This window comes from Gopherus evgoodei, chromosome 4, assembly GCF_007399415.2.
Source record: "Gopherus evgoodei ecotype Sinaloan lineage chromosome 4, rGopEvg1_v1.p, whole genome shotgun sequence".
Taxonomy (NCBI): Eukaryota; Metazoa; Chordata; order Testudines; family Testudinidae; genus Gopherus; species Gopherus evgoodei.
Genome location: NC_044325.1, coordinates 124,818,606 through 124,890,355, shown reverse-complemented (window position 1 = coordinate 124,890,355; position 71,750 = coordinate 124,818,606). Strand labels below are relative to the sequence as shown.

At 44.2% G+C, this 71,750-nt stretch overlaps 4 protein-coding genes and 1 pseudogene across 5 annotated transcripts; 3 read left to right on the top strand and 2 right to left on the bottom strand.

Annotated features, from left to right (window-relative positions):
* The first annotated feature begins 3,348 nt into the window (after window positions 1-3,348).
* Window positions 3,349-4,128, top strand: LOC115651225 (olfactory receptor-like protein COR9). The gene is given in 3 exon segments (XM_030562175.1): window positions 3,349-3,444; window positions 3,540-3,637; window positions 3,639-4,128. Coding segments are annotated over 3 exon segments (684 nt in total).
* An 18,097-nt stretch (window positions 4,129-22,225) lies between these two features.
* On the top strand, window positions 22,226-23,185 carry LOC115651224 (olfactory receptor 146-like). The gene has a single exon (XM_030562173.1). It carries the CDS (start codon window positions 22,226-22,228, stop codon window positions 23,183-23,185), a length of 960 nt encoding a protein of 319 aa, XP_030418033.1.
* A 14,430-nt stretch (window positions 23,186-37,615) lies between these two features.
* Window positions 37,616-39,445, top strand: LOC115651223 (olfactory receptor 5F1-like). The gene is made up of 2 exons (XM_030562172.1): window positions 37,616-38,523; window positions 39,352-39,445. Exons 1-2 carry the CDS (start codon window positions 37,616-37,618, stop codon window positions 39,443-39,445), a joined length of 1,002 nt encoding a protein of 333 aa, XP_030418032.1.
* A 9,148-nt stretch (window positions 39,446-48,593) lies between these two features.
* Window positions 48,594-51,523, bottom strand: LOC115651222 (annotated as a pseudogene).
* A 14,113-nt stretch (window positions 51,524-65,636) lies between these two features.
* LOC115650659 (olfactory receptor-like protein OLF2) lies at window positions 65,637-69,361 on the bottom strand. 2 transcript variants are annotated; one of them, XM_030560913.1, is made up of 2 exons: window positions 69,338-69,361; window positions 65,637-66,551 (listed from the first exon to the last, which is right to left on the bottom strand). In XM_030560913.1, the coding sequence occupies exon 2, from the start codon at window positions 66,456-66,458 to the stop codon at window positions 65,637-65,639; it is 822 nt and encodes a 273-aa protein (XP_030416773.1). In that variant the 5' UTR covers window positions 66,459-66,551; window positions 69,338-69,361. The 2 variants fall into 2 exon arrangements, with proteins under 2 accessions (XP_030416773.1, XP_030416772.1); XM_030560912.1 differs by lacking the exon at window positions 69,338-69,361 and having other exon boundaries at window positions 65,637-66,584.
* Window positions 69,362-71,750: the final 2,389 nt, after the last annotated feature.

The following is a 71,750-nucleotide window of genomic DNA, read 5'->3' as shown; positions in this document are numbered from 1 at the left end:
GCACCACAGCGGCCTCACAGGGCATTATACAAATTACTTCTCCACAAAGATACTTGGCCCCAGCAACATGAAGATAGCTGAAGCTCCTTCGTCTATCCGACAGTCCAAGTTTGGAGAAACTTACAGTCCCAATGGCCTGTAAGAGAATATAAATCAGCCCCCTGCCCTTCCTCCAGATGGGACTTCCTTGGAGCTATCACATAAATTATTCATCCTCACGCAGGTAGGTTTGCTTTGTCTGGGTGTAGCACTAGCGGGGAAAGAAAAGTAAAAACCTATTGCGAACAGCAAGTAAAAGCTAATGATCCACTGGAAAATTGGGTTGAAGGTATAATTTTGACCTAAAATTTCCTAACTGATCAGAGAGCTACTTATGGAGGACATGACCCCTTCAGCTGAAGCTGCTACATCCAGAATCTAAGGAGCAGCACACAGCAGCTAAATTGTTGTGTTGCTAGGCTGTATCCTGGGCTTGGGCTGTGTCTAGGGAGAGGGATGGCACTGCAGAGAACAGCAAAACACTTTTTATTCATTTCATGTGCTGTTGTTATTAACCGTCCTCCCAAACTCTGACTCCTTTCTCCTCTTGCCCCCTTGTAAGAGGCCACCTTGTGGGATCCCAATGAGTAGTGTATAAATCCCAGTTCACCTTCTCAGCTTTACTGGTTCTGCAACTGCCCGGCATTGGGTAGAGATTAATAATTCCTATGAGATTTCCAGAAGGATGCACCAGAATTTACCACAGGGATCATTCACAGCAAAGCAACAGTGTTAGCCCTGGCAACACCATACTGGGATTGTAAGGGTCACAGAAATAATCTTCCAAAAGAGTTATTCTGAAGTTACTAGACTTGGCCAAGAGGGAAATGTGACCCAAGGATCTCTTGATACCAACTAGCAGAGGGCACATAGATATACACGGAAACCCCTGAGTCTGATATCAACACACTAGTCCACCAAATATTGCCATGTAAGGTTTCTAATGAAAGCCTGGGCCCCACTGGTCGTCATAATCATTCAGTTTAATGTATGTATGTAAAATATGTGAAGACTTACGTATATATACAAAAAAATAGGGTCTCTAGGTTTGTGAGTTAACACAGGTCACCAAAAAGTAATCCACATATTCCTGGCAGTCAGAGGGGAAGAGATACTTATCTCACTGTAACTGGTCATGTGCAAATTAATTACTGTATGGACACCATTTGCAGCCTGAGCAAAATGCTAATCAATAAATGATGGAAGCTGCAGGGAAAAAAACATGGGTAACTTGTGTAAGGGTAAGAATCTATCTTTGAAACTACTGCTGGGATGCAGATTAACCCCCAGTTATTCCTTCAACCTGTGAAGACAAGCTGCTAGCGGGATTGATTTTGAGAAGGGATCTCCGCCAAACTGCTTGAAAATCCTGAGGAAGACCTGGGCTAAGCTATCTTGTGGGTAATAGGGGAACACTTTGAGAGACGAGGCAGATGAGATAACGTCTTTTATTGGACCAACTTCTGTTGTACACAGAATACCTTGTTTAGCATAAGGAGTTAATGCATATTGTAAGAGACCATTCAAGGTGCAGTGGCTTATTAACACCTCTGCAAAAAGTACAAAACCAGGATTAGCGGGTTACAGATCATTGTAATAAGCCATAAATCCAGAGAGTCTTTATTAAAACCATCATTTTTAGTGACTAAAAAAGGTATGGATTGAAGCTCTGATGCCTGTCTTTTGACGTTGTTGTGCCTTGTTAGTTAAGTTTAGGCTCTAGGAAGCATGTTATGATTTTGTTTTATAAGTAACTGTTTCCAATTATCTTACTTTCTATCACTTGAATCTCTGTTTTTTGATAATCAACTTATTCTTGTTTTCTATATATCTAAGTGCTGTGTGTTAAGTAGTGTGGTGATCCTAAGGTGTGTCTTGCAAGCTGCTATGTACAATTTCTTTGGGAATAGTGAGGCTGAGAGCTCTGGGCGTGTTCAGTGGAACAGGGGCTGAGTACACCAGAGAGATACTCAGAAGATTTGACGGGGTTGGTGTCTGTCTAGAGGTAACCCGCACAGAGAAAGCGAGGCCTGCAGAGGCCTGGAAGGCTGCACTTGTCTTGCTGCAGACTGGTGAATTCAGGTCTAGAGCCAACATGGACAAGACTTCCTCATGCTAAGGGTAAGTGGTGCTGAGGTGCCTCAGCCCTTGATACTCCTGGAAAGTATCACAGGAGAATTTAGCATTTAAAATAAGTTGGTCTTTAATCCCTTTTGTGATTAAAATACTAGAGTAGATTCTAATCCCCTGATGCTCTGACCCTAGCAAGACAAGAGCACATCTGGTCATCCTTACCTGGTGATCAGGAAAATTTTGTACCTTTCCCATTGTTCTGAATAATTTATTCACCCAAAAATGCAGGTTTGCATCACCCAAAGCTTCTGGCAGACTTGTGTCAAATTCAGCGAACGGTTTCAGGGAGGAAAAAAATAAGAAAAGGTGAAATATTTCATTTTGACATTTTTGAAACAATGTGTTTCAAGTTTTTGTTTGGAAATGACAATTTATTTAAAAAAATGTGTTAGATTTAACTTTAAAAAAAAACCATAAGAACATGAGAATGGCTGTACTGGGTCAGACCAAATATCCACCCATCCCAGTATTCTGTTTGCTGACAGTGGCCAATGCCAGGTGACCCAGAGGAAGTAAACCTAACAGGTAATGATCAAGTGATCTCTCTCCTGCCATCCATCTACACCCTCTGACAAACAGAGGCTAGGGATACCATTCCTTACCCATCCTGGCTAATAGCCGTTTATGGACTTAACCTCCATGAATTTATCTAGTTCTCTTTTAAACCCTGTTATAGTCCTAGCCTTCACAACCTCCTCAGGCAAGGAGTTCCACAGGTTCCAAGGGAGCAGAGGGTAAAATCCTGACATGTAAATGATTTTTTGGGTGGGGAGGAGGGAACAAGTTGCTGTTGTTTTAGGATTTTTCAGGTCAGCCACCAAATCAAAACAAAACAAAAATCACCCAGCTCTAATGTAAACTCCCTTGATTTCTGCTGAGGCGGGGGGAGGGAAAGGTTTTTCAATTGAGGCAACAGTGAACTTCACCCTCTGGCAATCAAGTCGGCACTATGCTATAGTTTTGTGCTAATAGTTGTTCTTTGCAGATTGTCCACTTCGAAAGAGAAAGAATGAGTTACTCACACATGGGTAAAAGTACTCTTACTTTCAGCAAACAAGGGTCTCAAATGGACTAAAATGCTGTCATTGGTCATACGGAATTCCAGGTCCTCACACTGGTATTTATTTATACAGAAATTCCCCCATGTATGTCTGCCTTCAAAGCCTGTGTGAAGCAATGGCCCGGGGAAATGACACCACCGTGACTGAATTCATCCTTGCAGGATTCACCAACCATCCAGAACTGCAGGTTGCCCTCTTCCTCATATTTCTGGTGATCTATGTTCTCATCTTGCTGGGGAATTTGGGGATGATTGGCCTAATCTGGAGGGACTCCCGATTTCACACCCCCATGTATATCTTGCTCAGCAACTGGTACTTGTTGACTTTGGCTATTCCTCATCCATCACCCCCAGGGTGCTGGTGAGCTTCTCAAGGGAGAGTAAGGCTATTTCCTATGCTGGATGTGCTGCATAGCTGTATTTTTTTTGTCTTTGCCACAGCTGAGTCTTTATTCCTTGCGGTGATGGCCTATGACCGTTATGTGGCCATCTGTAACCCACTGTTCTATAGGCTCCTCATATCCAAGAGGTCTTGCATCTGGCTCTTGGCTAGCTCATACATGGATAGGGTTGCAAATGCAACCATGTTTACCAGCTGCACCTTTCAGCTATCCTTCTGTGGGCCCAATGTAATCGATCATTACTTCTGTGACATCCTTCCACTCATGCGGCTGTCCTGCACCAACACTCACAACAATGAAATGTTGCTTTCTATCTTTGCTGGTTCCATACAGCTGACTACCATACTGATCATCCTCTTCTCTTATCTGTATATTACTGCTGCCATACTCAGGATCCGCTCCTCAGGGGGCAGGCGCAAAGCCTTCACCACCTGCGCCTCTCACCTGACAGCCGTGGCTATATACTATGGCACGACGGTCTTTATCTACTTATGACCCAGCTCCACCTCCTCATGGGAGCAGACCAGGTGATCTCTGTGTTCTACACGGTGGTGATCCCCATGCTGAACCCGTCATGTACAGCCTGAAGAACAAGGAGGTGAAGGCCACCTGGGGAGAATGTTAGAGAAAAGAAAGTTCTCTCAGCAGCTTTGATGAATAATTTGACCATGTTTTGCATTCCCTTCCACTCTATGTAACTTTATCATGAAAATCAAAACTCTAATGTGTTCAAGTTTTAAGAATAATGTTTTAGAGAGGTGGCATGGTCTAATAGATAAGACACTCAGGAGATCTAGTGTGATAGATATTGCAACCCCATGCAGTATCTTTGGGACCATTATATTAAATTTCATTATATGAATGGTTTATGTATTACTGTTTTCTACTCCAGGGGGGATGGTTCCCACAGCTCCTATGGGAACTAAAACCTGAGGGTGGGGGGCGTTGATTAAGGCAAGTCCCTGAGAGTAAACTCCAGAGAAATTCCAAGGGGAGTGGAGTCTGTCTCATTTAGGGCCTTTGAACCTGCAACCCCTCTGTATGGTCCAGCAAGAACATCTGCTTTTAGGTTTCCAGCTCTGCAGCTGTCACCTCTCTTGGGTGGAGATGTATATCTCTCTCCCTCTTGACTGGGGTTTTCTGCAGCTCCACATTTCCCTACCTACACTGTGAATTCCCCAGCAAGCCAGACTGCCTAAGCCAACCTGCTTTACTTTTCTCCTTAGTGACAGAAAACAGTGTGATTGCCACAGTTATAAGTTACCATACCACTCTTGCTAAGCAAGAAAATTCATTCTCAAGGGAAAAACATTATAGAGAAAATATTAAAAGCAATAAAAGAACCTATATGCATTCAACTAAGCTCACCAAAGATCACCCCAGCTCCAACAAGGGCTCTGGATGCTGAGCTGTCCTTCAAACCTTGCCATCAAGGACTTTTTTTCCCTATGGTTACAAGCTCACATCTGACTTTTTGCTCAGAACAAACAAACAGACTGGGCCATGTCCTTCCAAAACTTCCCAGGAAGGACTGAGGCAGCCTTTGGAGACAAAGTCCTGTCTGTTTGGAGCACTAGAAATAAGGCTCTGAATCAGTTTTAACTAAGGCTATTTAACTCAATGTCCCTCCTTTGTTCACTGGGCCTTGAAGAATCCAGTTTGAACGAGTATATGTAAGCCTCTCTCCAGGTCGTGGTAGCTCTCTGGAGATGTTACAACTTGAGTTAATTTATCCCTTCAACCTGTTCTTAATTTTTGGAGGGCGACAGTCCTCATGTCCCATGGAATTAAATACAATCCCTAGCATGCAATGATGCATACATTTAATTCAATAAGTTTTCACATAATTCAGTAAGGTTTGTGCAGGATAATGTGTGAAATTGCCATCATAGGGTCTATGGATAGACAAGATAAGTGAGATTTTTTTATTAGACCAACTTCTGTTGGTGAGACAAGCTTTCCAGCTCTACAGAGCCCTTCTGGAGACCTGAAAAAGGGCCTATGGGACAGAGAAGGAGGATACTGGAAGCCAGGGTTCCTGGGTTCTTTGCCCAGGTCTGAGAGTCTAGTGGGTTAGAAAAAACAGGCTTCACACACATTCTGTGCCTGAATCTCCCTGCTAGGAGTGACAACATTCTTTCAGAGTTCTCTTCATAGAATACAGAAACCAGGAATTCTAGTTCCCAGCCAGACCCTACTTCCCAGCCAAAACTGGGAACAGAACACAGAAGCCCCAACTCTCAGCCCTTCCCTACAAAAGCCCATAGATAGAGAATTATCTTAAGTTGCCTAACACTCTTCCTTAAGACTGCCTATAAATACAGTCCTATCTTACAAACTCCACCCCTCAATCTAAAGGAAACCACTACTGCCTGAGCATGGTTTTTTATAAAGAGAGGCAGAATCAGGCTCTATTTGTGGGTGGGGCTAGAGGGCCTTAGCTCCACCTCGGGGGCTCTCCTATATTAAGGGCACTCCAGCAAACACCCACCCTTTAGAGGGAAGGCATTTGCAAGGTAGGGTGTGTGTGAGTGAGATATTGAGAATTCATCTGCTGCGGTTGTGACCCCAGGATCTCACCTAGACATTCCCTTGAGGGAAGGGAGAAGAATACTATATTGGGAGCTGAATGCAGTTGATATAAAAGAGCAGGTTTCTCTTTTCCTGAGTACATAATTAATCTGTGGAACTTCCTGCTTCAGGATATTATCCTTCCCCTCCCTCCCCCCCACACTTCTGTGGTTCACGCATCTTGTTCTCTCAGTGTCTGTGTTGATTCACTCTCCCCAGCTGATTTCTCACAGTCATCAAGCACTCTTTCTGTATTGGAGCCAAAATTCAACTTTGTCCTGCCCCAGCCCCACCCTGGGACATGTTTCCTTGGACAGCCTGGCTTTTGGACCGCCACTCTGTTGCTTTTGATAGCCCTAACAAGAGCTGGCAGGAGGGTGGTGTCAGGATAGGGTGGCCAACATTGTACTTCAAATATAAGGGACTGTTTTCATAGCACCTCTGCCCACCTCTTCTCCCAGTATTATCAGTTTTAGTTTAATAATAAGCAGGACTCACCTACTTTCACCAGGGGGTATTTCTTGTTGCTTATTCCAATGCTCAGCAACACTTGATCTTGTAAGGAGATGAAAAAATAAGGGATATCCCTTGAATAAGGGATATCCCTTGAATAAAGGATTGCAGGCAACCTTATGTGAGGAGGGCATGTTAGAGTGGGGTTTCTACAGGCGGGAGGTTCTGGCTTCTGACAAAGGGATACTGGGAATAGGGTAGAGGGAACCTTCCCCTTCTGGGGAATGCTGGTTCCAATCTGACCCTTGGCCAGGGGCAGGAATGGGAGGAGGTCTGGGAATGGCATAAAGGATCTTTCTCCCCTTTAGGCCCCTGAATCTGTTACATTGTATTTAATGAGTTGGTGGGTTCTCAGCCCAGTGTGTAGGACAAATGTGTCCACCTCCCAAATTCACCACAGTTGGTACCAACTGACCCCTTTGCTCACAAACCTCAGATGGGAGACTGGGGGCTGACCAGGCCACAGAGACTGAGCCCAGCTCTAGGGGTTACAGAGAGGCCTTCCAACTACTCCTTTTTTTGGCCACCAGAATCAGTAGGGCGGGGAAACCTGTGTGGTTTTAATGGCCTGGACAGCATCTGACAGCAGCCCTGCTGAGGCTGTCAGAGCAGCTGTGCTCATTTGCTGGTGTTAATAGACATGTGATGGGCTCTGGAGGAAGGAGAGTCCACCAGGCCTGCTGAGATGCTGCAGGTGTTGCTATTAATACAACTCCTCATAGATTAACTAGTTGTCTTGAGGCAAATGTTTAGGGCCTGAGATTTGAAATCTCTGCTAGGAAATGGAGGGAGGTTAAGCTTCAGATAGGATGCCTGGATTCTAGTCCCAGCTGTGGGAGGAGAGTGGGGTCATCTGAGTTAGGAGCTGGGGTGGGGCAGGGCTGGGAACCAGGACTTCTGGGTTCTATTTCTGGCTCTGGGAGTGGGGTGGGGAGAGAAGAGAGTCAAGACTCCTAGTTTCTATCTGCAGCTTGGGAAGGGAAGTTTTTTGGGTTAGATCAGGAGAGCTGGAAGCCAGGACTCCTGGGACCTACTCTTGGTTCTGGGAGGAGAGTGGGGTCTAGTGATGAGAGAAGGGCAGAGGAGGTAACCTGGGTTCCATTCCCAGCTTGGTGGGAAGAGTCTAGAGGTGTTTGCATTTCCACCCTGCTGAGCTAGTCTTACAGGGTGGGAAAGGGGTGCAGTTACAGCATGAGGCTGATTGTTGTGCAGATCCCATGCAGAACTTTTTCGTGGTGCTTCCCTTACTGCAGAGAGAAGGAGAATGAGCTCAGAGTGCCTCGGAGCCTGGCGATGGGGCCTGACTTTGGAAGCAGGGACTGGATCATGCAAGGACATTATTTCCTCTGGTGATCAGGCTCTGAGCCCTGCTCGGTCCTGGGATCCCTGAGGGAGGGTCCAGCGAGCAAAGCTTTGTGACAGGATGAGCAGGAACTGGAGTGATTCACCCATCCCAGCCTGGGCTCCACAGGCTGGGGGCCCTGAGCCATTTTGCTGTGTGCAAAATGTAGGTTTGGGGTGGGAGAGGTGGGGATTCTAGGGCAGGGCACAAAGTGTTAATCCCCCCATCCCAATTGGGAGCATGTTTAATCCTTGAGCAGCTGGGGGGGTGCTCTTGAGCTGTAAGAGGTGATGCTTTGGGTGCTGAAGAGTAAGGTGTGATGCAGGGGTTTGGGGAAAGCCACATGACATACAGAAGTGGGTTCAGGTTCTGGGATATAGGGCCTTTGCTGTGTTATGGAGTATGAGGGTCTCTGATCCAGGGGGGCACTGGCTGGCTCAGAGGGGTGGGGAATGGGACACAGGGCCTTTCCCCTCCAAGGGGTCCTGGCTCTGATCCAGTGTGAGGGCAGGGGGACTGGCTGGCTGGGGGGAGTGAGAAATGGGGGTGGATCCACAAGCATCTGGAGAACCATTAACAGGTCCTACTGTCCTCTGGGGTCCTATGTCTTGAGGAGAGCCAACAGCTGGAGGTAGCCCCTTTACTCAACACTGTCCCCACATTTTCCACAGGCTGGGTTTGTCCTAGAAGTTATCTCACTGCTGAGGGTGACCTGGGATGCAAGGGAGGGTCTTCTGCAACAATGCAGATTCCACCCTACTAATTTCAATGAATGTTTGCAATGTCTTTGAAACACATTCAGATTTTAATAATGCACAGTGGACCCACTTTAACCACACTTCCAAACTTTCTTGCCAAGTTAAGCAATCTCAGTTTGGCAGGCACAGACTTTCTAATCATGCCCACCGGGAGCTTATTAACATGGTCAGAAGCTAATGCCGTTTCTGGAGACATGGGTCAATTACACTAAACTGATCACCTCAGGTCCTGTGATGGAGGTACTTGGAGATATAACTTCCCTGGATTTTGCATTTTTGTTTTGTGGCCAGAGCCAGGGTGAAACAGCGTGCATAATCACCAAAGTGCATTGCCTTGTTCCTCATAGGGGAATTAAACAAATTACCAGCAGAGAATTCCCTAAGAGGGAACATACAGAGACAGAAACTAATTATTTGATTTGTAACTGCAAAACTGCACAGAAGATACATTTGAAATTCAAAACTGTTGTTGCAGTGACTATATTAGTATCAGTCAAATATTACTATTAATTCTACTAATGTCAGACCTACACATCCACCTCTCTCTCTATAGCCCACATACCCTCTTTCCAGACCTTGTAGATCAGGATGGACACATCTTGACTGGATGCACCTTAATACTATGGGAAAACAGTGAAAGAATATGGACAGAATAAACATGTTTTAAACTGAAACTGCTATCACAGCCACAGGTTACAAAACAGGCCCTCCCATAGGATAGAATAATTCCCTTCGCTGCAGGAATGATTGGAATACTCCGACTTGTGGCATGCAGGACAAGAGACTATCTGATAATCATGACCTTTTCTGGCCTTAAAATCTATGGACCTGTGTACCAATTTAATTTCCTGTTTAAAAATAAAGCAAAGAGAAACCTCTGTGTTCGGAACTATTTCGGTGAATTCAAAGAGGAATAAAAAGAAAGGTAAAACCAGTTGCTAAAGGCAGAAAAGAACATTTTGAAAATCCACCCACTCCCCAAATAGACAGCGCACTTCATTTTTGATTTGTAGCAAGCCTCCCGGCATTTCTATTTCTATTCCTGGATCCCCTAGCATTCCAGTCCTGTCTAGCTCATCTCTAATCTGCAGGAGTCCCACACATGCCCCCAGCTCTGCATCAAATCCTAATTTGCATCACCTTAGTTTCCATTACACTAAATATGTAGGATATGTGTGCGCGCGCACACACACAAAATCTCCACCAACACACTTTAGTGAAGAGGGTGGACAGCCTAGCATTTGGGGTGCCTGTGGCAGGGCAGGAAGGTGCGCTGTAGTGGGGGCAAAGACAAAATTGGAGGCTGGAGACTGGCTAGAGCAACATTTAGGGTGCTAGCCTGTTAGATGAGGTGGGTTCATGCCCCTGCCCCCTGTCATACCCTTAGAGTGTCAAACATATTGCAGGTTATGTCTACACTACCCGCCGCATCAGCAGGTAGTGCTCAATCGATCGGGAGTCAATGTATCGTGTCTAGTCTAGATGCAATAATTCAATTCCCAGCCACTCTCCCATTGACTCCAGAACTCCAGCGCCATGAGAGGCGCAAGTGGAGTTGCTGGGGGAGCAGCGGCAGTCAACTCTGCGCCGTGAAGACGCCGAGGTAAGTCGACCTAAGATACATCAACATATTCCCGTAGCTGAAATTGCGTATCTTAGATCGATTTCCCCCCACCACTTCCCACTGTAGACCAGGACTAAGAAGTTGTTGACTGATACGTGCAGGCAGCAGCAGAGAGCGCCGGAGAGCTACCTCTGCCTGCAGCACCAACTGCAGATTGCAAGGTTCTGCGACACGGTGATTGGACCCACATGAGGAACTTAGATAGCTAGACCTGACCTGTAACAACCCCGCTAATTCTTTGCCTGGATCCCCTGGAACTGCAGTCACAGCCTGTCCACACAGGTCTCCTGATGCCCCTCAGTCCTGTTGTACTACAACCCCCTGCCCCGATGTTTCACTCTTTGCCCCCCACCCCACACCTCATACAGCTCTGCTAAAGTCTTTTCCATAAAATATTCCATGCATAAGCACACTGAATTCCTTTTGGCTGATAAAGCCTGAAGTGCAATGTAATGGAACAACATGGGCAGAATTGCTTATACACTGGGAGCTTTGTGTACTGAAGGGGGCAGGGGTTTTTCTTGCAATCTCCATCCTAAAGGAAGTCCAAGGTCCCCAGGCCATTTTTCTCCCAGAGGCACCTTAGTCTGCACAATGGTTCCAAGCTCACTGTGGACCAATACAGAATGAGGAAGCACTGCTGTGGACTGAGTGTATTGAAGTTCTCTACTGCCATATTGTCCTTGTGCATCACACAGATTGCACTAGCTATGAGGGAATGTGGAGCAGAGAGTGTCCAGGAACAGGAGTGGGAGCGTGTGTTATCGCGTTGGGCCCTAGAGATAGTGTAATGAACCTGCTGGCTCATGGTCAGGCCCCACCACCTACCCCACTCCAGAATTAGCTGGAGGAAAAGGATTGGGCCACAGCTCATTCTGGGAGGGGATCTGGTTAATGTATGACCGCCAGAGAGTGCTGCCTTATCCACGTTCCACATTGTGACAGTAGAGGGGTCCGTGTGAACAGGCAAGGCAGTGACACCCAGAGGACAGAAGAGGATCAGGGTCAGCTAGCGAGCTGCTGAGAGTGGGCAGTGGCCGGCCAGAGGCAGCAGTCTGGGAGCTGGCTGTGGAAGAGGAAGAGCAGGCTGGCTGAGAGCAGGGCCAGAGGCCGGGGATGAGAAGTTGTAAGCTGAGCACTAAAGCATCTGAGCCTCTCAGAAGGCAAAATGTTTAATGGGGACCCCCCCAAGGGATGGAGAACCCACCAAAGCCTAGGGCTTGGAGGGCCCACCGTGCTATCTCTGTGTTCATGGTACACGGAGCTCACTAGAAGGGACTGGTAAATTCACAGCAACACCCTCCACTGGGCACAGTAGATTCGATAGAAGCAAAGGAAGAGCTGGATTATTCCTTGCATCGGGCGGGCCCCGATTGTGCCTGTTTGGCACAGCCAGCCTAGATCCTTACAGGTATTTAGGTGTCTAATTCACATTGAAATCAATGGGGCCTGGATATGAAATCAATAGACTTCTTAACGTCAGTGGGGCTTACAGCAGGCCCATAGGGAACAGAACCTCCTTCAGTCCGGGTCCAGTCATCTCTGCTGCCTTCTAAGAGGGAGGGGGAACATGACCCTATCTCCCCTCTGCTTCCTCCCCATCTCCCCTCCCCCTTGGGGGATTAGCAGGGAGCGATGCTTGGACTCAGAAAGTGAAGAGAATGTAGTTGTGCCAGCTTTCTGTGCAGGGGCTCTATCGTTGAAATTTTCCTTGCACTGTCTCCTTAATCCTGCACGTTCAAGCAAGGAAAATGTGACCCTCTGCAGGCAACTGCTCCCCTAGAAACTTAGCTGTGCACAAATCCCCAGGCGTAGAAAACATGTCCTGCATCAAAACTATGTGTCATAATTGCTTATAGGACCCAAGACCCTCAGCATCAAAGCATAGGCCAATACCCTCTGAGTGCACAGTAACTCCATTTGCTGGTCTCCATTGTAGATTTTTATCTTCTCTATTGACTGGCCACTAGAAAGGGGCAGGGCGCATTTAACTAGTATGTTACATGCACTCAGAAAGTTTTCCCTGGGCAAAATGCTCCCATAGAACTTTAAATTTGCTTGTTTGTTTATGGCCAAAGTACATTAGCAGGAGATCTGGGCAATTAACTTGAATAGAGCATTTATTGTTTACACGTGGTCCACTGGCATCAATAGAGTTATGCTGACGCAGAGCACCTTAGGCTCTAGGTTTCACATGGCTGAGTGGGGAAAAACAGTGATGTTTAAAGAATGATAATGTGAGTTTGATTCCCGTTAGCACTCGCTCCCTTTATGGGTTTGGGTCTGTGGTTGGGGACAGAGGCTAGAAGAGTGAAGCTGCTCACTGGAGTCAAGCTTTTTCAAAAGCAAATAGTGGTTTTGGGTACCAAGCTTGAAGCACCTCACAAGGACTGGACTTTCAGAGAGCGCTGAGCACCCACCTGTGATGAGTCAGATCACAGAAATCACCTTGGGAGCTGCCACCTAATGTGCTCAGACTACTTCTGCCCCTGCTTTCTTGCCCTGGCTGCTTGGGAAGTCAGTGCCCTACCTGGTTTGAGCCAGACCCGCTAGCCTGCTGCAAACCCAGACCCAGGTCTGAACCACATCCCCTAACAGCTGTAGGCTTATCTGGAAGCAGCTTAAGAAATGTTCTTGTCTTTAACACTCAGATGCCCAACTCCCAATGGGGTACAAACTCTGAATAAATCCATTTTGCTCTGTATAAAGCTTATGCAGGATAAACTCATAGATTGTTCACCCTCTATAACACTGATAGAGAGATACGCACACCTGTTTGCTCCCCCCCCCGATACTAATACATACTCTGGTTTAATTAATAAGTAAAAAGTGATTTTATTAAGTACATACATTGGATTTAAGTGGTTCCAAGGAGTAACAGACAGAAAAAAGTGAATTACCAAGTAAAATAAAATAAAACACGCAAATCTATCTCTAATACAGTAATGAAACTGAACAGAAATAAAAACCTCACCCTCATTGGTGTTCCATTAAGCTTCCTTTTACAAACGAGTCTCCCTCTAGTCTGGGTCCAGCAATCACTCACACCCCCTGTAGTTACTGTCCTCTATTCCAGTTTCTTTCAGGAATCTCCTTGGGAGTGGAGAGGCTCTCTCTTGAGCCAGCTGAAGACAAAATGGAGGGGTCTCCCAGGGATTTTTATAGATTTTCTCCTCTGGGTGGACACCCTTTCCACTCCCTGTGTTACAAAATGGAGTTTTGGAGTCACATGGGCAAGTCACATGTCCATGCACGATTGAGTTCCTTACCAGCCAAGCCTCATTCCTGGGGAAGCTCAGATATGGATTGGCATCCCCAAGCTCTATTGTCTATAAAGTGCTTCTTGACTTCTTTCTCCAGAAGCTGACCAAATGCTCTACTAGGCTACTTAAAATCAAGCAAGTACACAGCCAATATTCATAACTCCAACTACCCAAATGACACATGCATACAAGTAGGAGGAATAGATTCAGTAGCTCATAACAATTGCAGAGATATGTTACATGGCCTATGTCTCATAAAACATATTCCAGTTATGTCATATATACATTCATAAGCATAATTCCATAAAGCCTTATGGGGGTGCACCCTCACACTCTCCTTCGGAACTTACTGACAGAAACTTGGAGACTCTGCACGGCGGAGGCAGTACATGTAAAATCAGTTTGTCTCTCATCACACCCCCTTTCAGTACCTTTAAACCATATGATGTCATTCATAAGTGTTCTAGCAAGGTTTGGGGTTCCTAATCCCCGGGTGCCTGAAAACAGATTGGGATGTAGTATTGCTAACAAAATGCAGACAGCAATATCTGTTAAAGTGTAGGTGTCTTGGCACTTAGCCACCAATGCCATGAGGCAGTGTGCCTCAGTTTCCCCGTCTGCACAGCAGCATTGGTGTTATGGTTTTGCTGCTGTGCCAAGTTCAGTCTGTTTAGAGGTGTAGGGCTGGAAGGTAACATGCTTGTGGGACTGTTTTGTCACCATCCTCAGCCATTAATCGTATTGTCATACCCGCCTTTCCTGTTGTCTCAAACCCAGCGACGATTCTGGCTTCTATCCCACCAAATACAACTCATTTTACTGTTGTTGATTTATGTTCTGCTTTCTTTTCTGTTCCAGTTCACCTTGACTCCCAGTACCTCTTTGCCTTTTCTTACGAGGGACAGCAATATACAGGGACCACGCTCCCTCAGGGGTATACAGAAAGTCCATCTTACTTTGCCCAGGCATTAGCCCAAGACCTAGCTGACCTTGTTTTCCCATCCAGGTCCACTCTAGTCCGATATGTAGATGATCTACTCCTCTGTTCCCCCTCATTATCTGTGTCAAAAACTGATTCTTTAGTGCTCTTTACTGCCCTAGCAAACAAAGTTCACAAGGTTTCTCTCTCTAAACTACAGCTCTGTCAAGCCTCTGTCACATACCTTGGTTTTCTCCTCTTCCAGGGTTCCTGTACACTTTCTCCCACTTGCATCCAGGCTTCCTTAGCTTTCTCTGACCCTGCTCCCCACGCCAGGTCTGAAAGTTTTGGGGCATGGCTAGATTTTTCAGGCAATGGATTCCCCAATATGCCTCCCTTGCAAAACTTCTCCAGGAACTCACTTGACTCTGTGCCTAACCCCATGCCATGGCCCACTGAGGCTGACTCTGCCTTTGTTTCCCTCAAACAAGGTTTGGCTTTTGCCCCCGCTTTAGGGCTGCCTGAGCATTCTAAGCCTTTTACCCTTTTCTGCCATGAACAATCTGGATGTGCACTTGAAGTTCTCACTCAGGTGCATGGAGGCAAGAACCGCCCAGTGGCTTATTTCTCTGCCACTTTGGACCCTGTGGCCCAAGGCCTACCCCCTGCCTGTGTGCTGTGGCTGCCGCAGCACGCCTAGTTGAAATATCTGAATCCCTTGTCCTTCACTCTCCCCTTACTCTCATGGTCTCTCACTCTGTGGAAACTCTGCTGTTACAATGTAATACAAGCCACCTCTCCTCCACTCACCTTACCAGGTATGAACTTCTACTGCTGTCGGTTTCATATATCACCATAAAGCATTGTTCTCAGTTAAACCCTGCCACTCTCCTTCTCTTGTCTAATAGCGGTGATCCCCACGACTGCCTTGCACCTGTGTCTGCTGTCACCATCCCCCTCTCTGACCTTTCTGAAGTCCCTCTCCCTAACTCTGACCTTGTTTTGTTTACTGATGGTTCCTGTTTTCGAGACTTCCAAGGTTGTCTCCTTGCAGGATATGCTGTAGTGTCACTCTCTGAAACCCTAGAAGCTGCGCCTCTACCTTCTGTAATCTCAGTGCAAGTTGCCGACTTAGTTACCCTCACCCGTGCCTGCTTTTTGGTGGAGGTACACTCCATCACCATTTACACCGACTCCTGCTATGCTTTTGGGATTGTACATGGCTTTGGCACCCTCTGGCAAGCTCGGGGTTTCCATACCTCTGCCAGTACTCCTATTAAAAATGGCCCCTACATCGCTGCTCTCCTGTATGCAGTTTTACTTCCCTCTGCCCTAGCTATTGTTAAGTGCCCTGGCTACTTGACGGCAGATACTGATGTTGCTAAGGGTAACCCATTTGCTGATGCCTCTGCTAAACATGCTGCTGCCATAGAACCTCCCCCAGATGCATTTCTAGGTTCCCTTTCTGTTTCTCTCTGACCTCACCCTGCTCCAGGACTCTGCCCCAGAAGCCAAGAGACCCCTGGGTTGCCCAGAGTTGCTCTCTACTTCCTGATTCTCTTTGGCGCTCGCCTATTGGTGCGTTTGTGGCCCCCTTTTCACTCTATCCATCACTGGCCGCCCTGCTATACGATGTTTCGCATGTCACAAAGGAGGGGATGGTATCTCCTATAACTAAGGTGGGATGGTGGGCCCCCATTTCAGCTCTTTTACAGCCTGCCACTGTGCTGTCTGTACCACTTGCCAAAGCCACAATATTGGTAAACCTGTAAAAGTGGCTCAGTGATTCCAGGGCCTGCCCCAAGCACCATTCTTGCATTGGCAACTTGATTTTGTACAAATGTCTAAGTGTCAAAGATATGAATTTATCTTGGTTATGGTATGTTTATTTTCTGGTTGAATTGAAGCCTTTCCCTGTCACAAGACTGACGTACTGTCTGTTGCCAAATGTTTGTTAAATCATATTATGCCTGCCAAAGGAATTCCTACCACTCTGTCCAGTGACCGGAGTACACATTTTACCGGACAAATTGTTCAACACCTGGATCGTATATTACGTATCACACACCTGCTGCACTGTCCCTACCACCCACAAAGTGCAGGTGCTGTGGAAAGGCAAAATGGTGTACTTAAGAATAAGCTTGCTAAGGTTTGTGACTCCACAGGGTTAAGCTGGCCAGCAGCCTTACCGTTGGCCCTTATGGATTTCGATAACTCGGTCCTGGGATAGGGGTTGTTATAAAATTGGATGGGTGGGGTTCTGTGGCCTGCCTTGTGCAGGAGGTCAGACTAGATGATCAGATTGGTCCCTTCTGACCTATGAGTCTATGAGTCTATGAGTCAATCCACTCCATCCCAAAGGCATAAATTGAGTCCTTTTGAAATTGTTATGAGACTCCCTGAGTAAGCTGTGGCTGCCATTACTCCAGTCCTAGACTTGAACTTGACTCACAATACACTCCTTCAATATTGCAAGGGATTAATGCAAACCATAAGTCACTTCCATTCACAGGTTCAAGCCGCCTGGCTGACGGAACCCACCTCCGACGCTTGCCACAACCTCTAGCCAGGTGACTGGGTCTACGTATGGCACCATAATCGAAAACACGCCTTAGAACCCCAATGGAAGGGTTCTTGTCAGGTACTGCTTACTACCCAGAGGGTTGTTAAACTATCTGGCATCGCAGCGTGGATACATGCTTTGCAGTGTAAGAAGACACCCTCCTCTGTGAACCAATCATCACCTCAGAACCGCGCAGAGTCAATTTTGACTCCATAAGAAGATGAAGAGGAACAGCCTGCAATACCTTACAATCTACGCTCTCGTAAGGGTTGCCAGAAGCAGACGACAACCTAAAGCAAGGCCCAGCAAAAGAAGCAGTAGCGAGCCTAGCGCCTGCTGCTTGGTGGACATAAAACCGTGACTGCGGTTCCCTCAGTTGAGGTTGTCAGAACCAGAAGGGCCTTGCCTCCAACATGCACCTGTGGTGGCACCTCTTTCTCTGCTGCTGGTCTCTTAAGGTCTGGGGAGCCCACAATGACAATTCTTTTATCCAGCAGCAAGTGTGGGTAGCTCAGACCCTTGAAATCTCTAATTGCTGGGTCTGCAGCCACATCCCAGCCCACTCTCAAGCTGGTGTTCCTGTCCTGGCTATCCCACTCAATTCTCCAGACCTCACTGGAGGACCTTGTCCATTTAACAAAACATGGATCAGCAATGACACTTGGGATGCAGAGGGAATAAATATATCTAAATGGATAAGTGTGATGGAGGGAAAAGGTCATTGGTGTTCCATGTGTAATGGGACAGGGCTGGATCTGGGAAAAAGCTATTGCCTTCAGAATATTGGGGCCAATAGTGTATGGGATTATTCGAACAAAACCTAAAGAGTGGCAGGCCGGGTATGGGAATATGAATTTTTTTTCGATCTGGGATCAAACAGAAAAATCTATCTCATGTTCCCCCTACTGTAATCTTAGTAAAAATAATACAATCTTTTAATGCCATACAAACAACACCAGTCCTCATAAGGAGAATTACCCTGTTCCGTTTGGAGGATATTACTCCTCCTTTGCAGACACCTATGTAACAAATGGGTGCAATCGACCCTTCCCGGCCTTAATAGGCCATCACTAGGTTTGTGGAACCAAAGCTTATACTGCATTACCAGCTAACTGGGCAGGTATCTGTTATCCCACCCGACTCTTCCCACAATTCCGAGTGCTAGGGTCCTTCCCAGGAGAACGCCTCCTTAATTTCAAGTGAAAAAGAAGGGACTTACCAGATGCCCAATGGTATATACATAACATAAGCCCCTTAACCTGGGAAGAGGCCATTGGCGGTTCCCTTATCCCACTTGGGGGAGTAATACACCATGCAAAAAGGCTCCTGAGGTTACAAGCAGTAGTTGAAATAATGGCAAATGAAACCGGAGAGAGTTTAAAAACCCCGGCCAAAGAGACAGGGGCGATCCAACAGATGGCCCTCCAAAACCGTCAGGTATTGGACATAGTGCTGGCGGCCAAAGGTGGGACCTGTGCTCTCATTGGAAAAGAATGTTGTGTGTTTATACCTGACAATACCAATGAGGTAATAGATTGAGCTAGCCACTTAGAACAAATCACATATCTTCCCCATGAAGAGCTGAGTTCTTGATGAAAGTGGCTAAGTAACTTGTTCAATTTCTCTGGCACAGGAAACTGGATGTTTCAGGGAGCCCTGACTATCCTGTTTGGAATCCTAGTAATTTTTGTTTGTTTTCAGTTAATCTCCTGTTGTATCCAGAATTGTGTAAAATATGCCACCCAGGTGAGTGCCCCAAACCAAAGTGCTGATATGATGATTTTGAATATCACTGATGAACAAAGAGATGAAAAACGGTTAATATGTGGAACCCAGTAAAATGTTGGTCATGGCGAACTGTGACCAAAAGGAGGGATTGTGAAAGTAGAATGAATTATATTGTAAAAATAGAAAGGATTAAAGAAATGCTGTCTGTATCTTTAAGCAAAATTGCTGGAATGCTGCAATCCAGGTGTCAGAAATGCAGACATTAATGTAGAACAATTGCTCCATTTAAGGGCAATTGGTGAAGTATTAGCCTTAGATCGATAAGAGTTAGTAAGGAAGTAGGATATGCATGCTGTGCCCCAGGTGAATTTTACTGTTTTGCTTTCTTTGTCCCTTTGTTTAATTCCTGCTCTTTTATCTGTAAATAAGACTGTTTCGGTCTTGCATGGCAGCTCACATTATCTGAGTGTTATTAGCGGAGCGCTGTGCTAATAAAATAGAGTGGTCTGACAAACTGTGAGTCCTGATTCTAACTTTGACACTTACTTATGCACACTTTTTATTTTATTTCATCTATTCTATCTATCTACTATGACTCCTAGTAGTAGTAGGCTGTACTTGTTTTTCTTAAACTTTAAGTTTCAAGGGAACTAGGCTAAGCTTGGTTTCCCTAAGCTTTTATTCTTAGTTTTGTTTATTAGGTTTTGATTTTAAGTTTAAGTTAGTCAAGTAAATTCTAAGTTATCTCTTAGCATTAGTTTCTTTTACGCACTGCATCCGTCACTCAAGAATTGAGAAACCTGAACTGCAAGGCTGATCCTGTGTCTCTTACCCTCAGGTTATCAAGGAAGAGTGTGAGTATGTTAACCAAAGCTTTGTTCCATATAATACAAACATTAACATATTTTTCTTTTGAATAACAGTAATGCAATTGTAACTTTTTTATAACTCTGGGTATTTTACCATTTACTTACTATTCTTGATTGTAATAAAAGGTCTTTAAGGCTATAACTGTCTGAGTGCGAGCTTCCTGTCATACCCCCAAAGGTCTTTTGTAAATTCTGTGGAGCTTGATTTGGGACAAGATCATTTTATGTTCTGACCAGAAAGATTGGTGAGCCTAAAACCCATACTATTACTATTAATAATGTATTATTATTATTAATGAAATTAAATTAAAATTGAAAAATTAAATTAATATTGTGAGTTTACACCCTAAATCAGGCTACAGTCTGCAACTTGTGCAGCTCTAGCTTCTTCTGATTTTCACTCTTATTTAATTTGCTTATTTTTCTGTCACTATTTCCCTTACCCAAAATAAGCTATCAGAAAATAACAAACATAAACACTTTGTCTGTTTTCCAGCCACCACACCCAAAACTCACTTAAAATCACTACCAGTGTCTCAAAGCAATCAGCTGTGTATAGATCCTGCCGACTACGCCACTGTGATGGGTTGGGTCACAGAAACCCCCTTGGGACTGCCACTGGATGTCCTGAGACTACCTCTGAGCCTGTTTCCCCTGCCAGCTTGTGACTTCAGTATTTTGCCTTGTTTGAGCCAGACACGTTTGCCTGCTGCAAACACAGATCCAAGTCTGAACCACGTCCTCCACAAGCTGCAGGCTTCACTGAAAACAGCTCAAGAAGTACTCCTGTCTCCAGCACTCAGATACCCAGCTCCCAATGGGGTCCAACCCCCAAATAAATCCGTTTTACCCTGTATAAAGCTTATACAGGGTAAACTCATAAATTGTTTCCCCTCTATAACACTGATAGAGAAATATGCACAGCCGTATGCCCCCCACCAGCTATTAATACATACACTGGGTTAATTTATATGTAAAAATGGGATTAATTAAATAAAAAAGTCCGATTAAAGTGGTTCCAAGTAATAACAGCCAGAACAAAGTAAATTAGCAAACAGAATAAAATAGAACATGCAAGTCTAAGCCTAATACAGTAAAAACTAAATGCAGGTAAATCTCACCCTCAGAGATGTTCCAATACGCAAAGGAAGGACATAGGATATCATGGTGATTGGCATCCTATTAATAGCTACATAATCTAGAGTACTCTTACATGTCTTATAGATTTTATGTTCCATTTCTTGGTCCCAGGACAATGAGGTGATTCTGAAACCAGGAATTACTCAGAAGATAACAGCTACAGCTGCAAACAATTAGTACATTTCACCTATATCTAACTTTCTGTTCCTTTGAAACCAAATTTGTTGCTAAGGCTGATTGAATGTTTTTCTTCGGAAGTCTTTTTTATGGGAAATTGGATTTTCAATCAACTATTTTTTCCATAAAATTATTTTTCCCCTGCAAATTATCTGCTTTCCATCAAAAAAACCAAACTCCCCTCCTCCCCAAACCATGGCTGTGGGACTCTGGTGAAGTTCCAGGTCAGTTCAGCAAGAGGAGAGACCATCATGCATCATGGGGGATGTAGTCTAGCCTGGGAGCCTGGTCCATGGAAGAGATTGGTGATGTGTGGTATCTGAGGCCCCAACCATGGTATTTCCGAGTCAAAATATTAAGTTCTTAGAAAAAGAATTCAGTCTCCATAACAAAAAAATCCAAAACCCTTTGTGCATCCGTTCTACCCAACATGCACTGAAAACAGCAGGATGAAATATACCCCTAACCTAATACTCTGTAACTCTGGTAGAAATTGCATCATTTCAGAACACAGTAAGGAAGAGTAGGTCAAATTAATCCCTAGGGCACCAATTACACTGAGGGTGGCTTTGGCTCAGTGAATGCCTTAATTAGGTGTTATGGCTCTTTAATCTCAGGTATTGCTTCAGGAATCATGTGCCACAGATTACACATCTCAGTATAAAACTTCCCAAATGCTCCAAACTGGCAGTTTCTGTCACTGGAGAAACGCCACCACATCTCTGTCTCTCTCTCTCTTTGCAGCAGGTACGTGCGATTGTCCTGAATGACAGTCACACCAACATGTGGACCCTTTCTTTAGCTAAGGAATAATCTCTTCAGACTGATTCCCTCACAGCACAGTCACAAGACACTGTTTTCTGTTTGGATTAGTGAACAGGAGTGTTTGTATGCGGGGCATGATTAACCTGCGTGTTATTGTATATGCACAGTGTGTGCAACTTATTGAACACCTGGAATGACCAGCTGTGAACATTTGGCTCTGTGAACTAAGCCCTTCTCTGATATGCATTAAGAAATTGATCTCTGTTTATTTTCACTCACTTCATTACAGAGAAGGAACAGGCTTTCCGCACCATCCACCTGCCCACATCTCTGTAGCTGCCTGATCTGTGTTCAGAGGTGATGGAAAAGGGAAATCACTCGGAGGCGACTGAGTTCATTCTCTCAGGACTGACAGATCGTCCGGAGCTGCAGGTTCCCCTCTTTGTGATGTTCCTACTGATTTATGGTATCACCCTGGTGAGGAATGGGGGGATGATCTTGTTAATCATGAGTGATCCACAGCTCCAGACCCCCATGTACTTTTTCCTCAGTATTTTGTCTTTCTATGACCTTTGCTTATCCTCGATAATTTCGCCTAAGTTGCTGCTGAATTTCTTAGCCGAGAGGAAAAGCATTTCTTACACTGCCTGTGCTGTGCAAATGTCTCTCTCTATCGCTTTTGCAGATGCTGAGAGCCTCTTGCTGGTGGTGATGGCGTATGATCGTTATGTGGCCATCTGTAACCCACTGCTCTATACAGTCACCATGTCCAGGCATCTTTGTAAACAGCTGGTGGCTGGGGTGTTTGCTGTGGGGATGGTGGATTCAGTGATATACACGAGTTTTATATTTCATCTGTCATTCTGCAGCTCCAACATCAACAATCATTTCTTCTGTGACATCCCTGCACTGTTGTCTCTCTCCTGCTCTGACACCCGCATCAAGGAGATTGTGATGTTTGTTTTCACCTGCCTCTTTACAGTGGACAGTTTTGTGACTGTGCTCCTCTCTTATGTCTATATCATCTCCACCATCCTGAAGATCCGCCCCACCGAGGGCCAGCGCAAAGCCTTCTCCACCTGCTCTGTCCACTTGACTGTGGTGGTCCTGTTTTATGGCACCCAATTCTTCACCTATTTACATCCCATCTCCAGCTATTCCATGGACACAGACAAAGTAGACTCACTGTTTTATACGCTAGTGATCCCCATGTTGAACCCCCTCATCTACAGCCTGAGGAACACTGAGGTGAAGGATGCCCTGAGGAGAGCAATGAATAAACTCCAATTTTTGAATCCATTTAACTCAGTACTGATTTAGTGATGGGGAGTGGAAACAGGTGAATTCAATTCCCAGCCCATTGCAATGTAATTTTACAGAGCCCTTTGGGCTATTGTTCATTTCTGTATTGTTATTATTATTAATCTGTTTGTATCCCAACATGGCCTGGAGCCCCCACCTAAAATCAGGGCTTTATTAGGTGATTACCCCAGCAAAATTCCAGGAGGCATCTGTTTCACATGTGTGAATACAGGTAATGTGCTTCAAAAGCACAGACCTATTTGTAGTGGGAAAGAAGAGCGGGGCATCTAATCTATCTCCCTCTTGGTAGTGGGTTTGGTTTTGTTATGCAGTTGCAAGTATGAAGTGTGTGATTTCAGTGGCTGAACCAAGGGCGTTTTGCACACTCTCCTGATCCTCTGCAGCCCTTTATGTCCCCTGTGGGGTTGTTGTAGAGATTGTTGCCTGGTTTGTATCCATGCGTGTGGAGGAGAAAGGTGATTTCCATCACAATGGCCTTTATTTTAAGTTAAGGGACCAACAAATAAAGTAAGAACAAGGGTAACATTTCCAAAACAGAGCATGGTGTGTGCGCATTCTCTGTGAGAATCTGCACTGAACTGAATACAAAACAATATGGAAAGCTTGAGTTTTCTCTACCATATAAATGAGCCAGAAAGAAAAAGTCATATCAGACACTAGATGTTTATACCACAGGAACAGGTTACCAGGTTATGCTTCACTTATGACTAAATCAAGAATTTTCTCTCCTCTTGTGGGTTCCAGGACCAGCTGCACCAAGAGGCAGTCATTTAAAGTGTCAAGAAACTTTATCTCTGCATCTCATCCTGATGAGACATGTACCCAGGCAATATGGGGATAATTAAAATCCCCTATTATTATTATTGAGGGTTTTTAATTATTTTATTTATTTAATAGCCTCTCTAATCTCCCTGAGTATTTCACAGTCACTGTCACCATTCTGCAGGAAAGTACAATGGAGTCTGAAGAATAGGGATTCTGGGAATTGTACAGCTCTGGTTACTGTGAGTGAGAAATGGATAGAGCTGGGCCAATAGCTGATTGTTGAGTTCATGAGTGGTTACAAAAAATTGAAAAACAAATTCAGTTCAACCTAAACTAAATCTGAAAATTCCCTAAATGTTTGACAAATATAAAACATTGACAAAAATGTCCTGTAGGATCGAAGGAAATATTTAGCATGACCACAAATGGAACATTTCCTTTCCTTCCTGGATACGTTTTGATGTAAAAGCAAAGACAATGTAGGGCCTCATGGACAAAATGGAAGGAATGGAAGAGGCGGTAATGGTGCTGCTTCTCTTGTAGATTTTAACTGAGTCATTAGGTCACTCCCGTGGGATGTGGGAGATCCAGGTCAATTCCCCCTCTGTCTGATGGGGAGAAGTTACGAATGGGCTCTGTTCTGTCCTGCATTGTTCTCAGGTCTGGTCTACTCTACAGCTGTAAATTGATCTCAGTTGCGCTACTTCAAGTTGACTAAGTTAGTCTGATTTACAGCGGTGCCACACCATACTATGTCACCAGAAGAGTTACATAACTGAAGGAGTGTATCATACGTCATCCGACTGCGTTAGTGTAGCCCAGCCCTGAGAAAGATCCATGATGGAACATAGTGTCTGAGGGAGCTGGAGTACAGACTTCAACAGGTGTGAACGCTCCCATTGATTTAGCATGTCTTCTCCAGACAAGCTCAATGAACATCGTTTCATCTATCGTAGTAATCCTGATTTAGTCATTAGCGTAGATATGGCCTCAGTCTCGCCAGTTGAAGCTGTTGCATTGTGGATAAAAGACAGGAAGAATCACAAGGCCAGAAAGAGAGAAAACTCTATAGACAAGTAGTTCAGGGCACCAACATGCTCAACTTTATGTTTCTGTTCCAGTGGTTATTTAATTAGTCATCTACCGTAGAACAACTTGGAAAGGAGAGATTGAGAGCAACCCTGACTGGAATAGCACATCACTCAGTGGCTGGGATGCTTTCTGTAAATACAGGAAACCCAAGTGCACATCTTTGCCCAGCACTGGGCAGAAGGGGGAATTGAACCTGAATCTCACACCTCACCAGTGAAAACCCTAACTATTGAGCTAAAAATTACAAAAAGAGGGAGCATCACCACCTCCTACTGGTGGCTGCTTTGCCATTGGTGCCTAAATCTAACTCTCACACAAACATTGTTTTGGGACAAGGCTACTAGGAGACTTTGTAACACATTTGTGAATAGTTTCAGGTCAGCATTGTTTTTTACAGTAAATTATTACTCCAGAAGAATTTCACCCATTTCTAGATACTTTTGTGTCCCAACCCTGGAAAATTACTTTAAAATATTTTAGGAGAGCTGACAAACATATGAAGTGGAATAGTCACTTCTGTTTCGTATCATATTCAAAAGACCTCATGGGAGAGACAGTGATCCAAACAAGCTGATTCTCTGGCCCCCTGTGTTCCATTTCCACAAGGAAAGACACGGCAACAAAATTAATTGCATGTGCTGTGCACATTTGTTCTGCTGGGAGCAAAGATGTTCCCGGGATCAAGTCTCAAAGTCATCCCAGGACGCAGCTCCAGAGGTATTGAGGGAAACGTAGGTGTGGTGAGCAAACAGGGAAAGATTCGACTCTGACTTTACGCTTCTGATTTTATGTTTCTGAGCAAGTACTGCTTCCGTCTTCAACTCATTGTAAGTGAAGGGAGGAAAAACAAAGAGGTACCACCAAGTCATGGGCAAACAAGTCAGTTTTAGAGCACTTCAGCCTTTAATTGAAATGACAGTGAGCTGTTCATGGGAGGGGAAGGAAGGAATTATCCCGAGAGGAGAAATTTCAACTTTTCTGAACATATTTACCTATCAAAAGAAGGAAAGAGCTTTACAAGGGAGAGTGAAGAGTGATTGGAAAAGGAGAGAGAAATAGCTTTATCAGGAAAGGGAAAACTCCCTCATCGATTCAGGGAATATCTATTCCAGGGATCGGCAACCTTTCAGAAGTGGTGTGCCAAGTCTTCATTTATTCACTCTAATTTAAAGTTTCGCATGTCAGTAATACATTTTAACGTTTTTAGAAGATCTCTTTCTATGTCTATAATATACAACTAAACTATTGTATGTAAAGTAAATAAAGTTTTTAAAATATTTAAGAAATTTCATTTAAAATTAAATTAAAATGTAGAGCCCCCCAGACCAGTGGCCAGGACCCGGGCCATGTGAGTTTCACTGAAAATCAGCTCGCATGCCGCCTTTGGCATATGTGTCATAGGTTGCCTACCCGTGGTCTATACTAAAGCCATTACATTGACTCAGCTATGGTGTGTAGCAGTGCCATAGTATAGATGCTTTCCACATTGATGGAAGAGTTTTTCCTTCGATGCAGTAAATCCACATCTCCAGGAGGTGGTAGCACAGGGTGTGAAAAATTCCCCTCGCCCCCTATATGACGGAGATCTGTTGATCTATTTTTTAAACATAAACCAGGCCTCAGAGAAGCTGCCGATGGAAAAGACCAGTTGGGAAATCTAGTCCTATCTCCCTGCCAGAGCAGCAGAATCCCCTTCAGTCCTTTTTTTGTTCAGGCAAGTTGGAAATATTCCAGCTGTCCCGGCTTCCCAGTAGAGATTATTCTGTATTATTCTGCATTCTGACCGAGCTCAGTGTCAGGCTGTGTGTGTGTATAGTGGGAACTCTGTGTGTGTATGTGTGTGTGTGTGTGTGTGTTTGGTGTGCAGTGGTCACTGCATGTGTGTGCATTTAGTGTGCATTGGGCACTCTGTGTGTGCATGTGGGGGGGGTACAGTGGAGCTGAATATCATGTGTAGGCAGGTGTGTGTCCCTTGCCCCGCCCAGTGCTCAGGCTGGCATCCCCCCTCCTCCCAGTGCAGGGAGGGTTCCTTGTCAGATCATAGATTCATAGGACTGGAAGGGACCTCAAGAAGTCATCTATTCCAATCCCTTGCACTAACAGCACAACTGAGTATTACCTAAACCATCCCGGATAGATGTTTGTTTAACCTGCTCTTAAAAATCTCCAGTAGTGGAGATTCCACAGCCTCCCTAGGCGAGTTATTCCAGTACTTCACTACCCTCATTGTTGAGATGTTTTTCCTAATATTCAGCCTAAACTGCCCTTGCTGCAATTGAAGTCCATCAGTTCTTGTCCTAGCATTCCCACCCCCACACACATTGTTTAGCAATTTTATTCCTAATTTTATTCCTAAACTCTGTGTGATGGGTTGGGTCACAAAAAACCCTTTAGAACTGACACCTGATATGCTGAGACGTGAAGTTGAACATCTCATCCTCTAGGTGAATGTCCCTAGCCACCCGTTTATAAAATCATTCTCACTTTCTGGACCTGTGAGACTTCCTCAGGTTTTGTCCACTGATCTCAATTAGGCCCTGCAGACCTTGTTGGAATACAAACAAATTAATAATAATAACAATATAATAATGAACAATACTCATAAGAACATGAGAACATAAGAATGGCTGTACTGGGTCAGACCAAAGGTCCATCTAGCCCAGTATCCTGTCTACTGACAGTGGCCAATGCCAGGTGCCCTGGAGTGAGTGAACCTAACAGGTAATGATCAGGTGATCTTTCTCCTGCCATCCATCTCCACCCTCTGACAAACAGGGCTAAGGACACCATTCCTTACCCACCCTGGCTAATAGCCATTAATGGATTTAATCTTCATGAATTTATCCAGTTCTCCATGTTATAATCCTAGCCTTCACATCGTCTTCAGGCAAGGAGTTCAGCAGGCTGACTGTGTGCTGTGTGAAGAAAAACTTCCTTTTATTTGTTTTAAAGGTGCTGTCCATTAATTTCATTTGGTGGCCCCTAGTTTTTATATTATGAGAACAAGCAAATAACTTTTCCTTATTCACTTTCTTCAAACCACTCATAATTTTATATATCTCTATCACATCCTTCCTTAGTCTCCTCTTTTCCAAGCTGAAAAGTCCTAGCCTTTTTAATCTCTTCTCATATGGGACCCATTCCAAACCCCCAGTATGAACCTTTTCTAATGCCAGTACATCCTTTTTGAGTGTCACTAGAGGAGGTTTTTGAACTAATTGATACATTTAACAAGTCACTGGGACCAAATGTCCTTCACCCAAGTTGAGGAGACCACATCTGTACACAGTATTCAAGACGTGGGCATACCATGGATTTATATAAGGGAAATAACATATTCTCTGTCTTAGTGTCTATCCTTTTTTAATGATTCCTAACATCTTGTTTGCTTTTTTGACTGCCGCTGCACACTGCGTGGATGTCTTCAGAGAACTATCCCTGATGACTCCAAGATCTTTCTCCTGATTAGTTGTAGCTAAATTAGCCCCCATCATATTGTGCATATTGTATGTATAGTTGGTTTTTTTTTCCAGTGTGAATTCCTTTACATTTATCCACATTAAATTTCATTTGCCATTTTGTTGCCCAATCACTTAGTTCTGCGAGATCTTTTTGAAGTTCTTCACAGTCTGCTCTGGTCTTAACTATCTTGAACAGGTTAGTATCATATGCAAACTTTGCCACCTCACTGTTTACCCCTTTCTCCAGATCATTTATGAGTAAGTTGAATAGGATTGGTCCTAGGACTGAGTAGATTTTGATCTCTCCTTTTCTATCAGTCTTCTCCCTCCTTGTAAAGCTCTTTCCTTCTTTTGATAGGTAAATATGTTCAGAAATTTTTACTCTCAGCATAATTTCTTCCTTCCTTTCCCATTAATGTCATTTCAATTACAGGCTGAAGTGCTCTGAAACTGACTTGTTTGCTCATGTCTCAGTTGTACCTCTTTGTTTTTCCTCCGTTCACTTACACTGAGTTACAATTCATATTGATAAGCAATTGAAAACTAAATATATCATCATAATTATTCATAGTTACTAGAGAAGTGACTCATGAATTAATTCACCATTTGAACTCGATTCTTCTGTCCTTTTTATCTTGTTTTAGAATGAACACTTATGTTAGCTTTTCTGATTGTGCCTAATAATGTTTTTGTGTTGCAAGTAAATCTACAAATAACTATATGTTTACTATATTGGTTTAATTTCTCAAATAAATATACAAAATTAGAGGTCCTATGCAATTGTTATGCATGTGGAGAAAGAAAAAACTGGCATCAACAAAATGTCTAAATAAATTCTTACAATTGTTGTGGCAACAGATTAATATATTAATATTGGTATTTATTAGTATCTTACAGTTCTGTAATGTTAGATGGTTCTCCTTGGGAAAGGTTCCGGCTATTATTGTACATCAAAATATTTCTGTTAGAGGGTCTGATCTTAATCCCATTTAAGTCAGTAGCAAAGCTCCCATAGAATTTAAATAGGGAGGGATTGGGTGCCTATCTTGGATGGTGCTAAACTTTTTGTAATGTCCTATTATCTGTTTTTTGTATGATTCTTATATAATGAAATATTTTTGTGGCTGTTCCAGCCAGAATGTAGGTAATGGCCTCTGCTATGAGTCATCGAAGCATGCAAGGGCATGGGACAGCTCATGTGACAATGGACTCTATCTTGTTCCTGTACTTTTCCACGAACTGTGCTCGGAGCTTTGTTTGGAACAATGAATTTCCCTCCACATGGCAGAAGCTATGAAAGGAGGAAGTGACATCATCACTTGGCTTCACTCCTCCCACCCCCAATTGAACACCTGAAAAGATGGCTAGAGGACAAATACTTTGACTGGGGAAGTGGACCCAGGCAGGAAAGAAGGAATTCCAGCCTGTGTGTGGAAGATTGGTGAGCTGTTTGTATCATCAAGATGAGATACTGCTTGATTCAAATCTTGTCTAGGCTATAGAACTTAAATTGTGATTTTTCTTTATTTCTTAGGTAATCTGCTTTGATCAGAACACTTAATACTTATAATCAATTAAAACCTGTCTTTCTGTAGTTAATAAACCTGCTATTTGAAGTGTCTTATTTGAAGTGTAAAGGGAAATCTGCTAAGGAACGGTGGGGAGGGGGGTGCATTGTCCTCTCCACATTGAGGGATGGGTGGATGGAGTAATAACTTACACTGGTAAGGCTTCTGGCAAGGGCAGGACAGTACAGATCTAGGGCCCTAGCCTAGGGAGCAGGAGGGAACTGATTGAAGCCCATTGTTGGTTCATAGCAGCTGGCAAAAGCATTCATGTAACTCACCTGGGTGTGTCCCTCCTTGTGAATGTTTATGTCAGTGCAAGACCTCTTGCATTGTCACAGTATGAAATGGAGCTCAGGTTGGTAGAGAGCTCAGCGGTGCCCCAGTTCCAGGTTGCACCCCAGTAACACCCATCACAATCTTGCCTCAGGGATTAGGGTTCCCATTGCTCATTAAAAAGGTAGGATAAACTCTGATGCTGATAACAAGATGGAACTGCTTTGGAGGCAGGATGCAAATGTGTTCCTGCTTGACATAGGTCTGAAGCACTAGAGTTCTATCTATCTACCAATCATCTTTTGTTTTTTGTTTTTTTAACATCTTCTACTCTTTCTAATTTTGTACTAATTTTCCTTGTTTGAGTAAAACAATTAAATTTTGTTGTTGTTATTTTTATTCAGTTGAAAGGCCAGGAGTTGTATGCTGATGCAGACCAACTAGGAATTTAGCTTTCACACGGCTGAGTGGGGAAAAAGAGTAATATTTAAAGAATGCTAATATATTTTCCCTCAAATCTTCTCTTTTTGAAAATGAGTGAATGATGTTTTGTTTTAAACCTGTACAGAATGTTTTGAGCAAACGTTCTTAAGTGTTCCAGGCAAAAAAGGCTCACCTCTGAAGCTTCTTTCTTCAAAATCCCATAAGAACAGAAGAAACATAAGAACGACCATATTGGGTAAGACCAATGGTCCATTTAGCCCAGTATCCGGTCTTCTGATGGTGGCCAGTGCCAGGTGCTTCAGTGGGAATGAACAGAACATAGAATCATAGAATATCAGGGTTGGAAGGGACCTCAGGAGGCATCTAGTCCAACCCCCTGCTCAAAGCAGGACCTAATCCCCAACTAAATCATCCCAGCAAGGGCTTTGTCAAGCTTGACCTTAAAAACCTCAAAAGAACGAGATTCCACCACCTTCCTAGGTAACCCATTCCAGGATAATCATCAAGTGATCCATCCCGTCACCCATCCCGCTCTCAATGTGACTGATTTTCCATTGTCTTGCAGTTTGTATAGTTTTGTACACCTTGAATCATAAGGCCCTGATTCAAAGCCCACTGAAGTCAGTGGAAAGATTCCTATTTAACTCAGAGTGTGAATCAACACCTCATATTGCACTGTTGTTAGTGACATCACAAGCCCAGCGGCCCAGAATCAGGCACGTCAGAACTAGAGCTGGTAAAAACAGAAATGTAAAACAATTTCATTCAAAATTTCAAAGTTTTGGTTTGTAGGTTTCAATACACAGTCATTTTAAATGTTTGGCAAGGTAATTTTCTTTTAGCTTTTTCAGTTGTCCTTCTTTCCTCTTTTCTTCAACTCTCTTTTGAAATTAAAAAGGAAAGACAAAGGGGCAGGGGGAAGGGGAAAAAAGAAGAAACTAGGAAGACACTTAAACCAAAAATATTGGCAAGCAACACTGAAAAATGATATCATGGGACATTTTGAAAGTGGACACATTTGTTGTAAAAATTATCAATTTAGGAATAGAAAATGGCTATTTTGGATTAAAAAAAGCTTTTCATCTTTAAAACTGTCTGCCACCTCTAATGGCAAACATTTCTCCACCAAAAATTAATCAGAGTGAAAGAAAAATTTCCTACTAAATTCTGCTCACATCAAAACATTCTTCCTGCAAACACCAGAGTGATGAGCTAACCTTTGTCAAGCCACATAGCAGGTCTTTGCCTCCCCCTCCCCTTTTGTGGTTTGTCCACATAATAAATTAACAAATCTACAGTTGAGGCCAAAAAAGAGGCGCTTAATATTTGAGCTCAAATGTAAATGCTCCTGCTTTTAGGACCTACCCCGACACAGCCAAAGGAAATGAGAGCTTTACCACTAACTTCAGTGGGTGTTGGATCTGGTCCCTAATGCAGTAGATCCCGAGTCAATCTCTGTATATGTCCCATGTCAGGCGACTGTAGTATTGCCAACCCCAAACATTCAAAAATCATGACACTCGTCCCCCAAACACATAAGATTAAGGAAAAAATACAAATAATTGGGTTATTTTTGTTGGCCTTCTCGTTTTCGAGCCATAGTGGGGCACACAGGTAATGTTTTCAAGTTTTTCTTTGTAATCATAAGTGCTCAACAATTAATTGTCTTTAAATGAAAGCTGAGATTCACCTGACTCCAGCCACTGGATCTTGAAGAAAAGCACCAAATATCATGAGGCAGGCTGAGATTCACCTGACTCCAGCCACTGGATCTTGAATAAAAGCACCAAATGTCATGAGGCAAGCAATAAAATCATGGCAGTTGGCAACACTGTGAGTTTTACATGTTTAGAAGGTGTCAGTCTAGTCTTTGTTGAGCCACTGGAATCCAGAAATGTTGGAAAAACAGATTTGGTTTTTATTTTGAATATTTTAATTTTTAAAGCCTAAGTAGCAAAAAGATATGCCAAGAGAATGTCACACCTCCTCCTTGTCAGCTCTGCTCCCTCCCATGAAACCTCCTCAGCTGTGCTGTTCTTACCCGATCTATCCCTATAATGGCTAGGAACAGTATGGCTATAAAACTCTTTGGCGTGTATCCTTTGCCCACTCATGCCAAGCACAGGCAATCTCTTAAAACCGACTGTGTAAAAATGTCACCTGCCTACACCACAGAACCGCTTCCTGTCTGCATTGCAGTCACGTCTTCTATCTTCAGTGACAGAAATCAGTTTTTACTGCTGATTATTTCTGTTGGCTCTGGAGAACTGACCTAGCTGAGAGAGAAGGAGCTGGACACTTTCCAATCTTACGCATCATCAGTTAAATTGATTCTTCAGGTCCAATTGATTATGTTTGGGCAAACCTACTGAAGGTGCTGTGACTGGATAGGTCTCTCTGAGGGCCCAGTTTGGCTTGTGATGATGATGCATGAGGTGGACAATGCCTCATTTGACTCTCAGAGAGCAGGTGGAATTTGCAGAGAGAGAAAAAACTCCCAGGTTAGCAGTGAGATATGATCTGAGCATACTTGGTACAGATATTAGTGAGAGACAATAAGCACTGAGAGCCATGATGCCATTTTTATCAAGTGACTTTTCAAAGAGCTCACTACCTGTTAAAGTGAACATGATGCAAGTGATAGGTGTCTGACTGACAGCAGGACCGGCGCTAGTGTTTTTAGCACCCTAGGCGCACGGCCATTTCGCCGCCCCGTGCTCTGGTCCACGGCTCCGGTGGAGCTGCCACAGCCGTGCCTGTGGAAGGTCCACCGGAGCCGTGGGAGCAGTGGACCGTCCACAGGAATGCCTGAGGCAGTTCCATTGGAGCCGTGGGACCAGGGGACCCTCCACAGGCACAACTGCGGTAGGTCCACAGGAGCCACCTGCCGCCCCCCACCGGCAAAATGCCACCCCCCAATAATCCTGGCACCCTAGGCGATTGCCTAGGCCACCTAAATGGAAGCGCCGGCCCTGACTGACAGCTCTAGAGACTGAAGACTGCTCTCAGTCATCCACATCAGACACACTGTGGGCAGCTGCAATAAAGACTTACACACAAGCCCGTTCCAACTAATGTTCCTCAGTGCTGACCTAGAAGCAACATCTCCAGGGGCTGATAGTCTTCAGTCTCTGTGGCCTAGTCACTCTTTGCTTTCTCTGCTGAAGTTGCCAATGAGATACCAATAAGCACAAAATGCAGTGGTGGAATTTGTGATGTGGGCAGAGCTGGTCAAACATTTTCCACCAAAATTATTCTTCATGAAATTGTAGGCTTTCAACTAAATGGATATTTTTTTGTCATCCAAAATTTGAATTCCTGAGAGCCTAAATATTTTTAATTCAATTTGAAAACTAAAATACTTCAATTCCGAAATACTGCCAAGTTGCCTTATGGAGCTGTAGCTCCAGTAACTCGTGCTCCAGTTCTCCTTGGTGAGCCCCGTTCCCCAGCCAGACTTCATCTCCCATGATGCAATGGGGCAATGTATCAGTAATGATACACCTCCTCCCGTCACCAAGAAGGGAGACCATAATGCATCATGGAACATGTAGGCCAACCAGTAAAGAAATATGGGAGCAAGAGGCTCTTGAACTACAACTCCCATGAGGCATCTCAACATCATTTCCAAGTCAAAACATTTCCGTATAAAGCCAAAATGTGATAAATTGTGATTTTTCAATGAAAATTTCAAATGTTCAGTGGAAAAGCAAATTCCCAACCAGCTCTAGATGTGGCCACCTGTCATGCTAGAAGATGCAGTGAAGCACCCAACTCATTGCACAAAGGTTATCAATCAAACTTAAGATAAACCACAATTTCTGATCACTATCAACTGGGCTTTCAACCTGATTACTTGAGTGCAAAAAGAGTGCAACTCATTCCCAAGAGTTACTCCGTCCTCCCCTCTTCAGCCTCTTGGATGTTTTATTTTCCTAGAATAATCGCTCAAACTCTATAGCTGGATTTGATTTTAGTGTTTTCCATTTAGTGTCCTGCCCTGCAGGATGTGCAGCTCTGAGCATCTCCATTTCCTTTTGAAATTTGAATATGTATTTAAGCTAGTCTGTTCCAAGGCTACACTGTTTAATTGCTTAGTGCATCCCATAATGGAGATTAGGAGGGTTGGGGTTTGAGGAAGTCTCCTTTGTGATTCCAGAGTTCCCAGTACAATGTAAATATTACTGCATGATCAGGATATGAATCATTCCGCAGCTCATAGGACTGGAAGGAACCTCGAGAGGCCCTCAAGTCCAGTCCCTTGCACTCATTGCAGGACCAAGCACCATCTAGACCATTCCTGACACGTGTTTGTCTAACCTGCTCTTAAAAAGAGCCAGTTACTCTTTCAAGTTGTGGGTTTTACCAGCTTCTGGAGCAGATCTGAATATACTTCACAGTAACAGCTACAATCACTGGCAACCCCTTTGCTTTGATCGAAAGCTAAGAAAGGGCTTTTCCTTCAGACGCCAGCATGAACTGAAGTTCTGTTCAGATGTTCTTTACCACATGGGAGCAGTGTTCATAGCCCAATTTGGATCCTGGTAAGTGAGACTCTATTAGTGAATTTTTTTTAAAAAAATTGTATTCGGCTATGTGGGAGTTGAAAATTATAAGAACTTTTATGTTCAAAGGAACAAAATATTTTTAATAATCCAAACTGTTCACTCCTAACTTGGATTCAGTTTCTATTTGTTTGGGAATGACGGGGTTAAATAACATAAGCAATATGCTTGGATTTTGACTCTTCTGATACGAAATGATTTGAAATAATTATTTGCATTACAGTAATGCCACAACTGAGATCAGGTCTCCAGAAAACCAGGCAATGTACAAACACATAATAAGAGACAATCTATGCCCCAACAAGTTTGAGATCAAAAAGGACAGGACAGACACAGGATGAGAGACAAGAAGTATTATTATGCTAATTTTACAGGTGGGGAACTTAGGCACAGAGAGATAAAGCATGAATTTTTCAAAAGGGTCTAAATCACTTAGGAGCTTGAGTCCCATTTTCAAAGGTCCCATTTGAAAATGGGAATTAGGGTCCTAAATTACTTAGACATTTTTGAATATTTTCCTCTGAGTCATGTTCATGAAGGATCAGAGATGGTATCGCTGGTAGAGGAGGAATTGAATCCATATCGTCGGAGACCCAGTCCAGTGTCTTTAGTACAAAATTTATCCTTCCTCTTTCATTAGACTGATGTCAATTTTTGTGTATCAATAGAGTAATAATGTAACTAATAGCCAGTGTACAGGGTTGGCATTTAACATAATGATTCTTCTGGGGTGTTTCACTGAGGGAAAGAGCTAAATTTATACATCTGTAACTAAACACATTACCTATACTGCTCTTGTATTGGCAGCCCTGGGTCCCTCAAGTTCTGTGTTTATTCACAGAACAGCATCACCAGTAACAGAGCAAGTTTCCTTGCCACACTGTACCTAAAAGGCTGACTTGCTAGGGCAGGGGTAGGCAACCTATGGCACATGTGTTGAAGTCGGCACGCAAGCTGGTTTTCAGTGGCACTCACACTACCTGGATCCTGGCCACCAGTCCAGAGGGCTCTGCATTTTAATTTAATTTTAAATGAAGCTTCTTAAACATTTTTAAAACCTTATTTATTTTACATACAATTGTAGTTTAGTTATATATTATTGACTTATAGAAAGAGATTTTCTAAAAATGTTAAAATGTATTACTGCACACGAAACCTTAAATTAGAGTGAATAAATGAAGACTTGGCACACCACTTCTGAAAAGTTGCCGACCCACATGCTGAGTAAGAGCTCAGTCTCTGAGCTTCCACTCCTTCGCTTCTGCAATGCCTTCCAGTTCTGGTGGGTGATCTTTGTCATACAAAACATTTTCAAAACTCTGAAATAGACCCAAGAACTTTTTCAACTTACTGAACACCTACAGTACCACTCACTCAATCCACTCGTCCTCAAACTCTTTCACACATCTGTCTGTCTGCTCTACAGAGATACTACCTGGTAATATCTTTTACTGGACCAACAGTCAGATCTTTGTGTAGCCTTGTGTTGCTCAAAGGCTTCTCTCTTTCACCAACAGAAGCTGGTCCAATAAAAGATGCTACCTCACCCACCTTGTCTCTGTAATATCCAGACATCAACACACCCTTTAAACACACTGTCTGTCTTCCGGTGCATTCTCCCAGCCACCTTCTCACTAATCCAGTCTCACAATTCTGCTTACTCCATTTGACTGCCCACTGACTCATCCATCTACCTTCTCAACTCCCTACACAACCAATGACTCCCCACTTCTTCTTACACCAACAATATGCTCACCCATCTATCAGTCCACCAGTTTGCTAACACATCCGATTGTCCATCACAATGGACACTCCCATCCAGCTACAAACCAATTCACCTGCCAACCACCTATTCTTTTACATCCCTTTATTCATGCAGCCACACACTTATTCACCTACCATCTAGTACATCCACCCAGTCACCCATTTACACAGTATGCCAAATACAAGGCAATGCATTATGAAAAGCATTCAAATGATCGGATGAATAAGACTGAATTAAGCACTCAGTTGTTTTGTTTTCTGCCTGTCACTACAGAAACCATTTTAAGCAAACCTCAGAGAAGAGTTTGGTACCTTCTTTATACATTAGAGGGTTGAATGTTTGTGAATATATATCCCTGGGACTCAAATCTCAAAGCAGTAGGCATGCAAAAATATGTATGCATTTGCATGTTTTGTACTCAGAATGATGACTGGACATGAAATAGTTCATCTTCTCTTAATTCATCTTTTCGGCAGGTATCAGAAGTGAGAGTCATGGAAGAGAAAAATTGTACAGTAGCAACCCAGTTCATTCTCATGGGATTCACAGATGATCCAAAGCTGCAGGTCAACTTCTTTGTGTTGTTCCTGGTGATCTATGTTATCACCCTGGCAGGGAATCTTGGGATGATCATTTTGATCAGAATCAGTTCCCGACTACGCAACCCCATGTACTTCTTCCTGTGCAGCTTGTCTGTTGTTGATATCTGCTATTCATCTGTTGTCACCCCAAAGATGCTGGCAAACTTCTTCGCAGAGAACAAAGCCATTTCCTACACTGGGTGTTTTTCTCAAATGTATTTTTTTGTTGCCTGGGTATGTACAGAATGCTTCCTTCTAGCTGCAATGGCGTATGACCGCTACGTGGCCATCTGTAAACCCCTGCTCTATTCATCAGTTATGTCCCATAAAGTCTGTGTCCCACTGGTGGCTGGCTCCTATATCACTGGCTTCACAAATGCCATGATTACTGTGTGTGTTATTACCAGGTTATCATACTGTGGTTCCAATATCATCAGCCATTTTTTCTGTGACACCCCTCCACTGCTAGCCCTATCATCCTCTGATAGCTCCATCGCTGAAAATACCATTTCTCTTTTAGCTGGTTTCACCTGTATCAGCTCTCTCCTGATAATCGTCTTCTCTTACTTGTACATCTTGGCTGTCATCCTGAAAATCCACTCTGTCGAGGGCAGGCACAAAGCCTTCAACACCTGTGCCTCCCACCTGACGGCTGTCACCATGTTTTATGGGACTCTGATCTTTACATACTTACGCCCCAAATCCAGCTACTCAGTGGGTCATGACCAGGTGGCCTCTGTGTTCTATACGGTGGTGATCCCCATGCTGAACCCCCTGATCTACAGCCTGAGGAACAAGGAGGTGAAGGACGCTCTGAGGAGATCACTGGGGAGGGGAAGTGGTTTCAAGATGAATGTGTTTCCATGTCACTTTAATAACCAATAACAAACCTTTTCATCTCCTCTCTTTATTGTTTCGGGGAATGTGGTTGAGGTGGCTGCTCTGTCAGGTGCTTTTTCCATTGGTGTTGTAAATAATAACCACATCTCATAAAAATGCTCACTTAAAGCTGGCCATGAAACCACTGACCTTAAAATAGTTTTAGAGACCCATATCTGCTCACGTGAACAGTCTGTAAGGCTCTCCAATTCTACAGTGATGTGCACTGTATAAGAATGTAGATTGGTACACAGAGAGGCAGACAGATAGTTTCAGAAGTACACATCACAGAATGATCATTTTGTAAGCGTGAGAGAAGAAACATTTGTACTTTACATTCTGGTATCAGCCAAGCCATATGGCAGGATGGCATAGAGTAGATTAATTTAATGTGGCTTTTTAAAAAAGGAACCCAATGTACAGCTACATATACCATTAGTGTAATAACCACACAATAAACACTGAGATCAGCAGTCCCTGGCCTCTCTTTCGGCAAACATGTTTTGCTATTATAGTGTTGCATTGTTATTGCTACCATAAACCTAGGATCTAACTACTATGAGTGCCTCCTTTGAACCTCAGGTGAGATCCACTTGTTGATGGCAAGGTCATGGATGGAAGTTCAAATCAGAGAACTCTGCCTCTATTCAGAGGTCCATATCGAATACATGACTCAAATACAAAGAGGCTAGTTCTAGTGAGACCATGAAAATTAATTATATCCGCCACTTACACCCTCATCCATTACAAGTGTCTGTATTATATTAGACAATGCTAGAATGGAAACATCTTAGCCCAGGTCTACGCTACCATTTTTGTCAGTATAACATGTCGCTCAGAGGTGTGAGAAAAATACCTCCCTGAGTGACATAAGTTACACCATCAGAAGCATCAGTGTGTACAGCATTAGTAGGAGCATTGCCAGCAGATTGAGAGAAGTGATTATTCCCCTCTATTCGGCATTGGTGAGGCCACACCGGGAGTAGTGCATCCAGTTTTGGTCCCCCCCACTTCAGAAGGAATGTGGACAAATTGGAGAGAGTCCAGCGGAGGGCAACAAAAATGATTAGGGGACTGGGGCACATGCCTTATGAGGAGAGGCTGAGGGAACTGTGGTTATTTAGCGTGATGAAGAGAAGAGTGAGGGAGGATTTGATAGCAGCCTTCAACTACCTGAAGAGGGATTCCAAAAAGGATGGAGCTCGTCTGTTTAAAATGGTGGCAGATGACAGAATAAGGAGCAATGGTCTCAAGTTGCAGTGGGGGAGGTCTAGCTAGGATATTAGGAAATGCTATTTCACTGGTAGGGTGTAAAGCACGGGACTGGGTTCCCTAGGGAGAGGGTGGAATCTCCTTTTTTAGAGGTTTTTAAGGCCTGGCTTGACAAAGCCCTGGCTGGGATGATTTAGTTGGGTTGGCCCTACTTTGAGCAGGGGGTTGGACTAGATGACCTCCTGAGGTGTCTTCCTACCCTGATATTCAATGATTCTATGTTGGTGGCAGAAGCTCTCGCACCAATATAGCAACCACCACTCATGGAGGTGCTTTTATTAGGCCAACAGGAGAGCTCTCTTGCATCAGCACAGAGCGGCTACATGAACAATCATACAGCGGTGCAGCTGCATTAGTACCTCTGTGCTGTTGTTAACGCTCTAGTGTAGACATAATCTTAGCCATTGATAGCAAAGGGATGCTGGTACAATAACTGACCAGAACTCTACAGAGACAAGATGGAGGAGGCAATGTATTTTCTTGGACCAACTTCTGCAGGTGACAGAGACAAGGTTTTGAGCCTACACAGAACTCTTCTTCAGGTCTGGGAAACTAACTCAGAATTGCACAGGTCAATACATGGGGGAATCGATTGTTTAGTATAAGTAGTAAACACATGTTTCAAGGGACCATTCAAGGCGCAAGTGGCCTGTCAACACCCCTTCAGTCACAGGGAGGAAAGGGAGTGGGAAGACCCACCTCAGCTCCTCAAGTTCTTGTGCTCCGATATCTCCCTCAATGAACTCGTGCTCTATATCTATGGCAGTTCAGTGGAAATCATCTCCGTCCTCGTTATCCTCATCTCCTACATTTTCATGGTCATCTTTGTCCCGAGGTCCTCGCTCAGTGAATCTCTTAATTAACTTGGTAAAACATCACCAGTGAGGAAGTGCAGAACAAGAAGGGGACTGGCTGAGCGAATGAGATATAATATCCTATAGCAACAGACATGGGTACATAACCGATGTAAGGGATAATGGGACTGGAGCACATGATTTATGAGGAGATGCTGAGGTAACTGGGATTGTTTAGTCTGCAGAAGAGAAAAATGAGGTGGGATTTGATAGCTGTTTTCAACAACTTGAAAGTGGGTTCCAAAGAGGATGGATCTAGACTATTCTCAGTGGTACCAGATGACAGAACAAGGAGTAATGGTCTCAAGTTTCAGTGGGAAAGGTTTAGGCTGGATATTAGGAAACACTATTTCACTAGGAGGGTGGTGAAGCACTGGACTGGGTTATCCAGGGAGGTGATGGAATCACCTTCCTTAGAGGTTTTTAAGGTCAGGCTTGACAAAGCCCTGACTGGGATGATTTAGTTGGGAATTGGTCCTGCTTTGAGCAGGGGGTTGGACTAGATGACCTCCTGAGGTCCCTTCCAACCCTAATATTCTATGATTCTATGACATGCATGTGTTTTGGGTTTGGGTATTAAATTTGACCTGATGTGTATTTATTTAAAGATTTAGGGTTACAGGATAGCAGATTCTTTTGGGTTGGAAAGGAATCATTTAATCCATCTCTCCCTGATCCATGTGGGGCAGATGGTTTGCTGGACTTGGACTCAGCTGAGCTGGGTTCATGCTTCTGCTCTGCCACAAACTGGACAAATCACTTAAAGTGCCCCATAGGACAGTACCTTCTTTACACTGATATCAAGTTAAAAAAAAAGTATCTCTCTTCCCTCTGATGTGTTGTAGTCTGCTCCGCAGAATTAAAGCAGTGAGTCAATTGCTGAGTAATGGAGGTGGGGGAATAAATAGTAAGGATTTTAAGGAAGACAGTTATGGAGAAAGGGAACAGCTCAAGGTTTTGAGGCTGAGAAATGGTGTCTTTCCCCTTTGTATCACCAGTTCCAATCCAGGGAGGAGGTGATTTCAAAGCAGGACATACCTTGGAAAGCAGGATTGTCTAATCCCGCTCAAGGACTGTGAGACCAGACAGATGATGGGTCTTGCAATGAGAGACAATTGTTTTCAGCTCTAGGTCACAGATCTTCTTGGTAAATTCTTAGAATGGAGAGGGGTAACCAGCAGTGTTCCCCAAGGGTCTGTCCTAACAGGGCCGGCTTTAGGAAGTACAGGGCCCAATCCAAACAGTTTCGATGGGGCCCCGGCAGAGATGACTAAAAAGCACATGTTAAAAAAATACATGGGTCTTGTACTCACCGGATGGTGCTCTGAGTCTTCGGCGGCACTTTGGCGGCGGGTCCTTCACTAGTTCCAGGTCTTCAGCGGCACTGAGTCACCCTCCACCTAAGTGCTGCCGAAGACCCAGAGCAAGTGAAGGACCTGCCACCAAAGACCCAGTGCGCCTCCAAGTGAGTAAAAATTAAAAAGGAGCCTCTAGCCAGGGAAGGGATTCTTACTGGAAGAGGTGCCCTCTTAGGAATGGGGCCTGATTCGGAGGAATTGGTGGAATAGTCCTAAAGCCGGCCCTGTGTCCTAGGACAAATCCTATTCAATTTATTCATAAATGATCTGGAGAAAGGGATAAACTGTGAGGTGGCAAAGTTTGCAGATGATACTAAACTGCTCAAGATAGTTAGGGCCAAAGCAGACTGTGAAGAACTTCAAAAAGATCTCACAAAACTAAGTGATTGGGCAACAAAATGGCAAATGAAATTTAAAGTGGATAAATGTAAAGTAATGCACATTGGAAAAATAACCCCAACTATACATACAATATGATGGGGGCTAATTTAGCTACAACTAATCAGAAGAAAGGTCTTGGAGTCATTGTGGACAGTTCTCTGAAGACATCCACGCAGTGTGCAGCGGCAGTCAAAAAAGCAAACAGGATTTTAGGTATCATTAAAAGGGAGAGAGAGAATAAGATGGAGAATATATTATTGCCCTTATATAAATTGAAGGTATGCCCACATCTTGAATACTACATACAGATGTGGTGTCCTCATCTCAAAAAAGATATACTGGCACTAGAAAAAAGTTCAGAGAAGGGCAACTAAAATGACTAGGGGTTTGGAATGGGTCCCATATGAGGAGAGATTGAAGAGGCTAGGATTTTTCAGCTTGGAAAAGAGGCGACTAAGGGGGGATATGATAGAGGTGTATAAAATCATGAGTGATGTGGAGAAAGTAGATAAGGAAAAGTTATTTACTTATTCCCATAATACAAGAACTAGGGGCCACCAAATGAAATTAATGGGCAGCACATTTAAGACAAATAAAAGGAGGTTCTTCTTCACACAGAGCACAGTCAACTTGTGGAACTTCTTGCCTGAGGAGGTTGTGAAGGCTAGGACTATAACAGGGTTTAAAAGAGAACTAGATAAATTCATGGAGGTTAAGTCCATAAATGGCTATTAGCCAGAATGGGTAAGGAATGGTGTCCCTAGCCCCTGTTTGTCAGATGGTGGGGATGGATGACAATAGAGAGATCATTACCTATTAGGTTCACTCTCTCTGGGGTACCTGGCATTGACCACTGTTGGTAGACAGGATACTGGGCTAGATGGACCATTGGTCTGACTCAATACCCAGAACCCCTTATGTTCTTTTTTTTTAACCACCATTTCAGTGGTTGGAACCAACATTCCATGTATGCAAACAGCACCACAGGGAAACCTAATGACATTATCTCAACAGTAGAGCAGATGCTGAGAACCGTTTTAACTGTGTGCACCCCTTTCCACAGCTTTTTTATTCTTCTAGAAAGTGGGACAGAACATGAGAAAGGCGAGTGTTTATTTGTCTGTAGTTCTATTACAAAATATTGCAGTTGCTCCCGGAAGGACTGAAAGAAGGAAATGAAATGAGTTGTGGCAATAAATAAATGTGTGGAGGCATATACCATTTGTGGTGGATTTGAATAAATGAATAAAGAAGGATGATGATGAGGAGGAAATGGTGTTCAGCTGGCTTATGCAAACCTTTCACTGCATGTAGGCAGCAGCCCTCTATCCTCAGAAAAACTGGAACATCATAAAAATTACAGAGAGAAATTCTTTCTGAGAATTGATCCTATGAAGGGAAAGTTTTCTGAAGTGCATGTTACTGTGCCCTAATAAAGAAGTTGGCTGAAAATCTGGATGCTACTGTGGTCACTAAAAATTATAAAAGCTCTTATGTCAGATAAAAGGTTGAATATTAGGAAACACTATTTCATTAGGAGGGTGGTGAAACACTGGAATGGGTTACCTTGGGAGGTGGTGGAATCTCCATCCTTAGAGGTTTTAAAGGTCAGGCTTGAAAAAGCCCTGGCTGGGAAGATTTAGTTGGGGATTGGTCCTGCTTTGAGCAGGGGGTTGGACTAGATGACCTCCTGAGGTCTCTCCCAACCCTAATATTCTATGATTCTAAAATGTTGACTAGTATTGTTTCTCTGGAATTTGACATTCCTGTGTGTACCCCAGAACCTGACAGGATTATAACACAAACCATAAACAAAAAACCCACCTCCAAGTACATTTGGCAATGTCCTTTCCCTTTTAGGGTCTTAAGTCCAATTACCCCAAAGTCCAACAACCCAAAAGTCTCTGGTCAGTGCCACTCCAGAATTCAAGAGTTTTTCTGCCGAGTTTTACCCCCTCCCCCCACCTGGGTGGAAAGGGGCACCTTACGTGGGCCAGGGTCAACTGCTCCACCTCTCCATGAAGTTCTGCTGCAGCCTTCACCACGACCCACTCCACCACACCAGATGTGCCGCTCCTCCAGCTGTCTCTGCAAACACTTCACTCTGCTCACTGCTCCATGGCTGCTCCAACATGCTGCAAACCACTCTGCTCTGCCAACTACTTAATGACAGATCTTCAGGCTCCACCACAGCTTAACACAGCACTCAGTGATCTCAGCTCAGCTCCTTCAGTGATTTCAGCTCTTAGTAGAAGAGCCCTGATGTTGGTGCACTATTGGCTCAACATGAATTCAGCTCAGCAGTCTTTAGATAGACTCCTAATGGAATCAAAATTAGCTCTACTCTTTAACAGTAGAGAGAAATGGCTGTACAATTGGTGTTCCAGGCCCTCATAAGGAGCCCAAACCATCAGATACACACATCAGTCCCCAACCTCTCTCTCTTCATTGGGTTTTGGAACCCATGTCCCATGTTTAGCAAGTACCACCCAACTGAGGTTGAGTCATCTCTGTCACAAAGCAGTCTCACAGCTCCCCATTCACACAATCAGGGTGACAAACTTTTTTTCCTCCTGCCCCAATAACAAAGAAATTGGGGATCCCAGAGCTGTTAAAATAACCATCCCAGTCTGCTGTGGGCTTATGCTAAGTGGGGGGTGGATGCCAATGCAAATCTTTCCCCACTCTGTGAAATTCTTGGAATTCTTTCCACATTCCCTACAATTCACCACCAGATGTCAGGGTAGCGCTCATCCTGACTCTGCTTACACCACTGTAGTTATACCTTTTAACTTTCCCTCCGACCCTCTGCCTTGGGGCTTCAGTTTTACCACCGTTGCTTTCAGTCATTTCTCATGTCTCTCTCATTTTCTGACTTGTATTATTTAATGTTGCAAAGTAGCTAGACTCACAGCTTGTGGAAAATCAAAATATAAAGCGTTAAATAAGACCAGACCAATCATAGCTGAGGGACCTTTCAATGTGATGCTGAAGCGAAAAATGTAATTGTTCTCTGCAGATGCTGCTACAAAATATCTCCAAGCATGCCAGCGCCCTCCTGATTCTTTTGCTAATTTTATTTATTTCCTATTTCTTATAGTCCATGAAACAGAGTTTAGGAATAGGAGCAGAAACAATGGGCTTCAACTGCAGCAAGGGAGGTTTAGGTTGGACATTAGGAAAAACTTCCTAACTGTCAAGGTGGGTCAGCACTTGAATAAGTTGTCCAGGAAGGTTGAGGAATGTCCATCATTGGAGATTTTTAAGAATGAGTTAGACAAACACCTGTCAGGGATGCTCTAGATAATACTCAGTCCTGCAATGAGTGCAGGGGACTAGAATAGATGACCTCGTAAGGTCCCCTCCAGTCCTATGATTCTATGATCTCAGAAAGGGCCTGCACCAGAGGGTGGGGTGGGCTTGGGGAATGCCAGTTTATGCTTGACATTCAGCTCCACTGTAACCCCCACCACATGCACACACATAGTGCCAAGTGCTCACCAAACACACACAGAGAGACAGAGTGCCCACAACACACACACACAGCCTGACACTGAGCTCAATCAGAATGCAGAATAATCTCTGCTGGGAAGCTGGGACAGCTATAATATTTCCAATCAGCCTGAATAAAGCGAACTGAAGGGGATTCTGCTGCCCTGGCAGGGAGATAGAACTAGATTTCCCAACTGGTATTTTAGATCAGCACCTTCTCTGAGGCCTGGTTTATGCTTAAAAATTAGATCAACCAAGCTCCATCACACAGAGCAGGGAAACTTTTCATACTATGTTCGAGGCAGTTAGCTTGTACTGACTTTCAGTGTAATTCTTCCATGGACGTGGATTAACTACATCAATGGAAAAACCCTTCCATCAATGTGGAAAACCTCTACATGATGGTGCTGCTGCACATGATAGCTGAGTCAATGCACAAATGTGTTAAACATACTCCTAATAGGTTTGTCCCAAAACAATGTGTGTGTGTGCAGGGAGGATTTAGGTTCTAGTGGCAATGCAGCCACCATAGGAGGCAGTTGTGGTCCTTCCCTCTGTAATTTTTAGCCCAGTAATTGGGGTGCTCACCTGTGAGGTGGGAGACCTGGGTTGAATTCCCACTTTTCTCCAGTGATTGGGCAAAGCCATATGTGACACTGCACTCCATATGCTTTATTATTTCTATGTCTAGAGTTAAGAGAATAAGATATAAACTTGTAGACATATTAAGTGGAGGCCATTAAGTGTGTTTCAGAATCAATGAACTGTGAATGGCTCTGTTTACCTGCAAGCCTTCCAGTGTACTTGTGGGGTAACCCAGGAAGAATGGAGACTGGGGTCTGACAGTGACATGTGACCATGTCACCAGAGACTGAAATCCATCTTGAAGCTGATACTTTTCCCGAGGGGGGTGTATTCCAAAGAAGGGTTTCCCGCCTTGGGGAAGTTCTATATCAAGTGGGAGAAGGCAAACAATGAGTGTTTTCAGCTGGCTTAAGAAATGACCTCTCCACCCCACAAAGGGTGGGTAGGCAAAGGCTGGACCAAGGTCAGAAAAGGCATCTGACCTGAAAAGTATTTTACATGAACTAACAGCTTGGATGAGAAGATAACATCTGTAACTGATTTCTGAGCGCATTAAGCCTAGTCTTCCTTGTTTTGTTTTGCTTTGTAACTTTCTCTGTTCTGTCTGTTTACTTAAAACTATTTAAATTCAACTTTTCCTACTTAATAAAATCACTTTTGTTTGTTTATAAACTCGGGGCTTGTCTACATCAGAAAGTTGCAGCGCTGGTGAGGGAGTTACAGCGCTGCAACTTTGAGAGTGTCCACATCTGCAGGGCATCACCAGCGCTGCAACTCCCTCTTTGCAGCGCTGGCCGTACTCCCGTTTTGTCTCGGGTGTAGAGGATCCAGCGCTGGTGATCCAGCGCTGGTAATGCAATGTAGACACTCACCAGCGCTTTTCTTGACCTCCGTGGAAGGAGGAAGCCTCTGGTAATCAAGCTGGTTTCCTTTCCCGGTTTGCCCTCTCGGTCCCGGAGCCAGCCAGCAAACCGCAGGGAAGGAGACCTGCTTGCTCGGGGTTCCGGGACCGAGAGAGCAAACCGGGAACGCCGCGGTTTGCTCTCTCGGTCCCGGAGCCAGCCAGCAAACCGCGGGGAAGGAGACCTGCTTGCTCGGGGTTCCGGGACCGAGAGAGCAAACCGGGAACGCCGCGGTTTGCTCTCTCGGTCCCGGAGCCACCCAGCAAACCGCAGGGAAGGAGACCTGCTTGCTCGGGGTTCCGGGACCGAGAGAGCAAACCGGGAAAGGAAACCAGCTTCGCCGCGGTTTGCTCTCTCGGTCCCGGAACCCCGAGCAAGCAGGTCTCCTTCCCTGCGGTTTGCTGGGTGGCTCCGGGACCGAGAGAGCAAACCGCGGCGTTCCCGGTTTGCTCTCTCGGTCCCGGAACCCCGAGCAAGCAGGTCTCCTTCCCTGCGGTTTGCTGGGTGGCTCCGGGACCGAGAGAGCAAACCGCGGCGTTCCCGGTTTGCTCTCTCGGTCCCGGAACCCCGAGCAAGCAGGTCTCCTTCCCCGCGGTTTGCTGGCTGGCTCCGGGACCGAGAGAGCAAACCGCGGCGTTCCCGGTTTGCTCTCTCGGTCCCGGAACCCCGAGCAAGCAGGTCTCCTTCCCTGCGGTTTGCTGGCTGGCTCCGGGACCGAGAGAGCAAACCGCGGCGAAGCTGGTTTCCTTTCCCGGTTTGCTCTCTCGGTCCCGGAACCCCCCTTGAAGCCGCCCAACAGCGCTGCAGTGTGGCCACATCTAACACCACTTGCAGCGCTGGTTGCTGTAAGTGTGGCCACTCTGCAGCGCTGGCCCTATACAGCTGTACTAATACAGCTGTAACAACCAGCGCTGCAAAATTTTAGATGTAGACATGGCCTCAGTATACACTGTGCACTTGGGTTTCCGGCATTTCCTGTGATACTTCCTGTGTTTTGTCCACTGATCTGAGTTGGGGCCTGCAGACCTTATTGGAATATGAGCATATTAATAATACTAACAATATAATAATGAACAATACGACCTGTAAAATTACATTGCAATTGGATGGGAATTGAATTCACCTGTTTCCACTCCCCATCATAAAACCAGTACAGAGTTAAACAGATTCAGGAATTGGTTAGGAGTTTATTCATTGCTCTCCTCAGAGCGTCCTTCACCTCCATGTTCCTCAGGCTGTAGATGAGGGGGTTCAATATGGGGATCACCAGCGTGTAAAACGCTGAGGCCACTTTGTCTGTGTCCATGGAATAGCTGGAAGTGGGACGTAAATACGTGAAGAGTTGGGTGCCATAAAGCAGGACCACCACAGTCAAGTGGAAAGAATAGGTGGAGAAGGCTTTGTGCCAGCCCTCAGTGGATCTTCAGGATGGTGGAGATGATATAGACATAGGAGAGGAGCACAGTCTCAAAGCTGATCACTGTGATGCAGCAAGTGAAAATAAAGATCACAATCTCATTGATGCAGGTGTCAGAGCAAGAGAGCACCAACAACGGGGGGATGTCACAGTAGAAATGATTGGTGATGTTGGAACTGCAGAATGACAGCCGAAATATAAAATACGTGTATATCATTGAATCCACAAACCCCACAGCGTACACCCCAGCCACAATCCATTTACAACACTGCTGGACATAGTGACCATATAGAGCAGTGGGTTACAGATGGCCACTTAACGGTCATACGCCATCACAGCCAGCAAGAGGCACTCAACATCTGTAAAAACAGAGAGATTCATTTGCACAGCACAGGCAAAGTATGAAATGCTTTTCTTCTCGGTTATGAAATTCAGCAGCATCTTAGGGGAAATTATCGAGGATAAGCAGAGGTCATAGAAAGACAAATTACTGAGGAAAAAGTACATGGGGGTGCGGGTCAATCATGATTAACAAGATCATCCCTCCATTTCCCACCAGGGTGTCACCATAAATCAGTAGAAACACCCCAAAGAGGGGGACCTGCAGCTCCAGATGATGTCAGTCCTGAGAGAATGAACTCAGTCACCTCAGAGTGATTTCCTTTTTCTATTTCCTCTGAACACAGATCTGGCAGCTACAGAGATGTGGGCAGGTGAATGGTGCAGAAAACTTGTCTCTTCTCTGTAATAAGGTAAGTGAACATAAATGGAGATCAGTTTCTTAATGGACATCTGTATCTGCTCAGGAAAGGACTTAGCCCGCAGAGCCAGATTTTCACAGCTCGTAATTCCAGGTGTTTAAGATGCACACACTGTGCAAATACGGTGACATGCAGGTTAATCATTCCCCACACATAAACACTCCTGATCACTAACCCGAACAGTAAACAATGACTTGTGACTCTGCTGTGAGACAATCAGTTAGAAGAGATTATTCCTTACCTAAAGAAAGGATGAGAGTAACGGAGTGTCAATCTTTCCACTCTCTTTGAGCAAGGTGAGCTCTGTGGCTTGGCATGTCGGGTTGGGGTAACATTGCTTACTGTGCTAATTAAGCTTTTTGGCATTTACTTCAGCCTATATGAAAACCCAGAGACACAACGGAAAGAACTGTCTTCGGTGACTACGTAATTGGCTATTTTCTTGCAACCAAGGAGGTCGCTCCTTTAGCTGAAGGGGTAGAAGTTGGAACTGAGGCGTTTAGTGCTGGAGGTCTTGAATTCAATACCTGCTGATCACCATGGCGTCCGTGTGTGTGTGATTGTAATTCAGGACAATAGCACTTACCTGCTGCGAAGAGAGAGAGTGATGTGTTGGTGTTTCCCCATCGTCAGAAACTGTCAGTTTGGAGCATGCGGGAAGTTTTATACTGAGATGTGTGACCTATGGGACATGATTCCAGAAGCAACTGGGAATACCTGAGCTCAGAGAGACACAACACCTAATTAATGGGTTCAGTGAACCAAAGCCACCTTGGTGTAATTGGTGCCCTGGGGATTAATTTGACCAACGCTTTCTTACTGTGTTATTAAATGATGCAATTTCTACCAGAGTTACAGAGTATGAGGTTAGGGGTACATTTCATCCTGCTGTTTTCAGCGTAAGCCAGGTACTGCGTAGATCTGATCCACAAAGGGGTTTTTTGTTTGTTTGTTTGTTTTTGGTGGAGACCAAAATCTTTTTGCTAAAAACTTAATATTTCAACACGGAAATATCACGGAGGTGCCTCAGATACTATACACCACCAATCTCTTCAATGGGCCAGGCTCCCCGGCTGGATTACATCCCCTCATGATGCATGATGGTCTCTCCTCTTGCTGAACTGCCTTGGAACTTCACCAGAGTCCCACAGCCATGGTATGGGGAGGAGAAAAGTTTGGTATTTTGATGGAAAGCTGATAATTTCCAGAGGAAAAATAATTTTATGGAAAAAATAGTTGATTGAAAATCCAATTTCCCATAAAAAAATCTTCCGAAGAAAAACATTCAACCAGCCTTAGCAATAAATTTGGATTCAAAGGAACAGAAAGTTAGAAACAGATGAAATGTACTAATTGTTTGCCGCTGTAGCTGTTATCTTCTCAGCCGTTCCTGGTTTCAGAATCACCTCATTGTCCTGGGACCAAGAGGTGGAATGTAAAAACTGTAAGACATGTAAGAGTACTCCAGATTATCTAGCTATTTATGGCATGCCAATCATCATGGTATCCTTTTTCCTCCTGAGCTTCTCTGGTCATCACATAATCTCCATAAATCAAAATAAGTGAACCTATATTTCCTACTTTGCAAGGGAAGGTCATAGGATACCACAGTGATCAAAAATTTGGTTCTCTAAATAAATGTAAAAAATAAAATATCAGAATAACCTATGTATAAACAAAGTGCAGCTGTTGCTTAATATTGTATGTAACAAAAAGGTATAAATGCTTGCTGTAATTGTTTACCTAAAAAAGCAAAAATTATTTAGCTTTCTCCCTCCATGCAATTGCTAAAAATAATAAAGTATCTAATTTGCTGCACTCAACCAAAACGTAAAAACTATGTTTTTCTCCAACACTTCCTAGGTTATTCCCTAAAGTAGCAAATATAGGTTTACTCACTGTGCTCGATGGAGACCACATGATGACCAGAGGAACTCAGGAGGAGACCATAGCATGCTATGGACTTCTGTAATTCACAAAACTATCCCTCTTGCATGTATATTATCAATAAACTTTGTTTTATTGTTTTATCTAATCCAGTGTGTTTAAATAGAAGTATCTGAGAAACTAAGTTGTGTGCATGTTAGTGCTTCTAAAGAAATAAAGGACAATGTAAATGTATAGTCCAGAAGAGGACTGGGCAGCACAGGACATATATTTCGGGAGGGAAATCAAAGACTAGGGTGTGTATTGGGTTCCCCTGGCAGTATAAATAAGGGTGGTGAGAGCCTGAGTGTAACCCAACTATTCCTGGCCAGGCTGCAGTTACAAACACATGCTCAGGGTGTGATTTGCCTGCTAGATGGTTGTTTGTGAGTGGCCCAGGTGGAAGCCACTTCAGCAAGGCATTGCAAGGTTGCAGACAGGTGTGACACAGCTGCTGATTGGTCTGGGTTGGACCCTGGTATGTCATAGCCAGCAACCTAGAAAATATCCCAGTAACACCACAGGTGTGCTGCTGACTGACAGTAGTGTTTGATTGACATGAAAGGGTGAGGTTACCACAGGGATGGGCCCATGCACTGATCCATGGCTGCAGATGAACAAGGACGTTGTTGTCATCACCTCCCCCCAAGGAGATCCATGGCAGGCCCAGTGATGACACTTCTCTTTCTCACTATGGCAGCAGAAATTATCCACCATGGGTGTTCAGGCTTGGCTGGTATTATCAGTGCTTCAGGGCATGTTGATGTCCCCTTCTACTAAGTGGTGCCAACGTCTGAGGCATTGCAGGGTTGATTGTATTAAGAGGAAATATTGATCATCCAAATCAGCTCTATTCTTTGTTATAATCCTTAGTGGATAGGTGTTAAAGAATGTACGCAAAGTCCTGCTTCCCTGAACACCAGTATAAACAGCCAACCGCCAGAAGTCTCTATATTCAGAAACTCCCAAGTCTGTCACCCCAGGTCTGTGCCCAGGAAACACTATGCCCTTACTTCCTCCAGAAGTCAAACTCACAACTCCTCCTTCTGGCTTCTCTGCCTTCTGTGACCCATAGGTGCCTGGGGCAGTCCTCACTGAAAATGCCAATGTCATGGCAGGCTGAAAAAAAGGATGATATTCCCCAAACTGGTGGTTAACACTGAAGATCTCTGCAGATGCTGCTACAAAGTATGCCCAAGCATGCCAGCTCCCTCTTGATTCTTTCCTTAATTTTATTTACTTCCTATAACTTATAGTCTGTGAAACAGAGTGTAATGTTGCACCCCATAATGCTTTATAGAAATATGGTAATGGCTTTAAATATGACATAACTGGAATATTATTTATGCTAGACAGGCCATGTAACATATCTCTGCAAAGGTTATTATCTACTGCAGGGGTCAGCAATCTTTCAGAAGTGCTGTGCTGAGTCATCATTTATTCACTCTGATTTAAGATTCCGCGTGCCAGTCATACATTTTAAGAAGGTCTTTTTCTATAAGTCTATAATATATAACTAAACTATTGTTGTATGTAAAGTTAATACGGTTTTTAAAATGTTTAAGAAGCTTCATTTAAAATTAAATTAAAATGCATAAGAGCCTCTGGACCGGTGGCCAGGAAGTAGGCAGCTCAGGTGCTGCCTTTGGCACATGTGCCATAGGTTGCCTACCCCGATCTACTAAATACATTCATCCTATTTGTATGCATGTATCATTTTTTTACTACAAGTTATGAACACTGGCTGTGTATGTCACAAACAGATAGCTAAGGGTTAATGTTCTTTTACCTGGAAAAGAGTAATCTGAAACACCTGACCAGAGGACCAATCAGGAAACAAGACTTTTTCAAATCTGGGTGGAGGGAAGTTTGTGTCTGAGTTCTTTGTTTTTGTCTTGTGCCTGTACTCTCTCTTGGCTATGAGAGGATTTCTGTCTCCTGCTTTCTAATCTTCTGTTTCCCAGTTGTAAGTACAGAAAGGACAGTGGTTTATATGTTTTTTTTGTATTTACATGTGTGTAGTTGCTGGAGTGTTTTGAATTGTATTCTTTTTGAATAAGGCTGTTTATTCATATTTCTTTTAAGCAATTGACCCTGTATTGTCACCTTAATACAGAGAGACCATTTTTATGTATTTTTTCTTTCTTTTTTACATAAAGCTTTCTTTTTAAGACCTGTTGGAGTTTTTCTTTAGTGGGGAACTCCAGGGAATTGAGTCTGTAGCTCACCAGGGAATTGGTGAGAGGAAGAAGTCAGGGGGAAATCTATGTGTGTTAGATTTGCTAGCCTGACTTTGCGTTCCCTCTGGGTGAAGGAGGGGAGTGGGGGGGGAGCTTAGCTCTCTCTCTCGGTACCTATTTCCAGGACTGGAAATAGAGAGGTTGGAATCCCTCTGTTTAGATTCACGGAGCTTGCTTCTGTGTATCTCTCCAGGAACCCAGGGAGGGAACACCTGGAGTGGGGCAGGGAAATGGTTTATTCCCCTTTGTTGTGAGACTCAAGGAATTTGGGTCTTGGGGTCCCCAGGGAAAGTTGTTGGGGGGACCAGAGTGCCCCAAAACAGTCTAATTTTTTGGGTGGTGGCAGCTTTACCAGGTCCAAGCTGGTAACTAAGCTTGGAGGTTTTCATGCTAACACCCATATTTTGGACGCTAAGGTCCAAATCTGGGAAATATGTTATGACATGAGTGGCAGTGGTGAGATAGATAGAATCCAGAAGCCAGTAGGAATAGTATATTTTTCTTTTCTCTGCTAGGGGCTTTTAAGCAGAGAGAAACAGTTTGGTTTTAAAAGGAACCAGAGAGAATTTTTTTTTCTGCTCTCTCTGGCAGTTGTGGCTTGCATATTAATCAAGGAACCATTAAGGAACTATTACGAGTCTTTTGTCACACAATAGCACTCCCATTAGGAGGCAATTACCAGCACAATACACATGCAAATAAAGTGGTTTTTCTGGTTTACATTTAAAAGATTAGCTAGAGGAAGAAAGGGAAAAAGGCACTGTTGCTATGCAGACCCCAGGAGGCAACAGAGAACCTGCAGTTCAGAAGATAAACACTGGAGGGCACCCCAACACAAGAAAACAGGAACCATGCCTAACAAGACAAAAATGGAGGCTAAAGAACAAATCAAAGACGCCGAGCACAGGCGAGATATGGAAAAAAAACTACAAGATATGGAGCTAAGGGAAAGAGAAAAAGAGACTACCCACAGGAGAGAGCTGGAACTCCTGAGGGAAACCCACCCACAGGCCATGGAATTAGAAAAGGCTAAGCAACATGCTCCAGCCAATCCTAACAACCCTTCACCAATTATGGTTCCACATCCTAGGAAATTTCCCACCTACAAGGCAGGTGATGACACTGAGGCCTTCTTGGAAAATTTTGAAAGAGCCTGTCTTGGGTACAGCATCTCTGAAGACCAGTACATGGTAGAATTGAGACCACAGCTCAGTGGACCTTTAGCAGAGGTGGCGGCTGAAATGCCTAAGGAGCAAATGAACGACCGTAAACTTTTTCAAATCAAGGCCAGATACAGAATGGGGATAACCCCGGATCATGCCCGTCGGCGTTTCAGAACCCAAAAGTGGAAACCAGATATGTCATTTCCCAAACATGCCTACTACGTTGGGAAAAATTATGAGGTCTGGATATCAGGACACAATGTTAAATCCTTGGAAGAACTGCACCTCCTCATATAAATGGATTAGTTCTTGGATGGTGTTCCTGAGGACATAACACGGTACATACAAGATGGAAAACCCAAAAATCTCACAGAGGCGGGGGAGATTGGAGCCAGATGGATGGAAGTGGCAGAAAGCAAGAAAGCTACTGTCAAGGGGAACAAATACCCCAGGGGGCACACCAACCATAAAACCTACAACCGAGGAAAGCCACAGACGCCCTATTCTTCCACCTCACCAGTCTCCAGTAACTCATCTCGATCCAGTGACCAGTCAGATGGAAGATGCTTTAAGTGTAATGAACTGGGACATATCAAGGCCAACTGCCCAAAGACCGCCAACTGAGTGCAGTTCATTACACCACCATCACCCAAAAGATCCCCAGGCCCAGATGCCTCTCAAATACCCTTGGAGCGAAAGGAAAATATGAGAGTGGGTGGAAAGAAGGTTACTGCGTGGAGAGACATGGGGGCACAAGTGTCAGCTATCCACCAATCCTTCGTAGACCCCAAATTCATCAACCCAAAGGCCCAAATGACAATTTACTCCTTCATGTCACAAGCTGTAGACTTGCCTATAGCTGAACTGCCTGTCCAGTACAAAGGCTGGTCAGGAATGTGGACTTTTGCAGTCTATGACAATTATCCTATCCCCATGCTACTGGGGGAAGACTTGGCCAACCAGATGAAGCGGGTCAAGAGAGTGGGAATGGTTACATGTAGCCAAACCAGGCAAGCTTCCAGACCCATTCCTGTTCCTGAGCCATCCACAGGTGCCCCGTCTGTGTTACCAGAGACCCAGACAGAGGTAGTGGACCCGGATTCCATGCCAACCACTGAAACAGCCACAGCACCTCCAATCCCAGGCCCGGAACTGGAACAGCAACCAGCACCAGCAATTGCAACCACATCTTCAAACTCAAGGCCAGAGGGCGCCAGCGAGCCAGAACTGGCAGAAGCAACAGACAGCCATACCCAAAAGGCTTAGCCAGAGCCTGAAATACCCTCAGGTGCACCAGCAGAGAGCGATTCACCAGCAACGGAAACAACCCCATCACCTACATCGCTTCCAGAGGGACCAAGTCCAAGTCCCCAGTCTGAGGAAGAACTGGTAACCCCAGCCTCAAGGGAACAGTTCCAGACTGAGCAGGAAGCAGATGACAGTCTTCAGAAAGCTTGGGCGGCAGCACAGAGCACCCCACCACCTCTCAGCTCTTCTAATCGATCCCGGTTTGTTATAGACCAAGAACTTTTATACAAGGAGATTCTTTCTGGTGGACACCGGGAAGAATGGCAGCTGCAAAAACAGTTGGTGGTTCCAACTAAGTACCGGGGGAAGCTCTTAAGCTTAGCCCATGATCATCCCAGTGGCCATGCTGGGGTGAACAGAGCCAAGGACTGGTTGGGGAAGTCCTTCCACTGGGAGGGGATGGGGAAGGACGTTGCCAAGTATGTCCAGTCTTGTGAGGTATGCCAAAGAGTGGGAAAACCCCAAGACCAGGTCAAGGCACCTCTCCAGCCACTCCCCATAATTGAGGTCCCATTTCAGCGAGTAGCTGTGGATATTCTGGGTCCTTTCCCAAAAAAGACGCCCAGAGGAAAGCAGTACGTACTGACTTTCATGGACTTTGCTACCCGATGGCCGGAAGCAGTAGCTCTAGGCAACACCAGGGCTAACACTGTGTGCCTGGCCCTAACAGACATTTTTGCCAGGGTAGGTTGGCCCTCCGACATCCTTACAGATTCAGGATCTAATTTCCTGGCAGACACCATGAAAGAACTGTGGGAAACTCATGGGGTGAACCACTTGGTTGCCACCCCGTACCACCATCAAACCAATGGCCTGGTGGAAAGGTTTAATGGAACTTTGGGGGCCATGATACGTAAATTTGTCAACGAACACTCAAATAATTGGGACCTAGTGTTGCAGCAGTTGCTGTTTGCCTACAGGGCTGTACCACATCCCAGTTTAGGGTTTTCACCATTTGAACTTGTGTATGGTCACGAGGTTAAGGGGCCATTACAGTTGGTGAAGCAGCAATGGGAGGGGTTTACGCCTTCTCCAGGAACTAACATTCTAGATTTTGTAAACAACCTACAAAGCACCCTCTGACACTCTTTAGCCCTTGCTAAAGAAAACCTAAAGGATGCTCAGGAAGAGCAAAAGGCCTGGTATGACAAACATACCAGAGAGCGTTCCTTCAAGGTAGGAGACCAGGTTATGGTCTTGAAGGCGCAACAGGCCCATAAGATGGAAGCATCATGGGAAGGGCCATTCACGGTCCAAGAGCGCCTGGGAACTGTGAACTACCTCATAGCATTTCCCAATTCCTCACTAAAGCCTAGAGTGTACCATGTTAATTCTCTCAAGCCTTTCTATTCCAGAGTCTTACAGGTTTGTCAGTTTATAATCCAGGGAGATGATGCTGAGTGGCCTGACAGTGTCTACTACGAAGGGAAAAAAGACGGTGGCGTGGAAGAGGTGATCCTCTCAACCACCCTGGAATGTCTGCAGCGGCGACAAATCAAGGAGCTGTGCACTAGCTTCGCCCCATTGTTCTCAGTCACCCCAGGACGGACTGAACGGCATACCACTCCATTGACACAGGTAATGCTCACCCAATTAGAACCCCACCCTACCGGGTGTCTCCTCATGCCCAAGCTGCTATAGAACGGGAGATCCAGAACATGCTACAGATGGGTATAATCTGCTCATCTACCAGTGCATGGGCATCTCCAGTGGTTCTGGTACCCAAACCAGATGGGGAAATACGCTTTTGCATGGACTTCCATAAGCTAAATGCAGTAACTCGTCTGGACAACTATCCAATGCCACGCACCGATGAGCTATTGGACAAGTTGGGACGTGCCCAGTTCATCTCTACAATAGACTTAACCAACGGGTACTGGCAAGTCCCGCTAGATGAACCTGCCAAGGAAAGGTCAGCATTCGTCACCCATGCGGGGGTGTATGAATTTAATGTCCTTCCTTTCGGGCTTCAAAATGTACCCGCCACCTTCCAGAGGCTGGTAGATGGTCTACTAGCAGGACTGGGAAAATATGCAGTTGCCTACCTCAATGATGTGGCCATTTTTTCAGACTCCTGGCCCGAACACCTACTACACCTGGAAAAGGTCTTTGAGCGCATCAGGCAGGCCGGACTAACTGTTAAGGCCAAAAAGTGTCAAATAGGCCAAAACAGAGTGACTTATCTGGGGCACCAGGTGGGTCAAGGAACCATAAACCCCCTACAGGCCAAGGTGGATGCTATCCAAAAGTGGCCTGTCCCAAGGTCAAAGAAACAGGTCCAATCGTTTTTAGGCTTGGCCGGGTACTACAGGCGATTTGTACCACACTACAGCCAAATCGCTGCCCCACTGACTGACCTGAGCAAAAAGACCCAGCCAAATGCAGTTAAGTGGACTGATGAGTGTCAAAAGGCCTTTACCCAACTTAAGGCAACGCTCATGTCTGACCCTGTGCTCAGGGCCCCGGACTTTGATAAGCCATTCCTAGTAACCACGGATGCATCTGAGCGTGGTATAGGAGCAGTTCTCATGCAGAAAGCAACGGATCACAACTTCCATCCTGTCGTGTTTCTCAGCAAGAAACTGTCTGAGAGGGAAAGTCACTGGTCAGTCAGTGAAAAGGAATGCTATGCCATTGTGTACGCCCTGGAAAAGCTACACCCATATGTTTGGGGACAGCGGTTCCAGCTACAAACTGACCATGCTGCACTAAAGTGGTTTCATACTGCCAAGGGGAACAACAAGAAACTTCTTCGTTGGAGTTTAGCTCTCCAAGATTTTGATTTTGAAATTCAGCACATCTCAGGAGCTTCTAACAAAGTAGTTGATGCACTCTCCCATGAGAGTTTCCCAGAATCCAGTAGTTAAAAAGTGTTCTTAAAATGTAAAAGTCTGTTAGTTATATAATTTGTGGTATATGTAAATGTGCATGTATTGTATTAATCTGTTATTTTACAGTTCTAGGAGGAAATCACTGCCAGTGAGCTTCCCCACTGTCTGCAATTTGGGGGGCGTGTCATAAACAGATAGCTAAGGGTTAATTTTCTTTTACCTGGAAAGGAGTAACCTGAAACACCTGACCAGAGGACCAATCAGGAAACAAGACTTTTTCAAATCTGGGTGGAGGGAAGTTTGTGTCTGAGTTCTTTGTTTTTGTCTTGTGCCTGTACTCTCTTGGCTGTGAGAAGATTTCTGTCTCCTGCTTTCTAATCTTCTGTTTCCCAGTTGTAAGAACAGAAAGGACAGTGGTATATATATATTTTTGGTATTTACATGTGTGTAGTTGCTGGAGTGTTTTGAATAAAGCTATTTATTCATATTTCTTTTAAGCAATTAACAGAATCACAGATTATTAGGGTTGGAAGGGACCTCAGGAGATCATCTAGTCCAACATGCTGCTCAAAGCAGGACCCATCCCCACTTCCCTAAATGGCCCCCTCAAGGATTGAACTCACAATGCTGGTTTAGCAGACCAATGATCAAACCACTGAGCTATCTCTCCCCCCATGTATTAATCCTGTATTTGTCACCTTAATATAGAGAGACCATTTTTATGTATTTTTTCTTTCTTTTTATATAAAGCTTTCTTTTTAAGACCTGTTGGAGTTTTTCTTTAGTGGGGAACTCCAGGGAATTGAGTCTGTAGCTCACCAGGGAATTGGTGGGAGGAAGAAGTCAGGGGGAAATCTATGTGTGTTAGATTTGCTAGCCTGACTTTGCATTCCCTCTGGGTGAAGGAGGGGGGTAGGGGGGAGCTTGGCTCTCTCTCTCGGTACCTATTTCCAGGACTGGAAATAGGGAGGGTGGAATCCCTCTGTTTAGATTCACGGAGCTTGCTTCTGTGTATCTCTCCAGGAACCCAGGGAGGGAACACCTGGAGGGGGGAAGGGAAATGGTTTATTCCCCTTTGTTGTGAGACTCAAGGAATTTGGGTCTTGGGGTCCCCAGAGAAAGTTGTTGGGGGGACCAGAGTGCCCCAAAACAGTCTAATTTTTTGGGTGGTGGCAGCTTTACCAGGTCCAAGCTGGTAACTAAGCTTGGAGGTTTTCATGCTAACACCCATATTTTGGACGCTAAGGTCCAAATCTGAGAAATATGTTATGACAGTGTACTTGTATGAATTTAAGTAGCCTCAGTGAAGCAGTTGGTCAGCTTCTTGAGAAAAAACTGTTCTCAGTAACCGCCCAATCAAGAAACACTTAAGCTAACAATGAACTTTGAGAGACGCCAATCCACATCTGAGCTTTCCTGGGAATGTGGCTTCAGTCTGTAGGTAACCGAGTCATTCATGGACATGTGACTTGCCTATGTGACTCCAAACCTCCATCTTGGAGCTGGATTCTGCAGAGGAGAGGGGAAGGGGTTTCCACCCACAAGAGAGAGACTAAGCCCCTGGGGAAACCCCTCCATTTTGTCTTCAGTTGAGATAGCCTCTCCACCCCAAGGAGATGCCTGAAAGAAACTGGAACAAAGGACAGTAACTTCAAGGGTGTGAGTGATTACTGGACCCAGACTAAGTCTAGTCTGTGAAAGAGTCTTATTGGAACATCTCTGAGGGCGAGATTTACCTGCATTTAGTTTATACTGTATTAGGCTTAGACTTGCGTGTTCTTTTTTATTTTGTTTGGTAATTTAGTTTGTTCTGCCTGTTATTACTTGGAACTGCTGAAATCCTACTTTTTGTATTTAATAAATCACTTTTTACTTATTAATTAACCCACAGTATGTATTAATACCTGGTCTCTTGCTGAGTGGGAACAGGCAACAGGTAACTCATGAAACAGCTGCTTCTGAGGGCCAGGATGCTGCCTCTTTCCACACAGGGTTTGTAAAGGTTGCTTCTACATAGCCAAGCAATGAGCATATGCATGCTGTTAAACTTAATGGGAAAGTACTCCTAGGATTGAGGGACACGGGTGCAGAGATTTCTGTGGTCAGGAGGGACCTGATCCATGAGAAGGATTTGTTGCCAGGGAAAATGGCAGAATTAGAACTAGTGGGAGGTTACAAAGTCCTTGCACTTTTAGCTAAGGTACACATGGAAAGTAGTGATTTGCAAGCGGAGCAGACTGTTCCAACAGTGGCACACAATTTTGCATCATTTCTACTGGAGAATGATTTCTTTGATGTGGTAGAATCTGTCCCAGGGTTGACTTCCAGGAAGATGCAGGTCATCAGGGGACTGGGCCTGCCCTGGGGTGCACAGAAACATGTACCCCAAAGGTGGAAGTTGGGGTCCTGGTACCGCTGTGGTGGGAACAGATCCCAGGGACTCTGTAGCTGGAAGCAAGCCAAACCTGAGGGAAAGAGGGGGATTTTGCTGGCTTGTGAAGGGTCTGTCATAGCTGGTAGCTGTGAGCCCACAGCTGGACCAGGGTCACCTTCCCTTTTGGGGGACGCAGGAGTGTCTGACCCAGAGGGGAGCCCAGAGAGGCTGCTGTGTGAAAGGGAAAACTAAGACACACTGGGTGGGGAAATTTTTCACACTCTATACAAGGCAGTTAGCTTGTACTGATCCTCAGTGTAATTCTTCCAGAGCTACTGCCTGTCAGAGATATGGATTAACTACCTTGAAGGAAAAACCCTTTCATCAGTGTGGAAAGCATCTTCACTATGGGGCTGCTGCACACCATAGCTGAGTCAATGTAATGGCTGTAGTATAGAAATCCCCTGAATCGATGGGAAAGTTTCCCTCCTTCCTACTATTAAAGCTATTTTTCTCTCCTTTTCCAGTCACTCTTCTCCTTCCATTGGTAAATCTCCTTCCTTCTTTTAATAGGTAAATATGTTCAGAAAAGTTGAAATTTCTCCTCTCAGAATAATTTCTTCTTTCCCCTTCCATGAACAGTTCTCTGCCGTTTCAATTAAAGGCTGAAGTGCTCTGAAACTGACTTGTTTGCCCATGACTTGGTGATACCTTTTTGTTTTTCCTCTCTTCATTTACAATGCATTGAGAAGGAAGGCAGTAGTACCTGCTCAGAACCCTAAAATCAGACTTAGAGTTAAATCTTTCCCTGTTTGCTTACCACACCAACGTTACCCTTAATACCTGTGGAGCTGCTTCCTTGAGGGGCAGAGGTTACATTTAGCTTTAATGACTTTGAGATTTACTCCATGGAGCATCTTTGCTCCCAGGACAACAGGTGTGCACAGCACTTGCAATTAATGTTGTTGCTGTGTCTTTCCTTGTGGAAGTGGAACACAGAGGGACAAAGCATCATCTGCTCTGGATTGCTGGCTCTCCTGTGAGATCTTTTTAATATGACACAAAACTGAGGTGACTGTATTCCACTTTATTTGTTGGTCACCTCTCCAAATGTCTCTTTAAGTAATTTCCCAGAGTTGGGACACAAAGGTGTCTAGAAATGGGTGAATTTCTTCTGGACTAATAACTTATTGTAAAAAACTGTACCTTTTAGATTGACCTGAAACTATTCACAAATGCATTATAAATACTCCTAGTAGGTTTGTTCCAAAACAGTGGGGGGGGGGAGGATTTAGGCACTGGTTGCAACACAGCCACTGAAGGTGGTGGTGGTGGTCCTTCCTCTTGTAATTTTTAACCCAATAGTTGGGGCGTTCACCTGTGAGGTGGGAGATCCAGGTTCAATTCCCCCTTCTCTTCAGTGCAGGGCAAAGCCATGTGTGACACTGCACTCCATATGTTTTATGAAAATATGCTTTTGAATATGACATAACTGGAATATGCTTTATGCTAAGTGCCCCATGTAACATATCATTATAAAGGTTGTAATCTACTAAGTGTGTTCATCCCATTTGTTTACATGGGTTATTTATATGTCTGGAGTTAGGAGAACAAGATATAAATGTGTATTACTGATGTAGACATATTAAGTGAAGGCCATTAAGGGTCCTTCAGAATCAATGAATTGTGAATGGCTGTGTTTACTTGCAAGCCTTCCTGTGTTCCTGTGGGCCAACCTAGGAAGAATGTGCCTGGTTGGATCACAGAAACCCCCTTGGGGCTGCCAACTGATGTGCCAAGACTGCTTCTGCCCCTACTTTCCCTGCCAATTTGGGACTCCAGAACCCTGCCTGGATGTGCCAAACACACTTGCCAGCTACAAACACAGGCCCAGGTCTTAACCGCGTCCCACAAACTGCAGCCTTAACTGAAAGCAGCTGAAGAAGTTTTCCTGTCTCTAACACTCAGATGCCCAACTCCCAATGGGATCCAAACCACAAATAAAACCATTTTACCCTGTATAAAGCTAATACAGGTTAAACTACTGAATTGGTTGCCCTCTATAACACTTTTAGATAGATTTACACAGTTGCTTGCCCCTCACCCCCTCAGGCATTAATACATACTCTGGGTTAAATAATAAGTAAAAAGTGATTTTATTAAATACAGAAAGTAGGATTTAAGTGGGTCCAAGGAGTAACAGAGAGAACAAAGTGAATTACCAAGCAAAATAAAATAGGACACAAAATCTTTGCCTAATACAGTAAGAAAACTGAATACAGACAAAACCTCCTCCTCAGAGGAGTTCCAATAAGCTTCCTTTTACAGATTAGTCTCCTTCTAGTCTGGGTCCAGCAATCACTCACACCCCCTGTGGTTACTGTCCTTTGTTCTAGTTTCTTTAAGGTATCTTTTGGGGTGGAGCCAGCTGAAGACAAAATGGAGAGGTCTCCCAGGGGTTTAAATCGACTTTCTCTTGTGGGTAGACACCCCTCCCTCCCCCTGCATAGAATCCCAGCTCCAAGATGGAATTTTGGAGTCATGTGGGCAAGTCACATGTCCATGCATGACTGAGTTCCTCACCAACCAAGCCACATTCCTGGGAAAGCTCAGATATGGATTGGCGTCTCCAAGTTTATTGTTGGCTTAAGTGGTTCTTGACTGGGCACCTAGTGAGAATAGTCTTCGCCCAGGAAGCTGACCAACTGATTCACTAAGGGTATTTAAAATTAAGCAAGTACCTAGCCAATATTCATAACTTTGAATACAAAGATTATACATGCATACAAATAGGAGGAATGTATTTAGCAGATCATAACCTTTGCAGAGATATGTTACAGTCCATATGTAGCATAAACGTATTCAAGTCATGTAATATTTACATTCATAAGTATATTTCCATAAAGAATTATGGAGTGCAACGTCACACTCGGGTCTTACAGTGACATGTGACCATGTCACCTGATACTGAAATCCATCTTGAAACTGGTACTTTTCTAAAGGGGGTTGGAATTCGAAACAAAGGGATGTTCTATATAAAGTGGGAAAGGCAAACAATGAGTGTCTTCAGCTGACTTAAGAGACGACCTCCCCACCACACAAAGATACCTGAAAGCACCTGGAAACAAAAGGACTGTAGCCACAGGGGTCAGGGAAAACAGTATGGGCCCAGGCCAGAAAAGCCCTCTGCCCTAAGAAGGATTTTGCCTGGAGTAACAACTGAGGTGAGAAGTTAACATTTGTAACTGATTTCTAAGTGTATAAAGCTTAGCCTTGCGTGTTTTGCTTTATTTTGCTTTGTGACTTACTTTGTTATGTCTGTTACCATTTAAAACCAATTAAATCCTACTTTTTATACTTAATAAAATCACTTTTGTTTATTTATAAACTCAGTGTAAGTAATTGTTACTGGGAGGCAAACAGTTGTACATATATCTTTCTTGCAGTGATATAGAGGGCAAACATTTATCATTTTACCCTGTATAAGCTTTATAGAGAGTAAAATGGATTTATTTGGGGTTTAGATCCCTTTTGGAGTTGGGTGTCTGTGTGATGGAGATGTGTATCCTGCGGAGCTGGTTTCAGTCTAGATCTGCAGTTTTAGGGGTGTGGCCCAGGCCCTTGGTCTCTTTTGCAATAGGCTAGCTTATCTGACTCAACAAGACAGGATTCAGAGGACCAAGCTGGCAGGGAAAATAGGATCAGAGGAAATTTAAGAACATCAGGTGACAGTCCCAATGGGGGTCTCTGAGACCGAACCTGTCACACTATGCACTTGGGTTTCCTGCATTTCCAGAAAGCATCCCAGCCCCTGAGGGATGTGCTATTCCAGTCTGGGTTGCTCTCAGTCTCTCCTTTCAAACTTAGATAGATAGATAGATAGATAGATAGATAGATAATCATTGGAGAAGAGACATGAAGTTGAGTATCTCATCCTCTAAGTGGAAGCCCCTATCCACCAGCCTATAGAATAATTCTCTCTTTCTGGACATGTGAGTCTTCCTCTGTTTTGACCACTGATCTGAGTTGGGGCCTGCAGACCTTCTTGGAATACAAACAAATTAATAATAATAACAATAGAATAATGAACAATGTTCCTAAGGGCTCTGAGAAATTACATTGCAATTGGATGGGATTTAAATTCACCTGTTTCCACTCCACATCACTAATCCAGTAAGAAGTTAAAGAGATTCAAGAACTGGTTAGGAGTTTATTCATTGCTCTCCTCAGGGCATCCTTCACCTCAGTGTTCCTCAGGCTGTAGATGAGGGGGTTCAACATGGGGATCATCAGTGTGTAAAACACTGAGGCCACTTTGTCTGTGTCCATGGAATAGCTGGAGGAAGGACGTAAATACATGAAAAGTTGGATGCCATAAAACAGGACCACCGCGGTCAAGTGGAAAGAGCAGGTGGAGAACGCTTTGTGCCGGCCCTCGGCAGAGCGGATCTTCAGGATGGTGGAGATGATATAGACATAGGAGAGGAGGACAATCACAAAGCTGATCACCTGAATGCAGCATATGAGAGCAAAGATCACAATCTCATTGATGTGGGTGTAAGAGCAGGAGAGCAACAACAGTGGGGGGATGTCACAGAAGAAATGATTGATGATGTTGGAGCTGCAGAATGACAGCCGAAATGTAAGCCATGTGTGTATCATTGAATCCACCACCCCCACAGCGTACGCCCCAGCCACTAGCTGTTTACAAAGCTGCCTGGACATGGTGACCGTATAGACCAGTGAGTTACAGATGGCCACATAACGGTCATACGCCATCACAGCCAGCAAGAGGCACACAACATCTGCAAAAATGATACAGAGATACAGTTGCACAGTGCAGGCAGTGTAAGAAATGCTTTTCCTCTCAGCTAAGAAATTCAGCAGCATCTTAGGGGAAATTATCGAGGATAACCAGAGGTCACAGAAAGACAAATTACTCAGGAAAAAGTACATGGGGGTGTGGAGTCGGGGATCAGTCATGGTTAAAAAGATCATCCCCCCATTCCCCATCAGAGTTACACCGTAAATCACGAGGAACACCAGAAACAGGGGGACCTGCAGCTCCGGACGATCTGTCAGTCCTGAGAGAATGAACTCAGTCGGCTCTGAGTGATTTCCCTTTTCCATCTCCTCTGAACACAGATCAGGCAGCTACAGAGATCTGGACAGGTGGATGGTTCGGAAAACCTTTCCCTTCTCTGTAATGAAGCAAGCGAAGAAAAATTGAGATAGTTTCTCAATGGACATCAGTACCCGCTCAGGGAAGGGCTTAGTCCACAGAGCCAGATGTTCACAGCTGGTCATTCCACTTATTCAATAAAATAGATACTGCATAAATACAATAACACACAGGTTAATCATGCCTCACACACGAACACTCCTGTTCACTAATCCAAGCAGCAAACAGTGACTTGTGACTCTGCTGTAAGAGAATCAGGGTGAAAATTGTTTCAATGTGAGGAAATTATCTGTAAGCTCAAAAAGGGGTGAGAATAGAGGAGTGTCAATCTTTTTACTATCTTTGGGCAAGGTGAGCTCTGTGGCTTGGCATGTCAGTTTGGGGTAAAGCTGCTTACAGTGCCATTTAAGCTTTTTGGCATTTACTTTAGCTGGTATGAAAAGCCAGAGACACAATGGAAAGCACTGGCTTCAGTGACTATCTAATTGCCTATTTTTTCCACCCAAGGAGGTCGCTCCTTTAGCTGAAGGGTTAGGAGTTGGGAGTCAGGCTTTAAGTGCTGGAAGTCTTGAATTCAATACATGCAGATCACCGTGGTGTGTGTGTGTGTGTGACTGGAATTCAGGATAATCGCATATACCTGCTGAGAAGAGAGAGACAGATGTGTTGACATTTCCCCATCAAGAGAAACTGTCAGTTTGAAGCATTCGGGAAATTGTATACTGAGATGTGTGATCTATGGGACATGATTCCAGAAGCAACTGGGAATACCTAAGCTCAAAGAGACACAACACGTATTAATGGGCTCAGTGAACCAAAGCCACCTTGGTGTAATTGGTGTCCTGGGGATTAATTTGAAATCTTTTTGCTTGGAAATACCACAGGGCTGCATCAGATACCACACAACACCATGCCGTATAACCAACGGTGGTGAGAGCCTGAGTGTAACCCAGCTATTCCTGGCCAGGCTGCACTTGCACACACATGCTCAGGATGTGATTTGTTTGTGAGTGGCCCAGTTGGAAGCCACTTCAGCAAAGCATTGCAAGGTTGCAGGTGACGGAGCTGTTGCTCAGTCTGGGTTGGACCCTGGTACATTACATCTCCCTCCCGATTCTTTTTGTTAATTTTATTTATTTCCCATAACTTATAGTCCTTGAAACCGAGTTTAGGAGTAAAATTGAGAAACAATGGGGGTGGGTGGAAGGATAGGACAAGAACCGATGGACTTCAATTGCAACAAGGGCAGTTTAGGTTGGACATTAGGAAAAACATCCCAAGAGTCAGGATGGTTAAGCACTGGAATAACTTGCCCAGGAAGGTTGTGGAATCTCCACTGTTGGAGATTTTTAAGAACGGGTTAGACAAACACCTGTCAGGGATTGTCTAGGTAATACTTAGTCCTGCCATGAGTGCAGGGGAGTGGAATAGATGACCTCTCAAGGTCCCCTCCAGTCCTATGATTCTATGATCTCACAAGGAGCCCTGCACTGAGAGGAGGGGAGACACCAGACTGAGCAGTGGGCAGGGCAAGGGACATGCACCTGCCTACACTTGACATTCAGCTATACTGTACCCCCACCACATGCACAGATATGACTTGGTGGTACCTCTTTGTTTTTCCTCCCTTCACTTACAATGAGTTGAGGACGGAAGCAGTACCTGCTCAGAACTCTAAAATCTAACTAACAGTTGAATCTTGCCATGTTTGCTAACCACACCCACATTACCTTTAATACCTCTGGAGCTGCTTCCTGGGATGACTTTGAGATTTGTTCCCTGGAACATCTTTTCTCTCAGGACAAGAGGTGTGCACGGCACATGCAATTAATGTTGTGTCCATGTTTTTCCTTGTGGAAATGGAACACAGAGGGCCAGAGAAGCAGCTGGTCTGGATCACTGTCTCACCAGTGAGGTCTTTTGAATATGATATAAAACTGAGGTGAATGTATTCCACTTCATGTGTTGGACACCTCTCCAAATGTCTCAGCACTGGGACATGAAAATGTCTAGAAACGGGTGAATTTCTTCTGGAGGAATAATTTATTGTGAAAAACAATGCAGTTGGGGTTGACCTGAAACTCTTCACAATGTGTTACAAAGTCTCCTAATAGCCTTTTCCCAAAACAATGTGTGTGGGGGAGGAGGATGTAGGTGCGAGTTGCAAAGCAGCCACTGGTAGGAGGTGCTGATGCTCCCTCTCTTTGTAATTTTTAGTTCAATAGTTAGGGTGTTCACCTCTGAAGTGAGAGAGCCTGGTTCAATTCCCCCTTCTGTCCAGTGCTGGGCAAAGATGTGCACTTGGGTTTCCTGTATTTACAGAAAGCATCCTAGCCCCTGAGCAATGTGCTCTTCCAATCTGGGTTGCTCTTGATCTCTCCTTTCAAAGTTTTTTTAGGGTGGATAACAAATTAAATAACTATTGGAACAGAGACATGAAGTTGAGCATGTCAGTGCCCCGAACTACCAGTCTATAGAGTCATTCTCTCTTTTTGGCCCTGTGATTCTTCCCGTCTTTTATCAGACTAACTTAGTCAACTTGAAGTAGCATAACTGAGGCAATTTACAGCAGTAGCGTAGACTAGTCCTGAGACCGATGCGGGACAGAACAGAACCGAGTTGCCAGGGCACTGACCGACAATGTGGGAGACCCACTTTCAAATAGCTTCTCCCCATCAGAAAGAGGGGAGAATTGACCTGTATCTCCCACATCCCATGAGAGTGATCTAATCACTAGTATAAAGTCTACAAGGAAAGCAGCGCCATTACCACCTCTTCCATCCATTTTGTCAGTCTGGCCCTACATTATCTTTGCTTTTACATCAAAAAGTATCCAGGAAGGAAAGGAAATGTTCCATTTCTAGTCATGCTAAATATTTCCTTCAACCCCAAAGGAAATTTTTTAGGGGAAATTATTGAGAAATAGCAGAGGTCACAGAAAGACAAACTATTGAGGAAAAAATATATGGGGGTGTGGAGTCAGAAATCAATTGTGATTAACAAGATCATCCCCCCATTCTCCATCAAGGTGATACCATAAATCAGTAGGAACACTCCAAAGAGGGGGACCTGCAGCTCTGGACAATCTGTTAGTCCTGAGAGAATGAACTCAGTCGTCTCCGAGTGATTTCCCTTTTCCATCTCCTCTGAACACAGATCAGGCAGCTACAGAGATGTGGGTAGATGGATGGTGCGGGAAGCCATTCCCTTCTCTGTAATGAAATAAGTGAAGATAAATGGAGATCAGTTTCTTAATGAACATCAGTACCAGCTCCGGGAAGGGCTTAATCCACAGAGCCAGATGTTCACAGCTGATCATTCCTGGTGTTTGATAACATGCACACACTGTGCAAATACAATAACACGCAGGTTAATCATGCCCTCCAGCACAAACACTCCTGTTCACTAATCTGAACAGAAAACAGTGACTTGTAACTGTGCTGTGAGAGAATCAGTCTGAAGAGATAATTCCTTATCTAAAGAAGGGGTGAGAGTAGAGGAGTGTCAATCTTTCTACCCTCTTTGGGCAAGGGGACCTCTGTGGCTTGGCATGTCAGGTTGGGGTAAAGTTTCTTACTGTGCTAATTAATTTTTTTGACATTTACTTTAGCCTGTATGAAAACCCAGAGATACAATGGAAAGCTCTGGCTTCACAGACTATGTTATTGCCTATTTTTCCCAACCAAGGAAGTTGCTCCTTTAGCTGAAGGGGTAGGAATTTGGACTGAGGCGTTTAGTGCTGGAGGTCTTGAATTTAATACCTGCTGATTCCCATGACGTCTGCCTGTGTGTGTGGCTGTAATTCAGGACAATTGCACGTACCTGCTGAGAAGAGAGAGAGAGAGATGTGTTGGTGCTTCCCCAGTGAAAGAAACTGCAAGTTTGGAGCATTCAGGAAGTTTTATACTGAGATGTGTGATCTATGGCACATGATTCCTGAAGCAACCGGGAATACCTGAGCTCAGAAAGCCATAACACCTAATTAATACATTCAGTGAATCAAAGCCACATTTGGCTTAATTCATTCCCTGGGGATTAATTTGACCTACTCTTTCTCACTGTGTTTTAAAATGATGCAATTTCTACCAGAGTTACAGAGTATGAGGTTAGGGGTATATTTCATCCTACTGTTTTCAGTGCAAGCTGGGTACTGTGTAAAGCTTATCCACAAAAGGTGTTTGTTTGTGAAGACTGAAATCTTTTTACTTGGAAATACCACAGGGGTGCATCAGATACCACTCAACACCAATATCTTCTATCGGCCAGGCTCCTAGGCTGGACCATATCTCCCATGATGCATGTTGGTCTCTCCTCTTGCTGAACTGCCCTGGAACATCACCAAAGTCCCACAGCCATAGTTTAGGGAGGAGGGGAGTTTGGTATTTTGATCGGAAGTTTATAATTTCCAGATAGAAGATTATTTCATGGAAAAAATAGTTGAATGGAAAACTCAATTTCCCATAAAAAAACACATCTCATAAAAAAATTTCAACAAATTTGGAATCAAAGGAACAGAAAGTTAGATACAGGTGAAATGTACTAATTGTTTGCAGCTGTAACTGACATCTTGTCAGTCATTCCTGGTTTCAGAATCACCTCATTGTCCTGGCCCCAAAAAGTGGAATGTAACACCTGTAAGACATGTAAGAGTACTCCGGATTATCTAGGTATCTATCACACGCCAATCACTATGGTATCCTATATCCTTCCCTTGCTAGGTCACTTCCCAAAGTAGGAAGGATAGGTTTACTCATTGTGCTTGATGGAGACCACGTGATGACTAGAGGAGCTCAGGAGGACACCAGAGTATGCTACTGATTTCTGCAGTTCACAAAACTATCCCTCTTGCATGCATATTAACTGCACACAGAGCTCAGCTTTAAGATGCTAAATAAAGCTGTGAGTCAACTAGAAATAGTCAAGCTCTCATCGTAAATATTAATACAATATTTCTGATTATGTACAGTAACTCTCCACTTAAAGTCCTCTCACTTAACATTGTTTAGATTTTAGTTTCCTGATCAATTACAGAACCTGCTCGTTTAAAGTTGTGCAATGCTCTGCTATAACATTGTTTGGCTGCTTGCTTTGTCCACAGCTGGCAGCCCCTGTATCAGCTCCCA

Excerpts from the sequence above, each read along its gene's own strand:
- LOC115651224 (XM_030562173.1), top strand. The coding sequence starts at position 22,226 with ATGGAAAAGGGAAATCACTCGGAGGCGACTGAGTTCATTCTCTCAGGA.
- LOC115651223 (XM_030562172.1), top strand. The coding sequence starts at position 37,616 with ATGGAAGAGAAAAATTGTACAGTAGCAACCCAGTTCATTCTCATGGGA. Across the intron at positions 38,524-39,351 it reads GTGAAGGACGCTCTGAGGAG|AATGCTAGAATGGAAACATC; the intron begins ATCACTGGGGAG and ends ATTATATTAGAC.
- LOC115650659 (XM_030560912.1), bottom strand. The coding sequence starts at position 66,575 with ATGGAAAAGGGAAATCACTCAGAGCCGACTGAGTTCATTCTCTCAGGA.